Here is a 72,089-nt window from a genome sequence, read left to right as displayed (position 1 = left end):
ATCACTGTTTAATGATAACAGGTTATCTTTGTTACTGGAACAAAATAAAAAAAACGGCAACACAACATTAATCATTACAGATGTATTTAAACGATTCATCGTAACAGATGGCTTCCGTTTTTCTAGAAGAAGATTAGGATGCATTTTTAAACATAAAATAAGCTATTATTCAACACAATTTACTTCCAGCTCTAGCAACACTTATTCGATCAATTAATCAAAAAAAGCTTCAATAAAAGTTAATAGGCAGTGCAATAATCAACAGTTGCGCAAATATCCCTTAAAAAAAATGGTTTACTAGCATGAATGATAAGATGCAATCGTGTATGTAAGCTACATGATGTTAAGTTTTATCCTGTTTATCATTGATTTGTTTCTTCATTATTTGCCATCCTTGTTGTATTGCAAAAACGCAATTAACCAGCTCTATATTGCCATCAAACGAAAAGTGATACATGAATATGAACTAAACAAATGAGCTCGTTTAAATATTTACAGCTCAATGATAATCACAGCTTCTAACGCCTGTTTTGATGTTTTTCTCCTCCAGCGTTGTTTAACGCTATGTAGGTCAATATAATTATGCTTGCCGTATGTTTGCATCTTTTATACCCCTTTTTTCCACTGTCTTCCTCGAGCCCACTGGCCCCTTGAGCCCAAAACCCCCCACACAACGGGCTTGATTGTTTCGTAGATTCTCTCGCCGCAAGATTTCCACCGGGAGGCAAAACCAACCAGCATCCGGGCGTGGCTCACGGCCACGGCTGGCTAACGAGTTTGCTGGCACAAAGGCTCCAGCAACACCGCCGGCATCACCTTCATCCGTTGTGCCCGGGAAGCCGAATTTATGCATCCAGGGCAGCATGATCCGGCGCAGCTTGACATGACGGCCAAGTGTCAGCAGGCGTGTTTTTGCAACAAGCCGAACCGACCGTTCGGGCTTATTTGTTCGCATTTATTGTTGAGCCATTAATTGTGCAACAACCCCTCGCGCCGGAGCCTCGGGATGAGCGGAGCTTTGTAGGTTTTTCAAAATCACCCCCACCCACCTCTTCGGGATGCTTTCTGTCGTCCGGTCTCTGGTTCGCGCCCGGACACGAGCTCCATTTTCCCACGGGTTCGAGCTTGGGGGAAATTTAATATATTCATTCCGTTGTTCCGGTTCGAGTCCTTCCCGGGAGCACGGCAAAAACCGGTTGATTTCAGCCGTCACCGTCGTTCGTGGAAGGGGTTGTTTTTTTTCTTCCACTTTTCGCTTTTCCCAGCCACCTTGCCATGGCTGCAGGCACGATGCTTCGGGGGCTCGTCCATCACAGCTTGGTAGCTCCGTTTCGTGGCCACTAGGACACCCCGTAGGTTGGTGATGGTGATGAATACTATCAGGTCGTTGTGCAGCATCAAATCATATTTCACTTGTCCCGCGCGATGGGACGAAAGCGGAAAAAAATCCACCAGAAGTGAATGAGCCAGCCGACCAAACCCGTGCGAGCTGATGGTGGGAGCAAAAAGAAAAAAAATAACTGCTCCCCAGGCACAAACTTCAGCAGCTGTCTGGTCTGGTTCTCTTCAACGGGGTGCGCCATGTGAACACCGTGAAATCTCGTATATCTTTTCCAAGAAAATCCTTCACTCAACTGGAGTTGGTTTGTCTGTTTTTCTTCTTCTTCTCCTTCTCCGGTTTTTATGTACCCCACGTTGGGAGATTGAAGCAGGAGATTCTCCAAAACGGAGAGGAAAAACAGAAATAAAACCAGCTGGAAGGAATAGTTACGCGGCCTCCACCACCCCAAAAGAGGTGGCCTTTTTTATGCTTTTGTTTCACAAGGACCTGCCCGCCGGAGGAGGCGTAAAAAAAACACACACACACACACACACCATATCGCTTCGACCGTCGACATCCGAATTGAGATAGCCCCGATGGCAGACACCCCAGAGACGGCAACATGAGCAATCGGACCGCGGGCAGAAATATGACTCGAATGAATCTGCAACAAACGAGCACAAGTTGTCCGGAGTGTGTTAACCAGAAGCACCCAGCCAGTCCTTTGGGGGGGGGGGGAGGGGTGGGGGGGAAGGGACGAAGGACGTGACAGGACCGCAACACACAGCACGAGCAAGGACGATGCAACGTCGCCTGTTTCTTATCGCGTGGCTCCGACCACGGTCGGTTTCCCGTCGAGGTTTTCCAGCGAGTGCGAGCTGATGATCATAATTTTCTTCTCCAAACGCGCGGAAATGAATGAACTGAGAACGAACACCGGTGGCAAGGACGCTTGTTTGCTGAGGCGAGGCTCTTTTCACTTGCTGCATCGTGCGCTGGTCGTGTCCTCGTTTGCTGCCGGGCTGAAGCATGGTTTCGTACTCCGTACGGTATGGTCTCTGAAACGACCCCGATGCCACACGGCGAGTCGTGCCGCCCCAGTCAACTTGACACGTTTTTCTTTGCACCCTGACACGCTCCAGCTGCTCACGCCCAAGGTGGTTCGCGGAAGACCCGACCCGCGGCTTCCTGCTATGGGAAAGATTATTTCAAATAGGGAAACGTGCTTAAAATCAATTCCGGATTATGCCAGTTTTCGCTGATTGGAACTTTTAATTCCCGACGGTCGCGCGTTGCGAGCGGACGATCATGCCACGGCGCTTCTCGTGCCGGGCGAGCGATGGTGCTTATTATGCGCACCAAATCGTGGTGAAAAGGGATTTAATGACGGGCGCGCGGTGGGTTGCTTGATTTCTGAGCGCGAAGGAAAACAACTTTAGCGGTAAATTTTATTCACCGGCAAGGGTTACTGCTCGAATGGAGGGCGTTTTTTTATGAAAAAGAGCTGCCTCTGGGTGATAAAAATTTATAGCTTAACCTCACTCCGAGAATAGCATTAACACGTCCATTGCCATTCCTTTAGCAATATTCTTTTCGTCCTAGATTAACTAATACGTGAGCCTACATACAAAGATACTTTTTGTAAAGCAAGGTTTTTGTAATCTTTGTTTGCACCGTTTGGTATAGGTTGTGACTTATATATATATATATATATAATATATATATATATATATATATATATATATATATATATATATATATATATATATATATATTTATATATATATATATATATATATATATATATATATATATATATATATATACATATATATATATATATATATATATATATATATATATATATATATATATATATATAATTATACCATATAGTTATGCAAGTATATTAAAGATCTTTTAATTAATCTATTGATATCATTTATACATATTCGGCTTAACAAAAGCTGTGCTAAACCTTCCACTAATGAAACTTTATCCCATCTCTCCGAATTTCGCTCATGCCGCCCGCAATTGCACCAAATTCACAAAATCAAGCCCTCGTGGTCTCGTCGCTAAGCGGTGTCGATTCGGCGTCGGATTTTGAACGCCAAAATCGCCAAATTTGAATTCGCTAGTAACGAGAGATCATGCGTCGAGGAGGTTACATGCACCAGCCGGATAACCACACTTAATTTAATGGATTTCCCCTCCAAATGTTATCAGTACATATCGCCGATCTTTCTAGCGCATGCTAATCAGCATCCCATCTCATTTGCTCTCGTTTGCTATCGAACGCATCGTTCTACGCACACTGTAGGATCTTATTAAGCGTCTTATCTTACCGGTCATAATTCGGTCGCAGTATTTTGCCGATTATAATTAATTATGTGGCAACGTACATAAAAAGCTTTTTCGATACAAAACATAGCAGCAAAATGTGTGCGATAAATTTCTGTTACTCAAACCATTGCTCCCCATATCATTGAGCATCTTTTTATCACAAAACTATATGAAAATAGTGGGATAATCAAACACGGTGGCCAACAAGCACGCAGTATTCCATAGTGCAGCAATGTCCACCTCCTAGGCTCGCCTGGTACAAAATATAAGTAGCTTGTCCTTGTTGCGCTCACGTGTTGCTTAAGTTATCCGAAATAGTAATCTTTAAGCCCTTGGCGCACGTTTTTTATCAGCATTGCCAACTGAGGCGTCGTTGCGCGTGGTTCATGCGAACGATTATTTCAGATTTCGTAGCGCACGTGCTAATCGGGAGGTTTTCGACGACGGATTTTGAACGCCAAAATCGCCAAATTTGAATTCGCTAGTAACGAGAGATCATGCGTTGAGGAGGTTGCGTGTACCAGCAGGATTCCGATCCGAAAATACTTGGCACTCATGAGTTCCCCAATTAAAGGATTTCCCCTCCAAATGTTATCAGTACATATCGCCGATCTTTCTAGCGCATGCTAATCAGCATCCCATCTCATTTGCTCTCGTTTGCTATCGATCGCATCGTTCTAAGCACACTGTAGGATCTTATTGATCGTCTCATCTTACCGGCCATAATTCGGTCGCAGTTTTTTGTCGTTCATAATAAATTGTGTGGCTGCGTACATAAAAAGCTTTTTCGATACAAAACATAGCAGCAAATTGTGTGCGATAAATTTCTGTTATTTAAACCATTGCTCCCCATATCTTTGAGCATCTTTTTATCACAAAACTATATGAAAATAGCGGGATTATCAAACACTGTGTCCAACAAGCACGCATCACTCCATAGTGCAAGAAATGGTCACGCCCTACACATGTCTGGTACATAATATAGTAGCTTGTCCTTGTTGCGCTCACGTGCTGCTCCCGTTATCCGAAATAGTAATCTTTAAGCACATGGTGCAGGTGCGCAACCTCCTCGACGCATGATCTCTTGTGATTCACAATATCGGATTAGTCGATTTTGGCGTTCAAAATCCGTCGTCGAAATCCTCCCGATTAGCAGCGTGTTCTACGAAATCTGAAATAATCGTTCGCATGAACCACGCGCAACGACGCCTCAGTTGGCAATGCTGATAAAAAACGTGCGCCAAGGGCTTAAAGATTACTATTTCGGATAACTTGAGCAACACGTGAGCGCAACAAGGACAAGCTACTTATATTTTGTACCAGGCGAGCCTAGGAGGTGGACATTGCTGCACTATGGAATACTGCGTGCTTGTTGGCCACCGTGTTTGATTATCCCACTATTTTCATATAGTTTTGTGATAAAAAGATGCTCAATGATATGGGGAGCAATGGTTTGAGTAACAGAAATTTATCGCACACATTTTGCTGCTATGTTTTGTATCGAAAAAGCTTTTTATGTACGTTGCCACATAATTAATTATAATCGGCAAAATACTGCGACCGAATTATGACCGGTAAGATAAGACGCTTAATAAGATCCTACAGTGTGCGTAGAACGATGCGTTCGATAGCAAACGAGAGCAAATGAGATGGGATGCTGATTAGCATGCGCTAGAAAGATCGGCGATATGTACTGATAACATTTGGAGGGGAAATCCATTAAATTAAGTGTGGTTATCCGGCTGGTGCATGTAACCTCCTCAACGCATGATCTCTCGTTACTAGCGAATTCAAATTTGGCGATTTTGGCGTTCAAAATCCGACGCCGAATCGACACCGCTTAGCGACGAGACCACGTGAGCTTGATTTTGTGAATTTGGTGCAAATGCGGGCGGCATGTGGGAAATTCGGAGGAAATAGATTATTTAAAACATTCGTAATATATTTTCATTGACATGAAATGATATATATATATATATTTATATATATATATATATATATATATATATATATATTTATATATATATATATATATATATATATATATATATATATATATATATATATATATATATATATATATATATATATATTTATATAAACCTAAATATATATATATATATATATATATATATATATATATATATATATATATATATATATATATATATATATATATATATATATATATATATATATATATATATATATATATATATTTATATATATATATATATATATATATATATATATATATATATATATATATATATATATATATATATATATATATATTATATTATTTACCTTGTATACATACAGTATCTTGCACTCTGTTCCCTGTCTTGCGACCAAATGCAGTTGTAATTTATTCTACCAAACCACACATAAATCCCCAACCCGGATGCAAGATTACAGCGATACCTCGTTTTAATTCCCACCTGGTTGAGTTCACTGGAACGCGACCCAGCCATCCAGGGCAGTAGCATATCGCTCGGCTAGTATCATGATTTATGTGCCCAATACAAATCGCAATCGGTGATCTTTATTTTTCGCGAAACTAACGCTCCACCTGCCTGCACGTTCGGTGCTATGCTCCCGTATGGCAGTTTAAAAATCTAAATAACAAAACTCCTCCAAACAGGCATTCGAATACTCGAGCTGACGAGCAAATAGCGCGTTGTAAATGCAAACCATGCGCGCATGTTTCCCGGTGCATGCATGAAATTTTCTCTATTCCGGTTTCCAGCCAATTTCGCCAGTGGTGCATGTACGGGTCGAGGTACTTTTTCACCATTCGAGTTTGCGCTCCTGCTCGTGGCAGATGCAGCGAACAGCACCGGTTATGGCGCATGGAGGTGAAATTATAAGCATAATTTCCGGACGCGAAGCACCACCACGGGAAGGATAAGCGAAGTAAACCCCCAGGTTACACGTACCCACGCCGGGCAAACATCGGCCAAAGAGCGCTGCAGCGGTTGGTGTTTGGTGGAGAGAACAAATAAAAAATTCAATTATCGTCCACCCAACCACCCGAGCCCCGACGGATGAGCCCGCGCGTGTTTGCTGTTTTGCACACATAAATTCGAATTTCATGCGAATTCGTTTGCCGATTCGATTTTCCACCGCCACCAAGGAAGGATCGCTGCGGAACAGTTAGCAAATATGTTTGCGTGTGTCCGTGAGCCGATGTTGATTTTAGATTCGGCCGCAGACAGCGACTTAACTGGCTCGCGGAAGTACAAACTGAGCGCGTTTGAGCTTCCAAAATTATATATATTGTTGAGCAAACAAATGCTCCTCCAGCACGTTCTTCGTTGGTAGCAAACCATACCATTGCTAAGTTTGTTGCGGCACGTGCGCTGCTGTATGTATTCTCGTTTGTATAACATTCATGTTCGAATATGCGAAAAATTCTCGTTGTAGATTCTCACAATGAATGCTCTTTGCTCTCGTTTTCCAATAACTTCTTGCACCACTGGCACCGAAAAGATATTGCTCGCAGGCTTCTTGGTATTGAAAAGACGATTACCCTGCAGGAACAATAGGAATCGGCTTCCCCGAATGCCCGATATTTTCAACCTTCTACGAATTGCCGGTACCCTGCGGGTTTGCCGGATACGCTTGCTTTATGTAACAGCTAAGGACCATGCACGGCAAATGGTGCGCCTAAACAACCCTCCTACGGATATTGCACTCTCCTTGCAAAAAAGGGCACCCTTAATGTGCTTTCCTGCCACTCGCTCGCACTGATGCGTGCAAATCGTGTCCTTCCGGAGAACGGGACGGAAATTGTGCGTTGCCATTATGGATTGCAAAACATTTCATCCGACGCCCCTTTAATGCGGGATTGCGTTTGGTCAAACTGCCACTCGGGAAGCGGCTTTCGGGAAAGGTCCTGCGGGTAATTTCGAGTCAATCATCGCCTCCGTTGGCACGTCCATCGACCGACCTGCCCCAGGGAGCGACGTGATCGTGCGAGCAGGAGCGAAAGTAGAACCGTGAGCATTTTTTTTTTCACACCCCACCGGTTTGTGTGGAGAAAGTGCTCATTTCCTCTCATTTGGCACTCGATAAATCTTTGTTAGGTTCCTGTGGTACAGCCGAGCGATATATGCGCCGTGCAAGAGGCGCGTGAAGGTCGGGAGTCTATTGCGGGAAAAGAAATTTAACTTATATCTCACATTAATCCCTGCGCCGGATGTGGCCGAAAATGGGAAAGCGGACGAAGATGGGAGCAGAATCATCCGGGACCGTTCATTCTCGTAAAGTTCTGTTTTGCTCCAATCGGAGGGCAAAGGTCACAAATGGGGAGAAAATGGCGTCGCTGTCAGGACAGCCGACACCCTTTGGTGAACTTAACGCCAAATTTCTGCTGGAAGCCGCTGTCGAGTGAATCGCGGATAATTGACGTGGTGGAGTATTAATTAAGATTTATCGGTTTTTCGTAATGGTTTTGTGATGTCGGTGCTGGAGAGCATCGATGGTAGGCAAGTGTTCAATGACTCAATGATGCTTTCATCATAGCTTCAATAATTTATTTGTCTTTACTTCGAAGTATTCAGGCGATTATGCTTGTAGCTTTTGTAACATTTATTAAAGTAAGATTTGTTGATTGAGTCAGAAGTCGCAATAAGTCTTCGTGCCAACACGACTCCTTATTATTTGCTGATGACAAGACCCATGACATTCGGAAACTAACATCCCCATCCTGTTTCGATCATTTTTTTTTGTCCTCATTCGTTCCCAAAACAATGGTTGTTGGACGTTAATGACGCAGCCGGATGTTGGTACGTCTACAAATGGTCACCAGTGACGCGCTAGTGTCCGGATGTGGACATTAATAACAGTAAATATGACAAGGATCAATAGTCGGTCCATAGGCGACGCGAGTGTGCGCCAGCAACGCTGCATCTAACGAGAAACTCTGGATCCCAATTTCTATCGGATAAGCCTAGCTTCCGGTCAGGGCTGAGGAATCGGTTCGTTGTGTGTGTGTTTTCTCACTTCGGAAAATTCCACATTTATCGGCATTCGGATCGCATTCGGGTCGGGAAAGCTGGTTGTTTGGGATCTCGTGACAATATGGCTTTTTTTTAGGTAGAAGAAAGTGTTTGTGCTAACTCATTGATGCGTTTGTGTTTCCGTCACGTACGGGGAGAGAATGTATGGTACCGAAAATGGACCAATTCCGAGGAGCGATGATTTTCACGATTTTCCAGAAAAGTTTCACCTTTTAGAGCGCGCTTTCATCGAGCGACCAAGAGTTGATTGGCTGGAATTAAAAAAAACAAGCAGCTAATTGAGAAAAAACTACACCTCACTTACACGCATCCCAAGTGCTGTATTATTTTAGCAATAAAGCATCGCCAAGAAAAACTTTTTTCGCAAGCTTTTTGTTCTTATGTACCGGTACAATACGCTGAAAAATAACACCTCTATTAGCGCACGTCAGCACGAGTCAGCTTCGCTGAGAAACGCTCGCTACCGGAATCCCAGGTATCTTCCTTCAAATTTCCCGGAGCGGAAAACACCCCGAGATGCGTATCGCCTTACAGACGAGGCGAACGTTTCTCGCTTCCTCGCAGCCCTCGGTTGCAGCCCTTTCACCGGAGCGCTAAAGTCGCGTGTACCGCCCCGGAGAACGAAGCCCCGGAGAAAAAGTGTCAGAGATCCTAAATTTCATTTCCGTTCGATCGAATTCCGCTCACGTTCCACGTGGCTACTTTCCGGCCTGCGCTTCGGTCGCGGGGTTTGGCCGGTCCCGGCGATGGATGGCTTTCAGTTGTTGTGCTTCACCCACCTCACTTCTCTCCCCCTCCCCCTCTCCCTCCACCCCCCACGGTTGTTGTTCCGGTGCCACCCGGTGGCTGCCCGGGTCGCTTTTCCGGGGCGCTTTTCTCTTCGTGCTGGCGAATTCGGGTCGGGTTTAAAGATGCGCGAAATATTCGCCCCATTCGGAGGTGCGGATGCTGCCATTTCGAGTAAAACCAAGTGGGTGGGTGTGTGTGTGTGAGCATGGAACCGGTTTCATCGAAACATTCCACCGGCAGCATTCGTACAACAAGACGACGAGTGGGATCACTTTTCCCATGCCAGTGCGCAGGAAACGAATGTAATCTGGTAGCTCTAGGTTGGCTGCTATTGACTTGGTCCGAAACCGGGTGTGGTCGAACTAACCGGGCGCAATTGGGCGGCAGCACTGGTCAGTGCGAGCCCCGGGAAAGAAACACGGCGAACAATCGTGGGGATAGTTTCGGGGTGAAATTGATTTTCCGATTCAGGCGAATGCTGCCGGCGTCATGTGGCGAACGAATGGCGCGAGGCGCGATTTTCTGATGAAAGTGCGCACGGAGACGATGGGAAATGTTGCTCAAATTCACATCCATTCGTAAGCTCCATCATTGTGGTGTTCCGATGCCGCACAGTGGGTCGTTTGCATGCATTAGGAGGAAACCATTGCAAAGGGCAGAGGCTGGGCTCTGGAGCTCTTATGTAATTCTTACGAAAGTTGTAAAATGTCACTTCTTTTCCACCCACCACGCACGGCTCACGCTTGAAGTGGGAAAGATATTGAATCCACACGAAGCTCCCGCCCCGACAACGCCGTCCGTCCGTAAGTGACAAAACGAAATGTCGCTTTCGATTAAATTCCCCACATTTGCTTCCGCGCGAGCGCTCGGCACCCCAAATTCCGGCCAAACGTGTCACGACTTTGTGGCTCGCTTTTGTGACTCCCGACTGTTTGCTCGTTTTCTGCAGAGCTATCCGCTTACGCTGGGTGCTCTGTGTGATAATTTGGGACCCCAATCGGGACGCAAGGGATAAGAATCGCAATTCACTGCAGCCAAACGGGTTGGTTGGTTGTAAAGAAAAAAAGTTGAGTAACGATTTGTAACGGAACGCTGAACGGGAAGTTTGGGCGACCCAGATTTTTAGTGCGATCGTTTGCAATGATATGGGGTGGGATTTTTTTCTCTCTTCATTGTCTCTCTTTTATTCTCTCGTTCGTTCTGATCACACTGAATGCAGGTGCATTCGCTAAAGACAACTGACAAGGCGAAGGGTGACATCGATCGATTGGGGGGTTTTTTTATGCAATAGTTTAAAATGCATTAAAAAGTGTTCGGAATAAAATTCCATCACGCGCCTTAATTCGATCATATGCATTTCGAGCGTGAACGAGCTACGGCGTGAAAAGAATTAGTTTTCTTTCGATTTCAGCAAGCGGTTGAACACTTTCATCTCACACCCAACGTCAGCGACAACCGTACTGGTGGCCGCTGGAGCTCGAACCGTACGGTGAAAAAGGGGAAAACGGTACTGATGAGAAAAGTTTGATAATTTGTTTTCCAGTATCATGGTGGCGATATTGGCGCCTGGCGTCTACTAAAGTAATAGGGGGTGGTTAGAACGCAGTTTCAGCTGGAAAGGACACCTGAACTACCCTTTCACTAGGCTGCCAGCACCTGCAGCACCTTGCACGATGGCAACCTTAAAGGTGTTCGTGTAAAAGCTGCTAGAAATTTTAATTTTTATCCCAATTACCAATGTATTTGATGGTGAAACTTCACTAAAGTGTAACGTTCTGGTAAAGTTTGTTTTCAGTGTGAAATGAGGGTTTTTATTTAACGCAGGCACCAATTGCGAATCCTTGCGACACTGCCCGGAACAAACCACGTCACGAGCAATTTGACGTTTGACGAGTGAAACGACGGCATCCTCGCACGGCTCGCAAGTTTCATTTTTTTTGTTTGTATTTAAGTATTTGTTTACCCCTCAACGATGTACCATTGATAATGGATCGGAATGCGAGCTGACGTTTACGTGGGCTCCAGCAGCACGTAGTATGCACGCTACCGCAGCCCAACGAAAGCACACAGCGGAAGCAATGTCATCTCCGTGAGGCGACGGAACTGTCACGGTTGACAGCGCTTTGTTTTATCACGAAGACGTTTACCGCCTACGCGATGGAGGCGCCCAGTGGCTGGTAAAATACCAGTGGGAGGGGGAAACACTGGAAAGGGCCCCCCCGAGAATGAGTTTGCGTCATGAGTTTGCGAAATAAAGTTGTCCACCGGTGGCATGGGGGAATCAGCTGGTGGAAAGATGAAAAGTTTTAGCCTGCGTACATGGCGTGGTCGTGGCCGTCATTTTAAAATGTCTCCCTCACTCACTCTCTCTCTCTTTCCTCTTTTCCTCTCTCTCTCTCTCTCTCTCTCTTTCATGCACCCGCATCCGGCAGGCAATCGTTTCCGCAGCGACCGCCCTCGAACGATTTAGGAAGAACGCAGAGGCACGCGAGCAGCGGTGAAGTAAGGAAGGACACTCGCATAGAAGCACCCCCAAACGCACCGGCAGGATGGGTGGCTTCCCGTTCGAGCGCACGACGGTCGAGAACTTCCTGTCGCGCTACACGACAGAGACAACGCTGCCAACCGCACCAACGACGGTCATGGCCGTGGAGGAGTTGTTCTTTAACGCGACTCCGCCAGATCCGGGTCCGACCGCTAACGGAACGTTCGAGCTTGCGATCGAGGAGTCCGAACCGACGTATTCGCTCGCGCAGATCATCATCCTTGGCATTATCGCGACCGTGTTGAGCATCCTGACCGTCGCTGGCAACGTGATGGTGATGATTTCGTTCAAGATCGATAAGCAGCTGCAGACGATCAGCAATTACTTTCTGTTTTCGCTCGCCATTGCTGACTTCGCGATTGGGCTTATCTCGATGCCGCTGTTTTCGGTGACGACCCTGCTCGGTTACTGGCCACTTGGGCCGCACATTTGCGACACGTGGCTTGCGCTCGACTATCTGGCATCGAATGCATCCGTGCTGAACCTGCTGATCATCAGCTTCGATCGGTACTTCAGTGTGACGCGCCCGCTAACGTATCGAGCTAAGCGCACGACGACACGAGCCGCCATTATGATCGGTGCTGCTTGGGGCATTAGTTTGCTGTTGTGGCCACCGTGGATCTACAGCTGGCCGTACATCGAGGGTAAACGTACGGTACCGGAGAAGGAGTGCTACATTCAGTTCATTGAGACCAACCACTACATTACGTTCGGTACCGCGATCGCCGCGTTTTATGTGCCGGTTACCGTGATGTGCTTCCTGTACTACCGGATATGGCGTGAAACGAAGAAACGGCAGAAGGAGCTGAAGAACCTGACGGGTGACCGGAAGAAGGACTCTTCCAAGCGGTCCAACTCAAGGTGAGTACGACAATGCATGTTGCTGGTGTGGCACCGTTTGTGGTGTCCTTCCTCAGGAACTCTGTTTGTGCTTTAAGGGTTGAATGGAAAATGGTTCAAAAATAGTGAGCTATGGAAGCTCGAAATAAAGAGGAAACATTTCAATTTCAACTCGTGCTACAAAACCTCTACAAATTTTTTTTTGTGCTCTTGTAAATCATAAATAGCGTTTAAATTTGTAACTCTAAAATATGCAAAAATTGATGGATTGAAAGCCATCACGAAAGAGGCGTGCCTTTGCAGACAAAATGATAAGCATGAAGAGGCTTCTGAATTAATCTTGATATTAAATATTAAGCTTCCGATTGAGCATAAAAGCTTCTCGTTCTTATACGGATCTTGAGTGGTCTTTCATCGCTTCAGTTAAAACTAATCTGTTGCATTTCTAGTGGTAGTTGATATCCCTGGGAGGGATAAACTATTCCAACGAGATCCAGTTATTCCTAATCCCCAACCGGACCGTCGATCGTAGAAGAAAGTGATAGGACTAAAATTTCAGTGCAATAAAAATGACACATTCTCGAGTCCCTTCCAGTGGCATCCTTTCCCACGGCAAACTATCCTCTGTTGATCCCGAAATCGATACGGCACTTGCTGCCACCGAGGCGATGTAATATTTACAGACATTTTTGCACCTCGCCTCGATTCGAGCGCCACTCGACAGCTACGTCGAATTTCATTGAATTTGGCAGCAGGCCCGACCGTCTTCGGGATCGTCCGTTGTTTGAGCTCAAAACTAAGGCGAAAAGAAGCAACGGCAACCGAGTTCGATTGCGTCCCCGAGAAGGTGTCCTTCTGGTGCGAGTCCTCACTCTGGGGACCGACCCCGAGCAGCAACGGCCGCTTGACAGCGCACCATTGCACCGAATTTATTTACGCTATGAATAATGGAACCACTTTGGGTGGAATCGCCTTCCCGGGACCGGGCACGCATTACCATATCTCTTGCTTCACCCGAACCACGCCATTCCACTTACCGTGGTGGCCGTTATGCTGATTGCCAGCCCCGAACGATATTGTAGTTTTGAGTGTGAAGTTGTTCGACGCGATGTTCGAACATACCGAATGCCGGTCGTCCTTGCGGATCTGTCCGGGCGGTTTTTGTTCTTCTTGCTGCTCGGACCCTTCGCGCACTTTCCGACTTTGTGACATTGTGGACATGGGGCGTGAAGGGCCACAACGACCTTCCCCATGGGGTGGTTTCTTGTGTGTGAAAGTTGAACCGTTTCCCAAACAAATACCGCAGCCTGAAGTCACTCGCTTTTTGTTACGTCCTTGTGTGTGTGTGTTCTTTTCCCTGTGTGTGTATGTGTGGGTTTAAGAGATGAAGAGCAAAATTCAACCATCCTGCTGCCTGGGGGAGGATAAATTTCAACCCCCATCGCAACCCTCTTTTGTGGAGAAACACTCGAACATTTCCCACACACGTGGTTTCATTTCGGATGCACCAATCGACGCTCCGGGTTGTTTCCGTCGAGCTCTGCTTGTTTGTTGCATCGATTGCCATCGGCAAACAGTAAAGCCCACCGAAAGGGCACGTGACACGGAAGCGCGCGATGACGACTGCACGTACTTCCCATCGAAGATGGCCTTGTTTTACGAGCTGCCATTGGCAGCTGCGGGCGGCTGTTGTCGAACCGCAGCGGCTTCTTCAGCTTGTTGCAACCACCGCCTGTGGTGTGACGTACGGCAAAATGGAGAGTTTTATTGTGCCGATTATGAGGGTGCCCGGTGTGAGCTTACGGTTCGCACCCGGTTGCGTTCTCGTCTCCATCGTGTGGTCCTTTTTTTTTTGTTCCTCGCCCGCTTTCGAGTGCTGCATCGTCCGTGTGCTCGAGTGTCAGGTGTGTTTATACTTAAAGGTTAGTGGCTCCCCGGGGGGATGCATAGGTGGGATGTGTGTCCCTTTCCACAGCATCAAACTGGTTCGTGACCTCGGGGCTGACGTTCGGCTTCCGCTTCGGTTGGAATATTGATTTATCGCGCGTGGCTGTTGTGTCTCGCTCGTTTGCACGCTGTGCAGGCGTGATGCTGCCAGGATACGCCACCGACGATGGGAAGGGTTTGCATTCGCTGATACAACCGACCTGGCAACGCGGTCGAATGATTTATGGTGCGGCAACGGGCGCTGGTGGCGCCGTTCAATTGATAAATCAATGCATTCGCGTGCAGGCGGTCTCTTCTTGCAAATGGTATCAAGTGTTCGTTCTCGCACTGGATTAAGGCTGAGCAGTTGGTGGTAATGATGCTGCAACAGGAGCACAGTGCGTACCTGAATTAGTAACAGTTGTAGGATTTTTTATATAAAATTCAATGATATAATGTTCGAAACCAAATGTTACTTATGTTGTATTAGCATAAGTATTCAAAGGTTTTATATGTTTAGGAATAAAACAATGTCTTAGTAGAATTATAGTCAATGAAAAAGGGAAACAATAGAAATGTAAATCAGCTATCCTTTTAAAACAAATGGTTCTACAGTCCCTGATTAGTAATTTTCTTCTGCACGAACTGGTTTTCAAACGATTGATTTGCTTTTAAAAAGCATGAAAAATGTTTCGCTTACAGGAAAACTTCGTGTTCCTTTTGAAACACAAAAAATTAAAACTTAGCGAATGAAATTGCTGCCACATATTTGCTCAATCGATCGTGCTTAGTCAGCATTTAGCAAGCCGCTTTCGCAACATAAAGTGCAGTTTTTTGTTTGGGCCTAGAAACCTGTTATTCAGCTTTAAAGCACTAGAACATTTGCTTCCGCCACTGTGTTACTGCAAACATCTTGACCTGCATCCGGTGCGCGAGTTTCAACCAGTTATTATACCAACCGCGCGATTTTGCCCTTCGGTGACTTTCCATGCAGTCGGGCTGCAAGAATTATCGATAACCCAGGTGAATGCGCGCTGATCAGCTTAATTGAATTCTTCTAATTAAGTACATTCGAACGTCGTGCGTTGGTCGGTGTGCTGATAACAGCGACAATGTTAGAGCCGCTTTGCAGTTGAATCCTGCCCTCTGCTCCTGACTGGATGTGTCCATTCATTTGACCCTGGATTCGTTTCCCGGCTTAATGAGAGTTCGGTTTTGCTGCGGGAGGAAATAATGCATTATTCCACCGGCGATGATCCTTCGTTCAGCCACGCAACCGAGTGCCACTGGTGCGTTCGTGGCAATCATTACAAGCCAAAGTGCGCGCGTTTTGGTGACACAAACCACAAACCCGATGTCGCAATCCACCCAACCCACCCAGGAACGCCCACGCGGAAAAGGCTCGGTTTCGGGTGCTTTGCATATTTATGGGCCCTTCCGGCGTGCCCACCGGAATGGGTGGGTGAACGTGGTCAAATGTTATCTCGCATTATTTTCGACTGTTTCGAGCCTCCCCCCACGGTTTCGGTTGATTGGTGTTTGGGGTTTGGCCCTTCATTCCATTCCACCTCACCGGTTGCAGCTGGGATGGGAAGCTGGGCTGTGGTTGGCCAGGTTTTGGGGGACTTCCGGTGTTACGCGGATGCCATATGCTGGGCTGTTCGCGGATGCCAAATGGACGTGTGCGCAGTGTTGCGCGAATGTGCTGGAATTGATTTTGCATTTTCGTTCGGTGTATAATTTGCAAAATAATTACATTCGAGATAGCCATCCGCGGGGCCGTGGGCGAATGGCGTTTTTGACGGTTCGTGACCGTAATTGAGTCGAGTGACGTTTGCGAAAGGAAACAGCGCTAAATAATTAACATTTGCCGTTGGCAAGGATCGAGCAAGCGCGTGAATTCAGTTAGGTTTGAGAGGAAACTTTAAAATGCGAAACATAATTAATTGCGCCAAGAAATGAGCCGTCGATACCACAAAATGGACAATATAATTCGACCATGTATAAACATCTTTAGTGTGGATTAATTCATTTCGTTCAATTAAACTGTTGCTTGGAAGTCTCAAATGAACACGGTGGGATTTATTTCTCAAATTTGAACTCAATAAGCATGAAATAAATTATATATTTCTGCTGTTTTATAATGTTCTGATATGTATATTGACCTCATAAAGCCAAGGTTAAAACTCTTAAATGTTCATAGAGCGTGATATTTAGTGAAGTTACTATCTCACGGTTTTTGAAACATTTCGCTTTATATCACATACCTAACAGGTATGTTGTATTATCATACTTTCGACACCAATCACTAAACTAACATAAAACGATCCTCCACAGAGCCCGTCCCTAGGTGGTATTGGAACTACGTTAAACTTCCGACAATTCTCTCCCCCTGCCGGGTGCAGCTAACGACAGAAACTTTGCCATTTATTCTTCCTGTCAGTGCAAGGCAACCCAGCCCAGCTAGACCTCGGTCGCACAGCGACACGAGCGCATGTGAACCGATCCGATGTTGGCGACAAAACCTCGGGTGCCGGTTGCATTCGCCGTGCCGCTGGAGCTATTTTTCTCGAATCTTTCGGACGTCTTAGAACTGGGTCAGTGGTGTTGGGTTCCGTGTTATAAAAAAAAATGTAAAAAAAACGCGCCAGTCTCGCCCGGGATGCAAGCACGAAGCGGAATAGAAACGGAACACCGGGGCGCTGATTGGCATGCTCGGTTCGCATTTGCGCGCCCCCGGCACACCTTGACAGATGAATAAAAGATGGGCAGGACGGGCGAAACTCCGGTGGCCAGGTGGTTGCATATTTCAGCCGGTGTGCCTGTAATGGAATTCCGCTTTCCCACCCGAAGGGCGGGAATAGGCGATGTAAAATGCATTTTTCGATATCGATCGAGAGCGCTAATGTGAGTTGTTATTGCAGTTAGCTCGTGAATATCGGGGCTAAAAAACAGGACCAATAAATTAGCCATGCCATGCTTTTGGTTTGCTCTACTTGGAAGCAGGAATATTAAATGGGTGCAAACGAGGTGAAAGAGGATAGACAGAATGATAAATATCAAGGACGGGGCAGGTTTTAAGCTTAAGATGACGGTTATCATTCGATTTCGCTTTAAGGTTGTTATCAACCTTAAGACGCCTAATGGTATTGCAAAATCCGTTCTTACGACGTGATTAAGACGATTCCTGTCTTATTTGCAGTGACTGAATTGTTTTTTTTCTACAATTACCTTTCTTTCTTTGTTCCTAATCGTTTCTCGGATTAAATTCACTGATCGAACGTAAGGGCAAAGCTTTTTTCTGTTTGAGTTTCACCTTTACCTGCACAAAGGCACAGTTTGCTCACTCAAATCGCCCGCTACTTAGCCATTGTTATCGTGGCCGTAGGAAAGGAAAAAAAACTGCTCCCTCGTATGAAACGTCCTGAGCACGGTATCGTACACCTTGCACGCGAAGCCTAGCACCAGATAGTGCAGGAAGCAGCGTCTCCGGAGACGTGAAACACACCGTAACAACGGTGTTGGAGCCTGAGCGCAAAGAAAAAAGCAGTACAACTTCGATGTAAGAAAAATTATATTGAGGTTGCACGTGGCTTCCCGAGAGAGAGAGAGAGAGAGAGAGATCGTGGCAGGGATGAAGCCGCTTCCTTCTCGAGCGTATCCTTGGAAGATGGGTTAGCTTTAAGACGGTCGTAGCGTTGCGAAAGAGCATCATCCATCCCAGAAGCACTTCCTTGAGCCGATCTAGTCTAGTGCACTGCACACGAGCAGGCAGTGACTTGTGCGACTAACTAACCTTTGCATGTTCCAGCGACTTCGTTGCTAAATGGTCCAGCTTCGGCACGTCCTGGGCAGAGCCTGCCGGAAGCGGCATCACCGTTTCATCACCCTGTTCTTCGTGTTTACACGAGCGTCCTCATGTGTAAGGAACGTTTATGGGGAATACTACCTCGAGCAAGGGCAAGAAGTTGAGATTTTGAATATTTCATTCGACGGAAACATTTTATAGCGCTTCGGGCCGCTCTTCAGCACGCACGCTGCACGGTCGGGCAAGGCAGAATGTGACCGGATTTTCCGCATCGCTGGATTTTCCGTACGCCGCCATTCGTTGCGGGATATAAACGGTCTAATTCGCTCACTGCAGCTGCCGATGGTTCCCTTTTCTCGTGACAAATGGAATGGGTGAGGGGGGTTTTTTTTGAATTGGAAATCACCTTCGGAATGCGTTTCCAACGTTTCGCTCGCACAGGGTGGCTCTTATCGATCCGATTGAAAGTAAGTGCCACGCGTTCGCCATTCCGCGGTTCCACGTTTTGCCTGAATGATTCATCAAATGAATAAATCATAGTCGAGGAAATGAAGAGCCCAATTAGAATTTCATTAGTATTTTATTACTGCCCCGTTACTAGCTGTGATAACGATGCTCTATTAATTAATTTACGATGCAAAGCCCTCTCCGACAGTAGTGGTAGTCTTTTAAAACTCGCAAAGCTTTTAAGATTTATCTACGAAAGTATATTTTTTTTTGCTTCCCGCAACAAATGCAAAAGCTATTGGTGGAAATCGAATTATCTAACCAACATCGTTTCTGCGGCAACGAGCCAAAATTTAAAACGAATAATTTATCCTGAACCGTTGTGCGTTCTCCTTTTATTGCGAATAAAATAAAATATCGCTCAACCGTGATCGTGAGTGGGTCTCTCGGGCCCGAATTATCATTTCGAGAAGCGAAGTGGCTCATGGAAATTCTGCGGCAAGGACGTGATAAAATTTGATCCTTGGAGCTTGGTGGAAGAATTTCAAAGTAAAGGAAAAAAGGAAGAGCTTACTAATAAAAAAACCCCCCATTCACTTCGGAAGCTGCTGCTTGTTCTCGAAAAGGTAAGCCATCGCCAGGCGCTTCTTTTGTCCGTTTTCCAATCCGCAGCCTGTAACGGCGGACAGGCGGAATGAAATGGTGCGACTTTTGTGGGCGTCCAGATAGAGTGGGAACCGGTTTCCTGTTCTGTTCGCGAAGCATTTTAGGCAGTTTTAATACTTCCCAGTGACGTGCACTTTTGTTCTATTTTCTCCGAATGCTTTTGGTCCCGTTTCTGACTCACCGTTGCCCTCGAAAGCACAAGAATCCATCTTGAAGACAATCCAGGTGATGATGGGCGCTGAAAGATGCGGGATAATTTTTCGCTCACACCCGGCACCCTTCCGAGACGCCACTCGAAATGGCGGCAGAAGAAAACCCGAATGGGACTATTATCGTGGCACAAACCATTCGCTTCCGCTGGTCTAGTCGGATGGCAATTTGGAAAGCAACGACTTCCTGAGCACCGGCCGCGATAATACGGATCACCGCTCGAGCCGTTCCTTCGCTTTTTGCCGCGAGCGGTTTTGCGCTTCCGGAGTAACTTTTTCCGGGTGCCGAGATGGGTGTGAATGAATATGAATCGCAGCTCGTCGCACGTCGAATGGATCTGGTCGGGGCGTGTTTTATGCTTTCCCGGCTCGGTTGCATCACTCGCACGGAAGTTCTTACGGAGCTTCGTTACTTCGTTGGCGAATAAAAAAAAATTAACTCAGACTGCATGGCACGGACGTGGCTTTTCCGGCCAGTTGCAGCTAATAAATCGCAAGTAATGTCATATTTTCACAAACTTTACAAACCGTACATGAGACTGCGGAAGTCCTTTGATAATGGAAAAAAAAGCTAGATGGTTTTATTTATGATCAAGTATGCTTTTTTCCATCATAGGAAAGTTGTTCTTTTCACCGAAAGCGAGGTGTTCTTAAATAACCCAAGCCCCAATCGCATGAATCACGCCTCGTGGGGGAAAGTTTGTCCATCAAATCAATAATGATGAACGTCTTAATGCCGATTCGATTTCTATGCTACGCCAGTCCCTGCCGGCCGCTGGTGGCCGTGGTTTACTTTTAGGCGCTGACAAACAGACCCACCAAATGCCTGTTGAATGTCAATCTACCAGCACCGACGTGCCGACTTTCATTCTAACGCCTGAATTCGGTCGACCGATGAGTAATGTATTCTGGCGGTATGAAGCAGAAGCACAGTTTGCCCCCCTTCTTAGCTGGTGGCGTTCCATTTGCTTTAGTTTTATGCGATAGATTAAATTTACTCACGTCGGAATGGGGGCTAGAATGATTGATGATTCGGAATCTGGACGCTTTTCGTCCCGATCTGCTGAACCGATGAGTGCGCTTTTCGTATGAACGGGAGGAAATGATATCCTTTAGGGTTTGGGACACCGGCAGATGGGCAGTTGGCAAAAATTTGTATGATCCTGGAAGCAGGAGCGTTGGATATCTTTACAAACTACTGTAAGTGCAATTACTTTAAGTTTAAGCATTGAAATGGTGGATTACTAGCAATCAAATCGCCAACAACTGAACATTCGAAATATAAACCGTTATTTGCTTCTCTAAAAGCATGTAAATCCTTCGTATAAAGTCCTATAATTCTAATTCATCTTATAACATAACATAGATGGAAGCCAATGAATGAAAAAATAAATTATTGTGCTAATGTATAAAAAGATTGCCCATTCGAAGAAGAAAAGGGAGAATATGTATTGTTTGAAGCTTTATAGGATAAATTAAATTATTGTTCAATGATTGGTACAGTTGTGCCATAAGGTCTTAGGTCAGACTCAAAAATGATGTGAACTACTATTAATGTGGTTAGTTTGGTTATCTTATTGTTTTTTTAAACTGAAGATTTATCACATTCTTGTTCCCACAAAAGAAATATTTGGTTTCGATTCCAGCCAAAGGAAGCTTACAAATAGTATTTGTATTGCAGGCCCACGTTTGCTGATACCTATTACCAGAATGCATAATATTACGTTTAAAAATAGGAGGAGCTGTGTTTTATGAAATAATCCTTATTTCCCAGAAAGGTTCTCTCACATCACCGGACCATTTTGCTCGACGCACGCGAAGCACTGGTTAACACACATGCGAGACGTACCCATCCGCATGCACTCGAAACTATGCCAATTCCATCGCAACGAGCCGTCTTTCCGGAAATAGTATTTTGATTCATCTCGTTTGCAATATTATCCCTCTTTCGTTCACCGCTGCAACCAGGACCACGGCTCCATACAGGAGTCCGGCTGAATTCCATCGAGGCCGGACATTTGATTAAATGCAGGATATGTAATACGACGGCAAAAGGTGCCTTTTGAACTCAGCTGTGGTCGTTTCTTGGGTGAAATGCTGGCGTTCCATCCTCGCCTGAAGGACGGCCGCGTGCATCACCGGTGCACCTATTTCGGGAAAATATGCTACCGTGTCACCGAGCATTAGCTTTTGCGTGCTGCAGTGAACCGTTTAGTTGGTCCCTAATTGCAGTACGTTGATTGATGAGTGAAATGAAAATCCACCATCTCCTCCATCTTCGGTGGCACCGGAGATTGATAGAGGGCGCTGCGGTACCAGCACCATGCACCAGCAGGACTTTATCGAAATAAAAGCGCATCACATGGCGCTCTGACCCTAACGTACGTCAAATCGAAGGCTCGAACCTCGGGCAAAGAGTGGTTCCAATTTCACCCTCACCATGTGAGGGCAAACAATCCCTAGCGTGGGGATGGCTGTGGCCAAATGTGGGAAAATGCGAGGCGTAGATCAATCATGCTTCTGTTACTCGATGCTCGAGGTCTATGGCTACCGAGTGGGCACGCTTTTCAGGATCAGTTTAAGCCGGCACACTGGTTGGCCGTTTCCCTCGGCACAATAATAGCTCTCACAGCCACCGGTCGGTGTGTGACGGGAAGCAGCATAAGGATCATGACCCACTGCCTGCGTGCCCGGCTAGTGCGCTAGCGTACAAATGGAGCAAATCATTGGAAAATGAAACCGACCGGCCAGCCATTAGAAGTGTTTCATTTTTCACCGGCTTGCGAAACGAAGGGTGGTTGGGCCCTTTCGTCCTGGTGGATCCTAATTGGAAACCTAATCACTTCGAACACATCGTCGCACCACTGGGCGATGGGTCGGAAATTCACCCCCTCAAACGCACACCCGTCCCTGCACGGGAAAGCGACCTCTTTCTTTCGGTGCTGGTTTGCGATTTTGTGTTTGAAATCCGTTTTTTTGTTGCTGCATTCCCTCGGTCGATTTGCTGGGATCGGTGCAGCGAGCAACCGTTGCGTTGTGGTAGTTCTGAAAACTCGATCGAAAGTGCGAAACAAAATGTTCCATGGGCCGTTAGGAGCTGTTTGATCTAGTGAAACGATACGAAAACGGGCGTATAGCGTATTGTGCATCGCTTTTGTTTTGAAAGGACTCGGGAGCCCGTTTCCGGTGAATTTGTGAGCTGCAAACCAGGGTTCGGGTTTACATTGTTCATTGTTTTTTGTTCCGAACACAGTTTGATACGAGTGACTTGAAATCTTAAATGCTGCTCGATATTGAATTCGAATGGAAATCTACTTGCTGGTGAATACTTCAGAAGATTGATATAATATTTGCTTTGATTAAATACACAGGATATGGATTTTAAAACATATAACGTATGTTAAATAACGTTTCTTTCACGTTCAATGTGATTATTATCACGTTGGATCTATTATGCATATTAAAAGGTTATTTTCAATAATATATCGGCAGTTTTTATTGCAATTTTGATATTTAATCCGATCAAATCACCGGATAATCTTGATACAAACAAAATGCTTAAAAAATACTTAGCTCTCTCTTGTTGTCGACCTTTTTTTCGACTTTTTAATTGTAAGCATTGTGAACATTTTAAAAGACAATTCTAAATAAGCGCATTAAATCGCGAATGTTGAGATTAGCAGCTATTACTTTCGAGTTTGCAAATGAAAATGAAATAACAGTCAAGTTTAATATGAAAGCATCCCATGTTTTCGGAACCATCTTGAGTCCTAATTTAATCGTAATAGGAGATCTATTTCTTAGAATTTATTAGAGAAATTTTCACTCAACTGGAAATGGAATTAGTACGGCTTTGCGCGTCGAACATGGAATTAAAAATGAACCAGCAAAAACCACCGAAAATGCATAAATTTTCCGCCAACGAGCACCGGAAAAACAACCGACCGGAAACGATGGCACACAATCATAGCAAGGTGGCGTTCTCAAATGAGAGAAGAAAAAAGACATTGCGTGAGTTTGTTTTAAGGAACAAATTTAATTTAGGAAACTTTTGTTCCCTTGCGATTCGGAAAGCTCGCTTTATGCTTGTGAAAGGTAGATGTGATTTTAATCAAATCCTATCTGCGGAGGAAAACCTACTTTAACGATTGTGCATCGTTGGTGAAAGCAGTTTAAGATGTTGCGGAAATATCTCTGCTCGATGGCTTGAAAGGACGTTTACTAACGCCTTTTAAATTTATCAACGCTTGTCCGACATTATCCTGCAAGTAGTTGACACTCAACAAATTGGGTACGAAAAGGATCGTCAATTCGCACCATATTTTGAACACTGCTACACTCATTCTTAGCTCCAAATGTTCACCACCCACTAAAGTGTTGTGAAATTAACTGGCCAAACGCGAAATGCAAATTCACGGCCTTCGACGAGCAGCAAACAGCGATGGCGGCGCGTCCATTAGCTACGGTCGGTGAGAATTTTCCCCGAACTGTCACTCCCATCTAAAGCGAACGCCACAAAACCGCTCGGCCCATGGCAGCGTGTAGGGGACGTTTTTATGCTAATTAAAACTTGGCCCCACGGGTAGCATCACCGAGAAGTGCAAAATAGTTCCCAGCATCGTAAACTTCTTCCCGGTCGCGCTTCATACCGAGCCATTTTGGGTGGGAAAAATCACGCCCAGCGTCGTTTGTCTGTGTCGCAGAAAGTTCCGAATTCCGGGGCAAGTTGGCAGAGCAAAAATCAACGCCAGCCCGGACGGGGCGAACCGCTAGTTGCCAGCAGCAGCTTTTACGCATCAATTTCGCTCGATCATAATTTCGTGGGAGCAATCGCGAATGAATGAGGGAAAAGGAGGGAAAGCCCAAAAAAAAACAAACTTTCACACTTTCCCGGCGAAAGGGACGAGTCTTTCAAATGGCGCTTCTCGATGGGCGCTTTTCGCTAAATTGTAACGATAAAAAATACGTTACGAGCCAAGGGTATTGCTGCCGTTCTGACCCTGGTGTCTATCCATTGGCGTCGAGCGAACGATTCGAATCCAGCTACACGCACTGGCGATGAGATAACGCGACCGTTCTCCAATCGGGGCTGTGCTCTGCCGTGCTTCATAAGACATTAACATGATTTAGGCAACATGTCGCTTGAGCGAGCAAACGAACCGGAAGCAACCGAAGACCGGAAGCTTTCGTTTGAGCGCTTCGTTTTGACGAGTTACCTGAAGGATGGGGTTTATGTTTTGCATTCGTTTTTTTTTTCTCTCTCTCTCTTTCGTTGGTCCCTTTACGTGCGTGATTGCACGTCGCGGCGTCGGCATGGCATGGGAAAAGCGAACCGACGGGCACGCTCGAGATGCCGAGCCAACGGTGGGATCGGTTCCGGGAGGGCCGGAAGTTCATAAAGCTAAACAAATTTGCACATTACGGAACCACCCGCTCCGGTCGGCCTGGGGCTGATTACAACGGTGGAGAAGAAAATCAACTGAGCTTAGGACCAAACGGTTAGTTCCTTCCTGCCTGTTCCTTCCCTGGTGAGCGGGTTTTCCTTTTGCACGCGTTTTCCCGCCAATCGCACACCATAATGAGGGATTCGTGAAACGCGCCACGAACGGCGAAAGTTGAGTACGGGGAGAGGAGAGATGGCGGTGCGGGTGGAGTGAATAGAAATATGCGAAAAAATATTTCACCCCGAAAAGCGCACCCACTAAATGTCACGCCGAATTTCGATGAGCAGCATGACGTCACGTTTGGCGCCATTGCCGATTGACGATTGTTTTAGGGGTGAGAATTTCAGAGAAATGTGTGCTACTTATAGGAAACCAAATGATGCCAACCTGTAAAAGGGAGGCCAAAGTTGGTTATGCTTGGGAAAACAAGTGAAATTAATCAATGAGCTTTTCGTTATGCTCATGCATTTTTGCTGTCAGAATATTTCTCTTCTTTTCTGCTGAATTTTAGTTTATACAAACCCCTTCCAATTAATTTTCTTGAGTTCAATATGAACAATGAGGTTGAAAATGGTTACACTAATCGATCTGCAATGCATAAGAATGTTTCATTTCTAAATGTGCTCGTTAACTCGTTGCCAGCTTCCCCTTTAAAGGCTGTACCAAGCAGCAACACGACAGATTACACGAATATGCTGCAAACCCGATTTGAAATGCTGATACGATTGCATACCGCAATCATTATCACCGTACACGCGACGACCGCGCTGCGTTGGGATTTCCTTCCACCGAGGCGTAGTCACGCTCGTTGCCAGGCCGGTCTGCGGGCATCCCTTAATGCCGCTGTCGTGCCTCGGACGGCCGGGCAAGGATTAGGGCAAAACCCTTTTCCCACGGGAGCACCGATCCTTGCCGAGCGGTGCGATCAATTCGACGGCACGCCCAATCCCGGGTTGTCGACTTGGCCGATGACAAATCGGGAAAACGGCCCACCCCGGAGAAAGGACATGGGTAAGGACGAAAGGATCTCCACGCAAGATGGAGCCATGAGCCGCAAGGTTGTGTTGGGAACAGATTTTCTGAAAAGGGATTTGAGGCGGTTTGCGAATTGAATTCTTCGCCAGCGCTTGACAGTTGCTCGGATCCGTTTTCTTCAGGCTCGTTGATGTGCTTTTATGTAATCGAGCAGGTCAAATCCGGGTTCCGGGTGGGCGTTTGCCCTGATGGATTCGACTTTGATTGATACAATTTTTTTCTCGGGGCAACATTCCCATCGGAATGCACTTTATTGTTGGTTGCTTTCATATTGTGTGTATTTTGAATTGCAAGCTTGAGTTGACAGGAGTTTTTTTTTACTTTTTAATGTAACGAAAGCATGGATTAAGCAATGTCTAATGTCAACTTGTCATAGTTAGCAGAAAATATGTTAAAAAAAAGGATTTTGTTGATTGATTGAAAAATCTATGAGTATATTCTTATCCTGAAAGCTGTTAACTGTGTTATCTGCATATTAAAAAAGCGCATTTATATTTTAGCTTCTCGTTTTTCTCTTTCGTAATGAGCTTTTATTATATAGCAAAATAAAATGCTCATCCAACGATCCTCACGTGCTTGGTGTTAAAAAAGGATGTTCGCCTCTCGATAACCAGCCTGGTCCGATTGTTTAATGTTGCAACCCTACATGGGAATGTGCCTCCATCTTTCCAGCCGACAGCCGGCGAACGAATTCCCTAACAAGACGCACCATTTCGTTAATTATATATTCCATCGACACAGCATCACTACATTAAACATGCTCTCACTGCCTGGCCGCATATGGTGCCGCGAGGGAGCATAAAGCATCGCTTATGCTCGCGCCAAACGCAACATTCCCCGCGGTTGGCGGTCGCCACGCCCTATGTCGCCCCACGCAATCTGCTGCCGGCCTTTTTGCATAATACATCGCCAAAGTTCGCGAAAGAAAATGGATACCGCCGGCTAAAGCGAGCTGGCTTAAAAACCCCCAAGCCGCAGATTACGGGAGCCTTCGCCGATCGGTGTGTAATGTAATAAATCATTGCACAAACAGCGCTGGCCTTCCTTCCGGGTGTTTCGCTCCCTGCGCCCGTTGGGTGAAACTTTTCTGTCTCCCGTTTGCCGGTGCCAGGAAAAACCGCGAAACAATCCACCGTGGGAGGGGGCCTGGGTCGCGAACCAATTTCGCACCGTTCGAAAAGTAAGCTAACCTAATTCAGCGCCCTCCATCCCGGTGACACGTCGGTGGCACCTGCGAGGACACGTTCCGTTCGCGCTCGCGAGCAAGGAGAAATAATGATAAAACAACGGCACGTCCAGAGCGCCATCTCCGCGCTATCGGGCGCGAACATCGAACCGACCAGGTGTTCCCGCCATCGCGATGTCGCTCACGTCGCGCTTTTGCTGCAGCGCACGCAGTTCGTGCGTGTGTGTGGCTTGTCTACCTTTCGGGCGCACGTGGAACCGGAACCGGAACCGGAACCGGAAGTGCGCTGGTAGGTGACGGGAGAGACACTTTATCTCCATCAGTTTCTGCCGGTGCGCGACGCCCCAGTCGGACCGATAAGCGAAGGACAATGGCGAAGGTGAAGTCTTTATAAGGGCGTGCAACTTTGGGCGTGCGCTGATTTGTGGTGCGAGTGGAGGAAGAAAAAAAAATGAATCGCGAGAAGAACCCGGACGATGGGGAATCGTTAAATTGCGGCCCCTCTGAACGGCACGTGCGGTGGCACAGTTCGATCGAAGTTGCTATGAAGCTTTTCGCAGCATTTCATGTCAGCGGAATCGAAGGTCCTTGCGGTGGAACCGATTATCGATGGGGAGGGATGGCTTGACGCGCCGCTGTCGGAGTACGTGTCGGTGTTGGACTTACTTTTGACACTTTTGACAACACGTCCCTGTGGGGCAGTGAGGAGAGAGAGAGAGAGAGAGAGAGAGAGAAAGAGGGAGAAAGGAGAAAAGGACCTATCTTGGTTGCTTGATTGTTGCGCGAGTGAATTTTCAACCGACCCACATCAAAGATGAAGATATCGACATTCCGTTTCAACTGCACAATATACTACAGTCTTGAGGGAATGGAAGAATCAGGAAGAAGTGGAAAGAAGAATCAAAGGGAAAGGATAATGGACGACGTTCCATTTCGACAATGAAGCCAAGCCGCTATGGAGGGAGTTTGCTTCAAACCGAATCCATAAATCACTTTTACTGGAATAAGGCTGCGATTTGCATCAAGTCCTATTGAAAGCTGGCAAGCTAATCCTTTTTCCAATCAAATAACAATAATTTATCGTGTACAAACCTTTCGTACATCAGAGGTTAATTTTGCACATTGTTTGAATAATAGCAAGCATAGCTTTTTGAAAGAAAAATCAATTTCGTTACGATGGAAATTTAACTATCGGATACACGATATAGCATCGATAACAGGAGGCTGGAAAGGTAGAACTTCGACACATCCTTATTGTAATGAATCATAATATATTAACAGTAAAAATACTAGTTAAGAAAGCTTGGAAAACTAAGAAACATATTCTGATTACTGAGATATAAAACGCCAAATGTGCAACGTTGTTAATTATGCGTTTAGGTCAGTGTTCTGATACCTTTTTGTTGCCGAGAAATTCATATGGTTTGGTCAAACATATATGTTGATGATGCTATTAAACATATATGCTTAAAGATTGTTTATTACGATGAAGCATAAACGCCTGTCGCATTCAGCCATAGATTTCCCAAGCTTTTTTCAATACACGATTTGTGAATGGAGCCGCCTGGTACTTGACAGAGATAAGGTGAGAATTCTGTAAATTAACTAGTAAATTATTACTACCATATATTAGCCATAGTTATGATAAATCGGCATTGCTTTTTAATCAGGACTTGCCTTGATAAAATATTTAAACAAATAAATAGTACAAGCATTACACACAAATTAAAAATAAAGCATGATATCTACTCGAATTAACTTTGTTATTTACAAATGTTGTTATTCCTCTGTAATTTTCGGAATGTTTTGCTTCATAGCATTTAATTTTTGTTTGACAAATCCATTATCGGAATAATTAGATCATTTCATTAAATGAAAGGTATAAAATATAATCTTTATATAGTTTTTAAAATAACATGAAACATCGCTTGGGTCTTTTGTGTTTGAACTTTTAAAATAGTAATTATGTTTTATAGAGTATTCGACGAGTCATACTTTGTCTAAACTCAAATATAAAGTACGAATCCATTCACAAATCCTTTTTCAAAACCATATTATTTAAATATAAAATTGAGGAAAACATCGGAAAAATGTGTATTGTGGCGCCCTCTGGATGTCCAAAATAATCAATTATGTTCGATAAACAACTTTGCAATTGATTAGAAAAGAAACACAGCAAAATAAACTATAATATAAAAATTATCCGCAAGATTTTTGTCCCACGTCACCTCATAGTGCAGGCGGCAAAATAGTTTCGGATCGAGCTAAAAATTTTGCGAAAGTAACAGGAGCGCATGACTCGTAGCAGGTAGCCTGGTCGCTTGGTACTTGCATGCGATAGATTGTTGCGTGCGATCGGTCATTGCGCGCGATCAGTTGTTGCGTGCGATCGGTAATTGCGTGCGATCGATATTTGTTTGCGATCGATCGTTTGCAATTACTACTTACCGATTTGCCGGCTTATTCTTTCTATCTTTGTTCTGTGGCATAACAAACAAGTATGAAGTTTTGTTTACGTTTTTTATTCATTTCCATTAATAAAAATCATTACAGTGCGTTGTATATGCACTAAAATTCACATTATTCACTAATAAATATGTTTGTTAGTGTCATTTATTATCAACTTCTTTATTAATCTTAAAACGTATGTGATATTAATGGGTTTTAAAAACATTTTTAACACAGTGTAACACCTAGCAGGAAGTGATTGAATGCATTTCAAAACATCGCCGCAGGGCCTTCCTTCAAACGTCGCTACAGAAGCCGCGTGCTGATGAGTATCACTTGAGCGAATAAACTTGCGAGCCCCGGTGGCTCGGTGACGCCCTTTTCCGTTTTCCTAACGGCAGATGAAAACCTGCAATCGACACAACAGCGCCCGGAAACGTGACGGCAATGGAGTCCCGAGACGATAGTTCCCCGGGCCCGTGCCATGGCGCGTCGTCGTAATTGAATCAGCTTCGTCGAATGTAGAAAAAATAATCCCTGATTGAATCAACCGCTTCCTTGGAGCGACCAGGCCTTCAAGAAGATGCTGCGACCAGCCGCTCGGATCCCGGACGGAGCAATTGGTGTTCCCGTATCCGGACCGCCGTAGCTCGGTTTATCAAAGCACGACCGGACGATCCTTCCGGAGGAAAGGTGTTTTTTGCGCATTTGGAAAACATCTCTTCGTAAAGGGAGCACAGAATGAAGTCCGAGATGGTGGTGAGCCTCGAGATGAGTGAGGTTGCGTCGCGAGGTTGATTTCTGGATGAAGAATGGAACTGAAGCAGAAATTTGGGTCCGAGAATTCCCGGGACAGACAAATAAATAAATCGTTTTACGTCAAAACGCGCCCTGTGACGTGCCGGGCGTGTGTGAAGTGGCTCCGAGATGAGGGTGCCGATTGGCCCTTCGGTGGGTGTTTTCATTTCCACCCGCAAGTGTGGGGGAAAATTGAAAATAAAATATGTTCCTAAGGTACGCAGACCTGCGCCCGGACACGCACCACGGTCTCGGGTTCGAACGCACATGAAGAGATCCTCCGACCGTCGAAGGGCAGGCAAAGGTCCTACAAAAGGTCGACCGAGTCCTACCCACTCACGTGCGATGCTTTGTTTTTGAGGAAAACTTCACTCCAAAACGCGCATCCGGTGAACAGCCGGTGTGAGGAGCAACTCGCTCCCGGTAGCATTCGGTGGAGTCGTGAAAGGCCGAAGATCAAACCTTGCCAGCCCTTGGCCTGTGTGGTGCGATGCTGGTTCTTGGCCGGAGTCGATGGGTTATCGTGTTACCGTTTTTTTGGAAAGGCAGGCCACCGTGTTGCGGTCGAGTGATTTAAACTCTCCGAACCGAATCGAGAGGTCGCCGGATCCGGTGCACCTCTATCAAGCCACGAAAGGCCATCCCTTTGGTTGGTGGCGGAGGACAGCGGTCCCCACTTGAATCCTGCGTCGACCACTGGGTTTGGGTTTGGGGATGGAATTTTCCAGTTTTTCTCAGCGAAGCGGCGGCAGTGCGGTGGTTCTCATTTTTTGGGTATTGTACCGTACGTCCACTTGACCCGGGATTGGGATGATGAAGATAAAGTTGAAGAAAATCGCCGCCAGTCGAAATCGGGAACAAACGGACGCAATTTATGAGCCTCCGCCGGTGGTGTGGGCCGTTTAAGGACGTGTTTACTTGCCAGCGATGGTGGGTAATGTGTAAGTTATTGTTGTTCGCTTCCATTGCGTTACGGGGCGCTTTACGGCATATTGTTTTTAGATCGGCTTAGATTTGATGTTGAATACTTCATCAAAAGGTGGCTTTGGGCTTACAGAAAGCGGCAAATTTGCTAGCGGCATTTTTTATGTGGTTTTGATACTGGTGAATGTCTTTGATATAATACTCTACCATCTATTGACGCAGGCTGCCTGAACTAGTGGAGTTATTTTATGAAATTGAATTTAACACTCTGAACTATTTGTAGGAAAAAGTGGTCTAAGAACAACTCACATCAAGTTGAAAGCAATTTTAACTGGATTGTTTGTTGGTATTTTAGATTAACTTAACCTTTCTTGGGACCGTGGGTAGGATGATTATTTACACTTACTAAATTATTCGGTACTCTAAAAATTCAAAAGGAAATATTTGCACAGAATACAAACTACTTACTAGACTTTTCACACAGCCCTATCTGCACAACATAATAACGTGTAGTATTCGCATAAGCTCACTAACAAAACTCATTACATCATCGAAATGAATACACGTGGGCCACTAAGGCAAAAGTGAGCAGTCTACCACGGGGAAAAAAGTTAGACTAGCAAAAAAGTAATATCAAACTTTAGGCTCCTACTCATCGTCCCAGTTTCACGCCAGTTCTGAAACGAAAAGTTTCGTACCGTCCAAGCGCGCTTTGTTGCGAAACTTTTTACCCTATTAACTTGCCCACGCTGTCAAAGCTCCGAACCGCGCAATTCATCACACTCGTCCACTCGCGTTAGTGCCTACCGGAACTAGGTCACCGATGCAAGCGGCTGAAAGTACCGGCACCTGCACGTGCGCCTACATGTCTCCTTGTCTACCGCAACCTTTCTATAACTAGGCTCCGTTTTGCTCTTCCTTTCAGTGACGAAAACACGGCCGTCAACCACTCGGGTGGCCACGTGCTACCAGCAAGCGTCGCCGATCCTGACGGCTGGCGGAGGCCTCGCAGCGAATCGTCGGCGGACGCGGAAAGTGTCTACATGACGAACGCCGTCCTACCGGACGGTGCCTACGGCCACGGCATGCTATCGCGCCGATCGAGCGTAAGTGGCCCACCTAACAGAATTACCCCCCCCCCCCTCCCAGGTCCACGAACCACGTGTCGCTAATCCGCTAATCCACACTGCCGGTTTTCGCTTTCACAGATCACCATCAATGGCGTGCCGAAGAAGCCGACCACGTTCTTCGGTGGCATCAAGGAGTGGTGCATCGCGTGGTGGCACTCCGGGCGCGAGGACTCCGACGACTACGGGTATGACGTCGAGGAACCGTCGGACTTAGGGTATGCAACACCAGTATCCATAGAAACTCCCCTACCCAGCTCCGTCACCAGGTAGAGGCAGCTCCGGGCTCCGAACCATTCTTTTTTCTAATTCAATTCAGCCGCACCGCCGCCGTACGAGCGCGGTGTTTCATGTTTCGATGTTTGTTAGCAAAAGCCTGGCTGTGCAAGCGATACCGCTCCATATCGTGCCGTCCACGAGCATCATCACCTTCACCACACACACACACCATTAAGCCATTCGCCTTCCAGCGCGGGCTCGCTTTTCTGTAACGTTTTTCCCACGCTCCATTTGTTGTGCTTTTGTTGCTTAATTTTTCAAATCCCCCGGTCTGTGTTCCGGTTCCCATCCTCGTTTCCCGGCCGGGGAAGGACTCGTTTGATCCCGGCCTTCCTTTCTCAGTTTTGCCAGGATTCCTTTCTTCACCACACCACACCAACATGGACTGATTTGCGATGAGCTTTCGTTGCGGTTTCTTCCCGGCGTTTTGTTTGTTTTTTTGTTGGTTTGCATGCGAAACGTTCTTCTGCGTGTGTTAGCTCGTACCCGTTCGTACCGTAAGAAGCCGAAGGATTCGTCGATCGACCCAACCGTTCCTGGAAGCACCGGGTATGCTAAGCCGACCGCCGGGCCAAGTCTCGGGCATCGTTTTTGGGCCGGGATTGACCGGGACATCACCCCCTTTCCTCATCCGATCTGCCCGGATGCAGCCGAAATAATTGACTTAAGCCCATCGCCGGGCCACGGTTCGGTTGGTTACATCCAATTAGTTTTTGCGTTGCGCCGGAACAGCACCGGATTTGCTGGAAAACCGAAAATAGAACGTCAGTTTGATTAGGCTAAAAAGTTGGTAATAAATCGCTCGAGAGTAGCATAAATCATTACCGCAGGCCGAGCGGGTTTTCGGGCGAGACGAATCCTTCCGGCGACCGCTTTCACCATCATCGTTTTGCTCTCGTTTCATCATTGCCGTCGGCTTAGTTTTTGATGTTGATGTTTCTGTTGCCGCCACCTCATCGCCCATCGCGCTCACATCGGTTTGTTTGACGTTAGACGTTTGGTATTTGGAACGGGATTGTTTCCTTTCTGCCTTCTGGTTCGGTCACTCACGCCAAGTGCTTTCGTGTCGTTTTGTTTCCCCACAGGTGCACCTCACTGAATGTGATCCGCGATCCGTACGTTGCTGGTGGCGCTGCTGGTGGAGGGCGTAGTAACGTCGTCAGTATGATCCCGGATATATCTCCAACGCCGGCTCGACCAGCGTTGCCACCTCTGGCTCACCTACAGGACATGCACGGAGCGCGTGATTCACGTTCGCTCCCGAGCAGCAATCGGTTGGGGTCACGCTCCGTCAGCCAGGATTCGGTGTACACGATCCTCATCCGCTTGCCACCTGAAGGTGGTTCCGGAGATGAACGAGCACCGTCGATCAAGATGATCCAAGATGATGTGCCGATGTCGATGACAGTTCCACCGAGGCGGCCGCTACCATCACGCGATTCCGACTACATCATTCCGGTGGCAGGTCGGCGTCAATCGACCGCTACCACCGATTTCCGGTTGCCGCTATCGGCGAAGATCATCTCGAAGCCACTCTCGAAGCAACAGCAGCAGCTGCATCAGGCCAATCTCGCTCAGACCGCGCGGCAGGTGAAGAAGAAGAAAAAATCCCAAGAGAAACGCCAGGAGACGAAGGCGGCCAAGACGCTGTCGGCGATTCTGCTAAGCTTCATCATCACCTGGACACCGTACAACATTCTGGTGTTGCTGAAACCGCTCACCGCCTGCACCAAGTGCATCCCGCAGGAGCTGTGGGATTTCTTTTACGCGCTCTGCTACATCAACTCGACGATCAATCCGGTTTGTTATGCGCTTTGCAATGCCTCGTTCCGGCGGACGTACGTGCGCATTCTCACGTGCAAGTGGCATACGCGCAATAGAGAGGCGATGACGCGCGGCGTATATAACTAAGGGCGTTAGAAAGGAAAAGAGAAAGAGAGAGAGAGAGAATGATTACTGGTGCGGGATAATGAGCTGTTTCGCTACGACGGTGCTGGAGGAAGCAAACGTTAAGCAGTTTACAAGACAACCCCACAAATGGGTGCAATTTGAACGCGATGTTCTGTCAAGTACCAGGCGCCTCCATCAACAACCAGGCGTCTCCATCGCACTGTAACATTTATGCTTTGAATGGTTAATCCGGCTGATTCTTACTCATAGGATGTTAATTTGATTATTTGCAATTGAAATCTGACATTTATTTGATTCTTATTTGTATTCCTGTTCAATAAGAAGCAATGTTACAGAAATTGACGGAATTTTACATTCTTTTGCTTGTAATTTGAGGAAGCAAATTGCCAGCTTTGGACGAATTTGACATGCCATAAAATGAACTTTAAGCTCAATTGACAAGTTGGGAGAAGCAATCAAATGCTCTCACGTAACACAAGAAGATTATCTTTTGCCGAAGGAAAATTAACTGTCCCTCTGTACCCAGTGCTAAATACGGGCGTTTTTAGAAGCTATAAGTTTTAAATCCTTCGGGAAATGGCTGCTAAGAGCACCGTTGAGCTTTAACTTTAGAATTTTTTCCCCACCCTCGCTCACTAACGAAACCCGAAACAATAATTAATTTGAGTTTCTCGCTTTAAAATTTAATTAATCAACAGTTTTCTGCTCGGCAAAACAAAAACCAAAGCAGCTCCATCAGGTGGTTTAGATTAAAATGGAGTCACCAAAACTTCGCCACCAACCTGCCGGATGCGTTCCCGCTTTTTTTTTCCCACCCGTCTACCCATTCCAGATCAGATATCGATTGATGGTGTCCGTTGTTCCGTGGCCGTGGCTGTTGGCTTTTTTCTAGTGGCATTTTTGCCCATTTTTTTCGCTCAATATTTCCTTCCCAGCATCCAAGCGGGTACGGGTTGACCGGTGGCAAGGGGTATTCACGCAGCCCCATCGGAAGTCAACCCGTTTCGCTTTTCCTTCATTTTCCTCAACCCATACTCGTATAAGGACAGCAGATTCCTCTGCTTTATTCTGCCAGCCAATTTAGTTCTCACTGGAAGGAACTCCGAAGAGGGAGGTGCCGTTCTGGTTCCGCCTTTGTGTTTGTGGCTGTTGCGTGTTTAATTAAGATTAATGAGTGTATTTGCCTCCCCCGTCATCAGCTTTCCTTTGGGTTTGCGCAGGCAACATGGACAGCGGCCAGCTCGGTCCACCGGAAAGCGACGGGACAAATAGAACTAAATGGCAAACGGCACAAGGAGAAACAGAAAGCAAAAGGCTGCCGCAGTGAAGCCGAAAGCGAAGCTAAAGGTTAAATATTTCTTTCCCCAAAGCCTTGCGATTGGGGAATTACGCCCAGTACGCTTTGGCGCGGCTACAATGGAAACGAAAGAGCAGCAAAATGGCTTCCCGCCGAGGCTACGCTCATTTACGGACCCATGGCAAGGCAAAGGTAGCGAAACCCGACCGACGTGTCCACAAAATCCGTTCGTGCTACCGGAACCGGCGCAATGGGACGGTTTCTTCTATGTTAATTACATTAAACCCCAACATATCTCCCCGGTGACGGAGAACTTGTGGCGCGGAAGCTCGAAAAATGAAACCAAGCGGAAAAAGAGAGAGGGAAAGCAAAAAAAAAAACAAAAAAACGCCATCAACCACCAGCGGTAAACGTTCTACCCAATAAAGCTGGTCCGCAAACTTTCGGCGAACATTTCTCCCCGTTGGGTCCTTTTTATTTGTATCACCGTGCCGAGGCGAACGAGATAAAAAAAAAGCGGACCGAGCGAGAGGTGGTGGATACGTTTCGTTGCAATTGTTACGACGATACTTTTGCGTGTTTCGTGCGGTTTGGTGGACCCTTTTCTCGGTTCCACTTGACGTCCAACCCGTTACCCGGTACGCCATCGTGTAACCCTCGCGAGTAGCGAAGGGTCGAAACTTGCCTGGCCCCAGGTTCCTTCCAGCACCGTTTGATAGCGCAAGCGAAGCGTTGATTTATCCCACGACACCGGTAAGATATTGAAGAGAAAAGCGAGTGACTGGCCTAATGAGATAGGCAAAGGGGCAAATCAAGGTAAATGAGCGATGTGGCGACAAAAAGTAGAGTAGAAATGCCCAAAATTTGATGTTACAATCCCACATCCGCACAAAAAACGCTCTAAATGAATGTACATTATGTACGCGTGGATGTACGATTGCATCCATCAACTTGTTGATTTTCCCTTCACCAGAACACGACACTGCGACTAATATCTCATCTCATGGCGATTGTATGTTTTACGGCCTAAATAAAGTAAAATGCGCATGGAGGAAAACGCAAAAAAGGAAAAGCGAGCAATCACTCATGCAACTCGGTAAGCAAACGCGTAGCAAAAAAGACGAAGAGTGCACAATAAGAAACACAGCCACATCTCCGCCAATCGTCTCACACAATCGCCAACGAGTTGTCACACATGCCGGCGCACATTCACAAACACTATCGTAAAATTAACCACCCCCCCATCGATGCAAAAGGTTCATTTCCGGTAGATAGGTGTATTTATGTCATTTAGCAGCTCCCAACTGCAGCCCAACTCATCACGAGCCACAGGAAGCGGGATATTAATAGGGAATTTACCGTTACAGAGAGAGAGAGAACTGGGGAAAAGTTTAACTGCTCGAAACACTTCCAAAGGTGGAAAATTTTGGTGCAAGATTTTTGTGTTTGTTTGCGCCACAGCAAGCAGCGGCTGTTTTTCTTCAGTCATATCTGATGAGGGATATTTAAATAGCAAAAAAAAAAGAAAAACAAGCAGAATGAAAGCACAAACATTAGAAGGGTAGAATGATCAGACGGTGACGTCACCTTACTACGACCGGCAGTGGGAATATATCTATAACACACAGCAGTTAGTAGCCCGTAGCGCGCAATGTCAGTAGTCACCCGGTAGCGGTAGCAGTAGTGGCCGTAAACGTAGCACGTATTTTCGAAACCCAGCATCATCGTGACGCGCTAGTGACGCGTATCTCTCATCGGTGTAATAGGCGCAATATTCTCCGCTATTTAGTCGATGCTCTCGGGGGGAGGGGAGGAGGAGCGGAAATTCATCTAGCATGTAAGGTGGGAGGGAATTTAACCACCAGGCGGGGGGATGCCGGTAGGCTGCAAATACCAAAGCCACCTCCAGTGAAGGATGGCACACAATTGAATAATTGCTCAAGGTTAGGGAAGCACGAGATCGACCTGTCGGTTGTCTCTGTCGCTGCAACACGGGTGTACTCAGGGGTTGGGAGAGGAATGAGAGAGAAATGGCTCTTCTTTCACCGATCTGGATTCCTACCTTGTCCCAAACGGGGTGGGGTGGGTGCACCCAAGGATTAGAAGGTAAGATAGTCGATAGTCGAAATGAACCAAATGTCGGGATGCATTGGAGTGCACAGGAATCACGCAGGATTATCGCTAAGGAATTCGGCACTGGCAAACGTGCATTTTAGGGGTTAATTTTCACGCGGAAATCATTCCAAACCGCTCTTGCGAAGTTTAATTGCCCACCAAAAGCGCTTAGTTTTCACACTTTCCCACTTTCCCCGTACTTCGCACTTTCCCCGTACAGCAGCTGTACCACGCAATGTAGCACGCAAGACGTAACCACTTGCACGCAACCTAGCATGGTTGGATGATGTGCAGCGTAACGCAAACGCACCGTAACGCCCGAGATGGAAAAGGGCTAAGGTTTTATTTGAAGCACTCTTTACCGCGCGAAGGATATTGAACAACTGATTGTACCCAGCATAAGGGATTAGTTATCACCGAACCAGCCAAAGGAAGGAAGGAGAAACGGGCAACAAATTGCATCTAATGTGTAAAATCGTTATATTATTCAGCAGACAATAAATACACCTAACTGTAAGTGAACTAACTTTGTACCGTAGAGATCGCCAGCAGCGTGACAGAGGGCACCGCTACAGCCATTTACGCTATTGGGCGCGAGCAAGCGTTTGTGTTTTGGGTTTCCTTCTTCTGCGTTCAGTAGGCATAAGAAGTAATAGAGACCGCCGAGTGATCGGGGTGCACACAATCATGCAGCCAAGTGCACGCACGCGCGAGGGTAATAGATACGAATCGAATCCATATGATGAAACGCAAAGAGCGGCAAATAAACTATTGCAAACAAACGTAAAGAATACCCCAAATCGTAGCAACGGACGGGGACGCTCGTATAAGAGAACCACAACTAGATAAACTAAACTAAAGTGAGATCAAATCAATATCGTCTTAGAACTGTACCGCATAATAATAAACGCTGTTGAAGGGGGGGCGCGTTTTTTTTTGTGTAAAAAAAAAAAAAAAGGAGCACATATACACGACCGCCTCCCTTCCCACCGGGCTACTCTCCATCACTTCTTTGTTAGGAGGAGAGCTGGAGCGGGCGTGGGAGCGCAGAAGCTAAATCAACACTACTACTCTACACTAGGCTAGGCTAGACTCTTGTGCATTAGGGAGGAGCTTACTCTACGTACTTAGATCCGTAAGGGTGTGTGTGTGTGTATGTACGTGTGTGTGGGAGTGTGTGTGCGCTAGTTAGTGTGATTGAACGTATGCGCGAGGATATATTTTGTCGGTGTATTAGCATTAGATAAGGGATCCAAATCGGTGACCGTCGGAAGAGGAAGGATCACTCTCTGGCGTTCTAGAGCCCACTCGGGTGCAGCGAGGATGCAGCGATGATGCACGCATCTAAGAGGGAAACCCCCGAAAGCTGCTGCTGCTGCTGGACCAAGCGACTAGTCGCGTGGAGTTGTGTAATATTTTCTTTTTGTATCACGTCACTTTACGGACACTACACTCCTCTTCGTGTGGGACTCTCCCACAATCCGGGGCGAGCGAAAACGGGGATTTTTTTGATCATATATGTATGTATGTATGTATGTATGTGTGTGCGTGTATAATGTCACAGTATGTTGTGTAAGGATGTACTAAGCAAAAGAAAAACCCCAAACTAACGCATGCATCATAGAGTAGCGAGTATTCGAGTATCGAGCAATCACAAACTCACCACACGTACAGCAAAAGTAATAGTAAACGCACCCCATCATCTTAAGGAAGGAGCCGCAGTATGCATCTAATATTATATCAAATCGATGGGAAATGTGGCCGAAAAGTACGGCATCGAGTATAGAACGAGTCACATAAATCGCCATTTTTAAACACATACCTTGAGCAGCAACACGATCGTGCGAGCGAGCGAACGAACCACAATCAGCAATTTGGATACGATTGCAGCCGTTGGTTGAGTTTTTCTACGCGATCGTCGGAAGTGCGAACGTTTTCCATGCACCGTGGCATTCGTGGCATCGGCTTTCGTTGGCAAACTCCCCATCGACTTTCGGTTCGGGCCATCTTCATCGAAACACAGGGTGGACTAGTGAGAGGGAACCATTTTCCCGTGTACCGGGGCTAGGTGGAGGAGCTGATCGTGCGTAGACAGTTATCTGTAACGAAACGGGATAGTGGACTTTTTTCCCCCTCTCGGACGTCACACCTCTACCATCACCACTCTCCCGGGGAGGTATCCGAATGGCAAACAAATCAAACTTAGACTGTAAGCGAACCGGCGACAGAGAAAGCCAAACAGAACAAACAAACAACACGCAGAACGAACAAACAAAAAAAAAACAAAGAATTCAGGATTAAAACAGGTGCCCCACCGTCACGAGGAAGGCAACGGATGGCGCGATATGTTGTTAGTTGTTTCGTTTTAAACCCAACCCTCCCCCCGAAATCCTTTCCAAATCCCGATTGAGTATTAGTGGAAATGTTTAGAGAACTATTAATTGTTGATTCAAGCGCGCGATGAATCGTTGGGCCTAAATATAGTACGACAAAACAAAAAGAGAATAATGCAGAAACGATAATCTGATCAGGTTGAAAACGGCGGCATGCAAACTGCTGATTTGCGAATTGATTCGTTCCGTTTTTTTCTTCTTTTTTAAATATATATATACACACACAGAATTTATACGTATACATGTTGTTTCTAGGCGTAAGGCCGCCGGCAGATGGGAGGGAGTAGTTTGATTCACGCCGCAAAACTGGTGAACATCGCAAGCCATAGAACGGACCGGCAGGATAAGCATAGTTGCTGCAAGCAGGGATTCGAAACTGATTGATCTTAAGTGTGCCGTTTACGTTCGGATGATAGATTGCGCCCCGAGCCAGGATGAGAACAACCGTTTTGGCGGGTTTAATATTAGTATCTCCTCTCCTCGCTAGGACACAAAAACAAAAACATTCTTTATTGGGCGTGTTTTAGTGCGGCGTGAACGGTGGGGAGCATTAGCGTGTAAGCTTGTATTTGACCGTTATATTGCAGGGACGCGCGCATATTCTCGTTATCATCGGTTATGCCATGAAAAATACGCAATCCACGATAGGTTTCAGACGGCGTCACGATTTCGTACCACATTTCGTACTGTTTGCGCTACTTCAGGTTCATCTTTCAGCAAGCGATCGCGATCTTGTGCTTCATTTTCGCTTACCGTGAGACTTTTGCTTCCTTCCTCAATCGAAAACTCCTTTCATCTCTTAGTGTAATCCCATCCTGTTTACCGAGTTCGTTAAGGGATTTGTTGAAAGTACAAAACATATAAATGGAAGCATTTGCGCTCGTTCGCTCTCTCTCTCTCTCTCGCTGTTTCTTTCATTCTAACTTGCATTTTCCCGCGAGGTAATGGAAAGCTCATCTAGAACGCAATTGCTCTATTTCGTATAGGGAAAAGCGAGTGAAATGAATGCGATAGAAAGAAAAACGCTGATTGAGAGAGAGAGAGAGCGAGAAAGGCTGGAGAAATGTTGGGCCCGAAACTCATAAACAGATAGTTACTAATCGTATTAGCTAAGTGGATGTACCAATAGACTCGTATATGATGAACAACCGCAAATTTCCTGATGTCCTATCACACGATTTCCAACCCTTCCGACCCATTCGTACGTACTGTACGGCGTAACTTACGGTTACGGAAGGAAGTTAAATCAAACTCAATCCGAAGGTACCGATACGCCATTTAAGCAAAAAAAAAACGAAAGCAAATGAAAAAAGAACTCAATTTAAAAGAAAGATACCAAAACAATAATAGGAAAAGACAAAGCATTAAAAACAACACATACCGAAACGAACCGGGACAAAATGGAGAGAAGGAAATAAAAAAAACCGCCGTAAAAATTTTGTAATATCATCACAAAATGCCAACTGTCCAAACAGCAGTAGTATAATGCAATAACGCCTGCATGGTGATAGCGGGGCTCGATGTGAGTGCAATAGCAGTTTCGGTTGCGTTTTTGGTTTTGTTTTTTGGTTCACCGAAACCCCACACGAGGGTGAGCCCACGGAGCCCTTCGGTTGTGGGGGTGAAATACAATAAGAAAATCACGCACGCATTGTAACACTGAAACACTGAATGGAACGCACCGTATCGCACCGTTTTGAAGGAAAGAGTTGCAAGTTAAGAGTGAGAAAAATATAAACCGCAAAACAAGTGAAACTAAGCAGAAAATAAAAACATCATACGGGGGAACCCCACGCGGCCCATGGATACGATAATGCATTCGTACTAAGATCACAGAATAGCTACAAAGAGCGCGAAACGTATTGATGAATAGGCTTGAAAAGAAAATGTGTGAGTCGAACCTGGTGCAAAAGCAAAACCGACACCCTCGATTGGTAAACGAAGGAGTGGGTGGAAGAGGCGAGTGAAAAAAAAAAATTGGGATTATCTAATAATGCTCGAAGTACACGAAAGCGGGGGGACGAAACTCACAAAAAACCTAGATTAACAAGGTGTTTATTTTATAAAAGTATTATACGGGTATGCCAAACAAAAAAAAAGTATATTTAATATAAAGGTAAAATAAAAAAAAAGTAAAAGTAAATATTAAGTAAATGAAATCGGAAACGGGAGCTAAATGGGGAACGAGAATCGCTTCCCTAGAAGCGATGCGCGAGAATTGCGAACGAGGAACGGCCGTCGGAAAAGCAAGGACGTGGAAAAGCTCAGAAACGCTGCATGCCTCGAAGGGGTTATGTTTGTTAGGGTGAGCATTGAACGCGCTGAACAGGGCTAGCAGGCTAACGAAAAAAAAAAAAAACCAGGAATCCACAAACCATTTGCAATTGAATCCGTATACATTCACATTAGGCCCGTGTCTGGGTGGATGCGTCGCGGTGGAATCAGACGAGGAAAAGGTGAACGCAAGGTGGCCAGAGCTAGGTTGCGAAAACAAAAAAAAAAGAACAACTAAAACCACGGGCAGGAAAGAACGGAAAAACAGTGAAACTAACCGAATCCTGAAACAAAACTCTATATAATGATATATACAAACACAAACACACACACACAGAAAACAAAAGAAAATATATAAGCAAACCGGAAACCCGAGGCTGGCGCAGGAACTGGAAAAGAAAGGAAATGAAAACATACGCACACAACAACAGAATAGAGCAGGAACGAGAGCGAGAGGGAAAAAAACGGAAAACTATATTAAAGAAAACCAAAAACTGAAAAATTAATAAATGTATGTTTAATAAAAAACCAAGCTAGTATTGATGGGACTTTTTCCTGTACTGGTTCATCTTCATCCGCATGTTCATCAGGTGGCTGATGCTCAGGTCCGACCCCCGTCGGCTCTGCCCGTCCCCCTGCTGCCCGGGTTCCTCCTCATCCTGGTCTGTTTCGCCTTCCCGTCGCAGACGATGGCGCGCTCGGGGTGGACTTTCACCAGCTGCCGTCCGTGAGCCCGTCTGTTCGAGGCCGGAATCATCTTCCGGTGGTGGCCGCTCACCACCCATCGATCGGTCATCTTCGCCCTCCTCCGGGATAGTGCTGGCGTCGTTCTCTGTCGCGTCCAGACTGGCCTTGTCAAAGGTGGTCTTTTGCGAGCGGTTCGCGAGGAACTTAAAAATCGAACGAAAAGGAGCAACGATCGATTTCGGTTTGTTCGATTCGGGCACGATTTTTCTCACCTGCTGCCGGCGCGTTTCGGCTGTCGAGAGCTTTTCCTCCAGGTCCTCGATGCTTGGCATGGATCCGGATTGTTCCTCGAGGCGCTTCAATCGCCGAGGCGGGTGCTTCTTGATAAGACTGTCGGGGTTGTTCTCGTCACCGAGCGGGATTTCGAACGCTTCCGGACGTGCTGCAAGTGAAGGAGATTTGGAATTAACTACACACGGATCTAGCGCATTTTGGAACAACTTTCTAAGGTCGAACGTATATTTTTGCTATGTGATTGTGGTGAAAATCACTGCTCAATTCCTAGACTATCCGTTTAAAAACGGGATATCCATTAGGTACAGTATCGATCATACGAGTACGCTTTCTTCGTAAGAAGCCATAGCCTACTTGGTGCCATGCTGGCCAATTATAATATGAATAAAATACGTCGGCAATCAATATCACTGATTTTCCGGATTAATTGAAAAACTCTACGTCAACGGGAAAAAAAACTGAAAACCAAATCGATTGCACTAATTGAACAATTAAAAAAGGTTTATTCCTGGTGCATCTAAACTGCACCTTGGCAATTGTTGGTGCAAGATTATTAAAATATCAAGCAATAGTTTTGAATGAAAAACTAGCTCTTCACGTTCAATGAACGTTTTAGAGCACTGTAAATTAATAAATAAATTCAACCATATTGATTAATGGGTTGACCGAACGTATAAAAGTATAAAGTTAAAAATTGATAAATTGTCTTTTGGAACTGATAAAAGCAAGTATGCAGCGAACAGTCACTGTTAACTGATTGAACCCTAGTTTGATCCACTAATAATAGTTCCTTTTATGTAATTTTAGTTTGCTGAAATTCAGGCTCTGAAACATAACTCGTAGTAAACACTGTGATGGAATGATTCCAAAGGAATTGGAACCAAAAACACTGCATTAATCGCTCAATTTTCGATCTGATCTGCACATTAGATATTCGAAGTCGTAATAACTGCGCAAAAGTTTCCGAAACACACTGGCATTAGCAATAACCGCCGAAATTTACACACTTCGACGTCCTCACATACGTCACACTTTCACAAGTATCTGGTATGACGTTGTTGGACGAAAGGATTGGATGTAGAACAACCTGTAACTAACACGCTTCGACGTCATCACTTACGGTAGACGAGCTTAGAGATGGTCGCAATTCCTTCACCCGCCACTGGGCCGGCCGTGTTCGATGGTCCACATCCCATTATGATATCCTACCGGAGGGCATAACGTTTACCAAACATCAGCCCTCGGTGTGGGGTCGTTTCACTTCAAACCTCGTCCTCGCTTGGTTGTCCTTGCCGTGTTACTGCGCCATCGGTCGACTGCTGGGACTCGGGGACCGTAAGGACCTGCCCACGTGCCGGTCACCGCTGAACTGGAACCACTGAAACGTCCTGTACCGGGCGAGCTCCTGACCGGCTGGCGCGAACCCACCGAAGGACGAAGGGCGCGAGTCCTAGTGTAACCATGTAATTATCGGGCAATCGAAATCTACACCTTCCGCCCGTCATTTCCGCGAGCGCCGGAAAAACGCAAGTCCCAAGCTTAATCCCACCAGAACCGCGTTGAATTGTTTCGCTTGATTTGTGGCCGACCGATGTCCGTATAATGTTGGAGTTTCTTTTCTTTTTCTTCCATACGTAAATGTTTTGTGCGTTTCTTTTTTTACGTTTTCATCCAACCTCGAGAGAACAAAGAAAGCGTGGTGGGGCATATTGAAATATTACCGACCAATGAATTCCATTCGCAACGGCCCGAGGCGTCCAAATTGGGCGAATAAAAAATCCGAACACAAATGAAATAATAATTCGGACGCCGTTCAGCTCGAAGCAGGACGGGTCTCGTTAGCATTTAGTGGAGGTTAACCACCGGTGGCTGCTCCATCCTGTTCAACTTTATGCTACTTCATAACATGGAAAATATGAATGAGTAAAAAGTATGAGCAAATACAATCCAACAATTAAACGAAATAATAAAAAATATCCCCTCAAATGTCAAATGTCACAAGCTCCTTTCTCTAACCGCAGAATTGGAGGTCAAACGATTATTAAATTTGTTGCGCGAAGGTCGCACGGGAGCGAAAGAATCGAGGATTTCTTCAAGACCTGTTGAGTCAATGAACAGATTTGGCAGCGGGACGAAGGTCGGGGATTCAAAACAGTTTATTGATTGGAAGGACCCTTAACCTTGGACGGCGAAAGATTAAAGCCATTTGATAGCATAGCTCGGGTGAAAACGATAAGAGATTGCTGAGCGCGTATGCGCTTTTGTGAAAAACCAAACCACAGGAAAAAGAATAACATTTCGTTCCAATGGTTTCGAAAAGACCAAAACATTTACACGTTGTACATTATTCAAACGTAAAACTATTTCATTTCTAGTATCCCTTTGCATTACGTCAGGAAAATGAAAAAAAAGCCTACTATGAAAGAACATGTTTATCACACGTACGCCTACTATGTTGCTTTTTCCTCTCAACAGATACCCCTGGTCCGCTACACGCGTTGATCAGAAAAGTTCACTGACGTCCTGCAGGGAGGACAAATGGTAAAAAAGAAAGAAAATCGATACGATAGCGATTACGGACAGGTGACATACGCTTTCACCATCCCTGACCACGAGCCCCGACGTCTGAAAATTGGAAATTCTATTGCCACATAGCACGGACGGTAAGCAGGAAGTGGAAAACCGTGCGAGTCCATTGACACGACCGTTCCGCATCCTGCCACACGTGTCGAGTGTGCTGCCGTCGAGGCGTTGCATCACGGAATCGATTTGTGGCACGGACACGAAGCAGCACCTCTTGATTAATTCGTATTAACATCAACATATGTGTGAGAATTCGGTGGAAATGCGATGGGGGAGGCCGAATGTGTTGACATGATTTGGAGCAAATTAATATACACGTGACGAGAAGGACTGACACAAAGCCAAACATTGGCCGGTTAACGATTACTTGCACAGCATTTCAGGACATTTTTATCCCCATTGAAACAATAAAAAACATCCTCTGAGGATATTTATGAGATGTGATTAAGATGCATTTAACCGCTTGTTTTCTTATTCGTTTGAAAAACAGCCTGCCAATTGTCAAAACTTTACACTGTTAGTTAAATGAACGACGTAAAGCTCTCATGGAATCCTTTGAAGCTTTTTTCTCCAACATTCCACTCACCATCGGTCTAGGTATTACCCCGAAGGATCACCTACCGACCGGACGGGATAATAAACACGGCATTATTCAATTCCAATCACGATAATTACTCACCCACGACCAACGGAAGCATGGCCGGGAGGTAACTATTTGCATTTCGATTAGAGGGCGATTCGTTCTAGGGGCAAAGCAAAACCGACCGGTCGCCCGAAACCGAAAATGGCCACCAGCACCGTGTATGGGATGTGGAGTTGGCCATTCCGCACCGCGCGGAAACACTAACCACCGGAACGACGCCACCGTCGGCAGTGGCGGCGACGACGAAATTGCATTTTTATGCTTTTAATTCCCCGGATCGATCCAATCGGAACGCTAATTCGATGGTCGCGGTACGGGCGTATATTTGTATGCTACCGGCGGGGCTGATCGAGGTAATATTTACTACGTTTTTATTATATGACCCAAACGGGGTACGGTTTCGGAATTTGATCGGCGTACTGCGTATCGGCGCGGGTTTTTTTTTAAGAAACAAACAATCACGGCATCGATGACGACGGTGACGAAATAAGTTAACTAGCTGGGCAAGAACCGGGTGCCTTTGTTTAATTACTTTATTACAATTTTGTTAAATAGGGATTTATCTTTAGGGGAAAAGGAAAGCGATACGCGGGAGGCACGTTTGAGCATGTTCCCGCAAGCGAAACGGGGTCGAAGAAAGTGGGATAGGAAATCGGAAGGTTGGATAAAAGAAAAAAAAACAGCGAAACTGTTCTAACTCTTAACGCTAACAATAAGTTATTGATTAAATTCAGCTCGATTCACGTTAATTATCATGTAGTCCTTAGGCAGCGATGGAGAAGGTGGGGATAAAATTTAATAGAAAAGCGCAGCAGCATCTCAAACTTAACTTGCAGCCCAATAAAAGGTAAATTGGTGAGCGAACGGTATCGCATCGATCGCGAATGGGTTTAGTTTGGAAACGAATTAGCTACAGCAAATTCAAACAAAAACAAAGGGTGGTTGATTTTTCCCTTTTCTCAGCAAAAAAACTGCCGGTCTCCGCAGTATAACTACCACGAATGCTTTGAACCACGAGTGTATCCTGTATTAAGGCTTAAGGACATGCTCCCATGAGAACAAAACCATAAAACATATTCCTTAAAACACATGAAAATTAGAATCGGAACGTATTTCGATCCTCCGCGAGGAACAAACACGTCACATCGTCCGTCGGTTTTAGAGCTAGAAACAAAAGGTAAAAAAGCAACACAATCTACGCCTCGTCCTATCATCCCGGGTGCCTTCTTGTGATCCACCAGGCATACAATCAACATCCTCATTCATTTCCTAGTTGAAACGAATGGAGGAGCTGGTGCCGGTGTGAAAGCAGCTGGTAAAGATTACATCTTTACCACCATAAATGCTCCTACTTACTTGCACATGCTTCACGCCGCTCGCCGTTTGCTATAAGCTCATTCATAAATGCATCAAGCAAGTGGGAAATGACACTAATAACAAATCAACAGGCCGCAGCTCTGCAGGACGAAACAGCAGCTGCAACCGTGCGAAAGGACGCCCTCAGCCCAGGAGATAAAGAAAGAGAAAAAATCGCACAGCTTCTACGCACAAGAGAAGGTGTGGTTTTTGTGGGATGCTTTCGCCTCGAAAGCGCGCACAGAACAAACCCACCACCGGTAAGCTAGTCGAGCACTTCAGTCTTGATGGTGGAAAGCGGTGGGTTTCGTCGGGATGAAGAGCCTGATCCGCTGCTGGTTCGCGTTGGTGTGGTCGGAAAAGCGTGCCCACCCACGGATGAGCTGTTCGGTGGTGAGCTGGAGGATGGAACCTTCGGTTGTCCGTTGGTGGTGGACGATTTCGTTGTGGTCACTTTTCCGGTCGACATTAAGGGCAGCGGAATGGTGACGAATTGTTGCGTTCCACCTGAAAACGGGATGCATCATTAGAATGGTAGTTTGAAACGAAACGCTCTTTTGCCGTTGTTACGAACCTCCTTCGCTGTGTAGCTGTATTTGGCCCGATTGGAGTAGATTGATGAGAACGTCCTGCGGGAGGCTACTCAGTGCCGAGGCAGGATAGATCATGCTGCTCGTGATTTGTTGCGCGCTGGTTGTCGTGGTTACTGCGGCCGCTGCCGGTGGAGAAGCCACCGAGGACGATCCGGATGGTGGTTCCTGTTTCACCTTCATCAGTGACGAGGACGATGACGAGGAAGAGTTGGCTTTTGCTTTGGCCGATTTGGGCTGGTGTTTCTGGTGGTGCTGCTGCTGCTGCTGCAGCTGCTGGCGATGTTGGATCTGCTGCTGGAGGGCTTGCTGTTGCTGCTGAATTTGCTGCTGGATGGCGGAGATGGTTGCCGCCGCATTCGACGCCGTCAGCACACTTGATCCTGCCGCTGACGCTCCGGCAGCGTTCGAGCTACCGGAACTCGCGGTGGTGCCTCTTGGCACGGACTTTTCATTCGAACCACCCTGCTGCTGATTGGTGCTGCTGCTGCTGTTGGCATTACTATTGCTAGACGAACTTACGCTAGGTCCTGGAGGGGGCGAATCCGGTGGCGAATAATCGTCCGATTCACTGCCGGACGACATCGGCGACCGATCATCCTAGGGTGCGAGAAAGAGAGAGAGAGAGAGAGAAAACGAAGTGTCAGAACGACATGTACGCTTTATTGGCAATTTGTTGCGACACGACAAATGGCACGCCAGAAGCGGATGGAAAAATGGCATGCACCGGTACGGGTTGTTTATGGGGGAAATTCGCAAGCTGCAGGAAAAAACACACACACACACACCACAACAGAACATCAAACAACAACAAAAAAGAACCGAACATGTATGAGCCCCGATCGCATGATGAAATGATCATCCTCGGTGGCTGTCGTCTACCAGGGCCAGCGCATATTGCGCAATCGGAAACGAAAAGGGATTAGCGAGGCGCCAAATCGAGATAAATCGTTTCGAACCAAAACCGACGATCGAAGGTGCGCATGCGTGTGCAACTGGATGCGTGCCAGCGAACGCACGGATTGATGGATGGATGGTGCATTTGCACTTTTTGGGCTCGGTCTAGGTGCATGCGCCTGCAAACCGATCGGTCCGGTTCGGTTGGATATGGTAGCGGTGATGGCAATGTAACATCAGCTCGAGCCACGCATCGATCACCCCGGGAGGGCGCGTTTGATCACTCTTTTTTTATTACTCAGACTTCGCTATTTCGCTAGAAATCTACGATAGAAGCCATTTTTTGCTTCTCTCTAAAAGCCCTCAAGGGGGTTGGGAGTTTTTGTTTAAACAAGATCACATTTAAAGCAGAGTTTAGTTGGTGGCTTTTAGTGAAAATGTTATGCTTTATATAAAGGTATTAGTTCGTAGCGTTAAATTGAGTATTATTTTAGAAAAAATGTGTAATATTTATTTTAAAAAATATGATCTGTTCTGTTTACGCTCTATCTACTATCTATTTTACAGCCTTACACTCATTTTTTCTACACAATATCCTTATCTAAAAAACCCTTTTCACAAGCATGTTCAGCTTTATGCTCAACAAATGTCTTCATTACTGCGATCGAGCCATATTTTACTCAATTTTATATGAGGCCTAATAGAAGCGTAAATCATACGGCTCATGATTTTCTCCGCGTAAGAATCGCAACCCGGCGATCTTGACGCACTAAATACAGCACCATCCCTCACGCGACGAGTGCATTTTCATCGCAACTTCCGCACCCCGCCACTCCAGCCCCGTCACGTCTGTTTCCGTCTCCTCCAGCGAACTTGCACCGCTTGCGCGTATGGTAAGGTATTTCATTAATAAAATATTCCGCCCGAATTTGGCGAACCGTCTCTACCGATTGGGAAAGTTCGATAGCTTCTGCTGGTTGCCTTTTTTAGCCACCCCCGCAAACCGGGCTCTCCAGCCCTACCACGGACCACGCCACGACCGACATCATCGATGGTTGAGCGCATAAAACCACACACACGGAACCAGGGACCCGGAGCCGGTCGGTCTCTTGCCCGGGCGGCTTTCGCTCGCTTTTCGAAATCGTGCCGCATTTTATTAATGAAGCGCAAAATTATGACGTGCCCGGATGGTGCGCCACCAACCGGGTGGTAAGCGCGGATTGCTCGCATCCCGAACCAGGCGTACGTCCTCGGAAAAGCCTTTTCTCAGGCGCGGGTTCACGCGTGTCGCCGCAGACCGACTGACGCACGCTGACAAGTTGGGCGCGCATCGCGGGCATGCCGCACCGATCGGACGGACGAGATATGTTTTCTATTTTTATGCATGACAACTGCGCACCATTTTGGGCACCAAACTGCGCACCACCAGTCCCTGCTGTGATACGGTGCAGATATGTTGCGAGGCGCGTGAGATGCAATTGCGTACGCGGTGTGCTGAGAGGGAGTTTTTCTTGTGCTGGTTCATTTTTCCCGTGCGTATCAGCACCAGCGATCGATCGATCACTAACGGCAAAATTGAAGACGGCACGGCGGGATATATTTAGAGCGAGAGAAAGAGAGTGAGAGAAAGAAAAACTCGACTGCACCATGATGTCTAGTGGCAAAGACAAATTACGAATTCAGGCATTTTTTTCTCATCTTCCACTGGAAAAGCCACTGTGAAGTATTTTCTCTGGAAGTTGGAGAGATATTTCAAAGTGATCTATTAAGAAATATAAAGAAACCAAAGCACAACACAAAAAGGTTTTTAGCAGGGTATTTTTTAATATTTATCATAAACCTAAACTGATAAGAGATTAATCAATTAATGTTTCAAATTAACCCAATTCTGTTTTGTGAAAAGAAAAGGCGTAAAAAAGCTGCTTTTATTATGTGTTGTCAAAATAGTCATTAATTACAAGCGAATTCCAGTAAAAAGCTTTATAAAAATTGTAATCATCATAACTGATGATATTTAAACCGAAAAAAAAATTTACAATGGATAAACTTTTAACATATAAATAAACTAAAAATGAGTTGTATTCATTCATCTATTAGGTGATCCCACGATCGGCTAGTTTTTCCAACAATTCCACAACGACCGATCACGTTGAGCACCACGATTCGTATCTGTCCAGCATCATTGGAAGCGATACTGAACGACATTGTTCCACTTTGATTTCCACCTCCAAACCGCCGACAATAATTCCAATGACAGTGGAAACAAAAAACGGTAACGCTAACGCTAACGGACGAGAAAAAAGAAACCCCAACCGAAGGTGTTGATCTAGAAAAAGGACACCCCGTTCGGTAGGCCAGGCCAGTCCCAATCACGATCACCGCAGGCCGGTTAACGAGAACGTGCCCTTCGCTAACTAACGCTGTCACGTGGTTCTAGCTGGCTGTTCAGGTGGCCCATACATCGTGCAGCATACCTCGATGCCAATTCCCAACGGTATCATCTCGAGGACCAACCGTCGGGAGCCCCAAGCGCGTAAGGAAGCACCTGTCGCACCGGAGCGCAGTATCCCATCCCTGGGAGGGATCCCAAAACGCGCCCAAGCCCGCAAGCATAAATTAATGACACCGCCGAGACAAACTGTTGCCAACCGGCGGGACGGAGTGCCACCGTGTCTGTGGTGGACGACGCGCCTTGGGGACCGGACCGGATCATAGATCCCCCTTCGGTCGGCCAGCCAGCTTGACGAACCATGCCCATCTACGGTGCCGGTTGCTCACCACAGGCCCTTGCCATAACGAAGGAATGCGTCCAGTGGGCAGGAGAGCGCGGGAAATGTTTAATTCTAGTAAAATGTTGTTTGTCATAGAGCACACCATTTAGGAAAAGTGCGCACGCAGGTTCCGCGGGTAGCGATCGCTCGGTTGCAGCTCGATGTCGTTTTCCATCATGTCACCAGTGTGGCTGACTGTCCTGGTAGCAGCTCTCGCTGCAATCGGTGCCAGCCGTTGTGGCCCCGTGTGATAGCGAACGTGCGGAATCGTGCCATCGTGGAAAATAGGGCCGTCGGACGCGAGGGAATGCACCCGGTGGCTGAAATAATCTTTTAATTATCGAACACCCTTCGGAGCCTTCGAGACAGGCTGGCACGGGACGATCTCATTGGACGTTGGTTGTTGAAGATGCACCTCGAAAACCTACATGAGGATGTCACTTCAAACAGGAGACACCAGATTCAAGCCATGGTGGTCCACGAGCGTAAATTCATTACCCGTCGAAAACGCATTCCACCGGATGTCTCAATTACACCCTTTTGGCTGCCGAATTTCTCTAGAGAAATGTGTGTTTGTTTTACATTTTTTTTTTCCACTTCTTCTTTGTGCGTCTACATCGGATGCTGGATCGACGTGCCGCACATGAAGTGCCTGGTGGGACTTTTCACCAAACACAAAAAAGTCTCCCACGATGACAGCTTGGGTGGTCCGGCCAGACGGGTGGGATTCCGAAAAATGTCCTGCCTCGCATTGAAATTCAGCTCAGCGTGTGATATGCGAGCGCGAGGTTGTGTGGTTCGTTCGTTTGCGTGGTTTTTTGGTGGGTTTTTTGTTGCTTTGGTTCGTTTGCTCAACCCCCATTCCGGCGGGACAACACTTTTGACAATCGGGAACGTTGTCACCCCCCAGGGAGTTCTCGTGCGGATGGACCGAAAGGATGCTGGATCCATTCAAACGAAATTATAATTAGCAGAGCTCGATGGCTCGCTGGTGGCCGTCTGCTTTGGGTTGGGTGAAAAGAAAAAGCTTTTACCACCTGATGGGTCGCCCTTGGAGATGAGCTTTTTTTGTTGGTCTGGGACAAGCAGCGAGCTGGTGAACGGGTTCTGCGCAAGAACCCGTTGAAAAAGAGCCTTTTCCGCGACAGCGTACATTGTAATGTGTCTCACTCGAGAAGCAGAAGGAGTCGTTCGTCAAGCAGTTATTGGTGGTCATATTTCAGTCGCAATTAACGTGACAGAAAAATGGTATTCACAAAACGAGGAAGCACGAGGATGCGAAGTCAAAATGTTTGCAGAATACATATTTGATTTTCCATATGAACGAACGGTCTAAGATTTAAAAAGTCCTGCAAAAGCATGAGAAATACGTACTTTATCCAACAGTATCATGATTAGAAACTTGACTTTTCTTCCTATCTAATAAGAATCGTAAATGAATCAAGAGATGATTGAGGAAAGCTTTGGAACAATCATCAAATATTAATTTCCTTCCGTGCGCAATAGCCGTTAGCGTGGATTTACGCATGATAAGATCCTTGAGGGCATGAAGGAATAATAATTTACTATACGACCATTGGAAAAGGATGCCGAAAAAAGGCAATCTTTGTGCTTTGACACATTGAAATCGTGAAAACGAAATAAAAAATAAAATCCATCTCGTGATCCTTCGACGACATTAAATCCATCATTTGATCCATTTGAGCCGTTTGCTGGCCGGCTCCTTCGAAACCTCACGCGAACGTGTTTTTCGCTCGAGCGCGAGTGATGGATTGAGGTCTCCTTTTTTTGCGCTGCCAACGTCCTTCGCCAACTCGCGAGCCCAAACGGAGTGGTTTTTCATGAGCCTAAACTTTGCTACCAACCGCCCAATCGCCGACCACTGGCTCGAGCCTCGTGACTGACAGCCGCCGGGTTTTATGCCACGCGGGTTGCGTGTCAATTGCGGATCCGCGAAACACGGTGAGACGAAGCAAAAAAAAAAAACATAAAGAAAACCCCAACGTTATGGAAGGTTGACACGTGGCCTTTGCTATCACTCTCGAGGCTCGCGTTTGGAACACCCGAGGTTTCGCGAGTAGTGAAGGGAAAAGCGAAGACGCCGGGCTTTGATTTCTCGCGAAGCGCGCTAGAACGGGTGCGATCGAGTGCCTCAAGGATGTGGACGATCGGTTTGGTTTTGATGGCCAACGTTTTCTTTTTGCACATCGTCAGTCGCTTGGCACTCGTTTCGGGGCACGTTTTGCGCTTCCGAGAAATGAAATAAAAACCCCGGTGCGACCGACGGAGCAATAAAACCCCATTTTATTGCGAGGAGGAAATAAAAATGCAAAACCTCGCCCCGTCCGATCGACTCGGCATTCCGACGCGCCCGACGACGTATCACCGGCTGGAGTAGGAGGTGGTTTTCCTTCTCGAGTGCGTGTACTTTTTTCATCCCACCGAACGCATTGCAACGAAAAGAGACACACAAATGTCGTCGCATTTCAATGCAAAAGTGCGCGCTTTGTTCTCTTCCGCTCATGTACTCTCCACACCACCGGAGAAACCTCCGTCCGATCACAAGTTGGCCCTAGGACGGTCACCAATAATTACGCCAACTCCTTAAGCTAGGCTCCTCAACAGCGACGCGTCCGAATCGCCATTGCCGCGATTGAACGTGATGTGGGGGGAGAGAAAATGTATTCAAAATGGCCGCCCGGAACGCACTAGCCGCGAGCTCGCGCGCGCGCGCTCGCAATTGCCTCGCCCAGCTCGCATCCCCACGGGGACGTTGTGCCAAAAAGGGGCGGACGGTTGCGTACCCAAAAACGAACAAAATGAATCCCAAACCATACCTGCGCCGTGCCGGCCAATTGATATTTTGCGATTGCGCTGCACGTTCGCGTGCGCAACTCCACGTCCTGTCCCGGGGCCGGTCGAGGCCGGTAGAAGATGATAATTACCTACCCGGGGTCTTGGTGATGGAGGCACGCCGCCGCGGATGGTTTTATGCAAAATGATGTAATCATCGAAACCGTAGCCGGAGCGCGTTGCCATTTTGAGCGTCATCCGCTGACGACCCGTAAAGGTGTAGATATACGGGGCAATTCCGCTTTCCACTCGATCTTGCCGCACGATGGGCGCAAAGTGGGAGGAAAATGTTCCCCCCAACCAACTAACGGCCGGTGGAAAAACGCAAGAAAAACGAGCCCAATCATCAGCCTCGAATCGAAAGAGGAGGAGAAACCACATCACGCCCGCTGCCAACCAGGGCGGTTTTCCTCATCAACTGCGCGAAAAACTTCATCACACACACACGCACACAGGTGGTGGGGGAGAGCGAAAAAAAAAATCCAACCACGTTCGTCACAAAATGTCCATCACACAAATCACTCAACGGCCCGCCCGATGATTGCGCTCAGGCGCTCAGGTTTCTTGGGCTGATTTTAGACTGCATTTCTGCATTTTAAATCAGCTTCAATCCATCACGGGTGGTTCGGCTGGGCCACGGTAACTATCACTTATCGGACGGTGCAGCAGCCCGCAAGATGGCAAGTGTCTCATTTTCAAGCCCGCAAAACCTTCGCCAGATCGTACGGAAAAGGGTTGGGCGTTGATTTTATGTTTTATTGCGCGTCGCATACGTACAGGACCCCCGGGGTTTGCGGTGGGATGTAGCGATCGGTGATCGCTGTTTTTAAAGCCTTTCGGCTCGCTTCGTCAATTTAGCCACCCGCACTCATGGTGTGCAACCATGGGAGGATAGTTAGTGTTATTTTATTTGGAGCGAAAAAAAAACACTAAACACTGGAGAACAGAAAATTCTTTTGGTGGTGGCTCTTTTTGATGAAGAATTGCATGAAAACTTAGAATTAGAGCATTTTCACGTATAAAGTTTTGATTTAATGTTGCAAATGAAATGATTATACAATCGATTAAATTCCTATCATACCGAAAAACAAACAAAACCTAAAACCATTGCATTCGAGAGGATCGAATTGATGTCAAATAGAAGCAAATAATGTAAAAATTGCAGCAAATAATATCGAATGCTTGTATCTAATTTTGTTGGAAGTCCCAAATGAATTCAATACAAAATCCCACTGTCCCAGTGCATCACTCGCGCGAGTCACCATGGTTCTGCTGGGATGGATTCTTTGGAATGATTCCATCCCTTCGCGCCAGCATTCCTCGAGTGTACGCGACAGAACTTCGACACCAGGCTGGAGCAGTTGCCGAGCCTCGAACCGACCACCGATTGGCATGAGTATTGACACCGAGGCATCCGGGGACACTAAGCCACCACAAAACCGTCAAATTTTCCTGCACCAAGGCTGGTACGGCGCGCAATTGCAGCCATACAGTCTCCGCTGGTGATTGGAAATGAAGCACGGAAGAATGTTCCAATTTTTTCCTCCACGCGATGTTAAGTTGGATTCGTTGTTTCTTTTTTCCTTCAACCTTTACGCGATTCCTTGCCGAGTGGCAATAAATTGCTATTCTTCTGGTCCAGGGTTTGGCACAGAGTCTTCTCTCTTTCTCTTTTTCTCTCTCTAGTCCTCTCTTTATCTCTCTGTCTTCGTGCTTGCTGTAGCACTTAAGTACGTATGACGAGAAGGCATTGCCCACAAAAACGGGGGACACAAATAAACATATAAATAAGTGAAATATTTTAACGTGTTTTTTTTTTCGATTCACCTCGCTCCACCCCATCGAAATGGCTGCAAGCGTCGAGTCAAGCACGTCAAGGGGCCATTTACGCAGAACATTTCACCTCCTTCCACCGAACGGTGATTCGTCACCGTTGGCGCAAGGCTAGCAAGGTGAGCAAGGATACGTTAGGTTGCGGAAAGAAAGGATGGAAGGCAAAAAATCCTTCGCTCCTTTGCTCCAGGCTTCCCGAACACCGAGACTGGGGGGGTGTTTTTGAAGCAGTGTTTTTTTTCCTTCTCTCCTCTGCAGCCGCTGTTAAAAGTGCTTCAAAGTTCTTGTACGTTTCGAGCCAACACGCCGTCGCGTTATCGCCACTGCCACAAACATGCACTCGTTCTTTATGACCATATCGGCCCGCAAAGTGACAGCGAACATGCTCTGAATTATTGATGATGCGTCGCGATATTTTTGCCATCCAAATGCGCTCGTTTGGGCCACGGCTCTGGGTTGCGGGTGGACCCAATGCACTTTTGACTCAGCTGTTCTTTGGTGGTACGGCGAACGTTTAGAGCCCGTGGAAGCCCTTCGGATGTGATCGTTTACTCGGTGGCATCCTGAGAATGCAAGCGGACGGTAAATTGATGTGGTGGGCATGGATACGCGCTGGTATCGTTTCATGATTCGCGACGACCTAAACGCTACTTGTTTAGAGTAAACCACAAGTAATGCAATTTTTAATATCCCAAAAGAGTCTTATTAAACAGGGCAATGATGATCATGTTGATTCTTAAGTTTTGACCAACAAAAAAAATATTACTCTGATGAAAGAAGTGTTTAAATTGTTGTCAACAGCTTCACAGCTTTTTAAGTAATAAGAGATCTTTTTCAATCTACTTCAAATATGTACATTAACTTGTACATTCTAGGACGCATCCGGCATATTATGCCACATAAAAAAGTTCGTTGCCTTACAGTATACGATTAGGACTACGATTTGAATTAAACGAGTATTTCCACCCGTATCTCGGTTTAATACAAACGTAATAAACTATTTATTAAGATGATATTTACATGTTGAGGAACTGGAGATCAATCATGACAAAAACAATCAAATAAGATATGAAAAAAAAACGTCATTTAAAAAGTTTTAAAACCTAACGCAGTTTTTGCTCCCATTTTCACAATTCGCGAATAGCTGTTAAAATGGCGACAATAACATGCTAGCCAACACCGATCGATATTGTGCATCGGTTCGGAAAACAAAACACAAAACATCAGCTAGCCGGTTTGTGACACCGACACCGATGTAATATCGAATCATATTCCCTCGGGAGGCGCAAACCGCAGGTAATTCCGACGATTAAAACATTCCCGCGTGTAATTAAAACTCTTCCTCGCTCTCCCGGAAACCGACCACGCGCGATGCAAACGACACGCGAAGCGGCACGCAAAATTGACGTGGAGCATAACACAACCTGACGGGGTGATGCGCCGCCGTTGGGCAGAACGAGGCCCCGTTTTCCACTTATGGGCCGTGCCTATGCGAAGTATTTAACAACCCGGACCTAACAATACGCGGCGCGCAAGAGCCGATGCAACCTGCCAGCATACTTCGTCCTTCTATGGGACTCGGAAGGATCGCTCGGTCGCAGGTAGGCAGCGCGCGCATAACAGCATAATTAATATCGGCTCGCGTTTTTTCAAAGTCTTATGATAATGATCTTGCCTGCGAGGGCCACGCAACAAGGACACGAGCCGTGGCGGGGCACGTGGGCTTCGGGCGCTGACCGATCCGGTCCCGTGCGCTGATAAGCCTAATGAACCGGCCGCGACGACATGAATACAAAATTTTTCGTACATCCATTCCGGGATTCGACTCGTTTTCGATGGCTCGCAGAACGAGCGGCGCAGAAATCGAGAGAAGACAACAAAAAGTATACACCACCAGCACCAGCACCACTGCGAATATGATGTGGGAGGAAGCATGGAGATGAGAACAAATGGACAGGCGAAACTCAAGCAAAAAAATGATGGATTGCGATGCAAAACGTTCATCAGGCTACTCGCAATGACAGAGAAGCATACGATCATGCACATCGATTCCAACCGCCTCCACGAACGCGTTCGCACTGGCAATCGTGCGATCGAAGGAGTCGCCCGGCTCATGCGGCCATGTCAACCGAGCGCGTCGAATGTTTTGCGACAACGGGCACATTCTGGTGCGGTAGCGCAAGGAATGGAACCGAGGCGTGCACCGGCAGCTGACCGGATCGTGGCATTGTATGCCCTAATTTGATGGCAGCTTCAACAACCTGTCGTCAAGGGAAGAGATTGCTGGTATTTTCTGATGTATTTTTTTTTTGTCAGCCCTTCAATCTCGGGCACACTGACTAAGAATATTTGACTAAGTAAACGTACTCGCGGCGATCTAAACGAACATGAACCGATGGAACACAGGCAAATGTTGAAGCGAATGGACGTGAAACAATGCAATTGTTTTTGGCGTGCATCAAAAAGCTGCATAAAGAAGAGGAAAATTTAATTACCTTATTACAACACGCATGAGGCGTAAAATTAATGCTTATAAACTATCATTTCATGCTGCTGTTGTAACGTAAAGGCCACACTCCACGGTATACACACTCTAAAATACAAAACTCTCGTCCTTGCTCCTTCCGATACGCAATGGCGTGGTACAATGTTGATGTTAAGGCGCATAAATATATATACATTTTTTTAAGGTAACAAACACACACAAAACTCCCGAATAGAGATAACATACTTCTTTACGATCGCCCGGACCGACAGGGCCAACGTCCGAAAATTGGTTTCCATAAATTGGCGACAAGCAAAAAAAACAAAAAACAAACAAACAGATATGCTTTCGATGTTGCCCCGTAGGGCTGCGCCGTTTCACCCGCGTGTGTGTTTACGCACATTGATTGTACCACGCGCGAAGGCATCGGAGCTGGAAACGAGAACTTTCCCGAGAGCTTCGACCAGAGCGCGATGAGCCGTGGAGTGTGGGAGGCGGTCGGCGATGAAAAGGGGTTGTGGAGCATTGTTGAAGGTTTGGATTTTTTCATTCCATTGCCTCCGCACCGACAATGGTAGATTGACAACGGGGACCCTGCAATTGCACTGCACTGCTTTGCATACAATTCAGAGAAAATCTAGATCGAAGTCAAGATCGAAGTCGAGATCGAACAATTTGCATGTGCACTGCTGCAATGGAAAGAGAAAGAGAGATAGAGAGAGAGAAAGGAGAAACTTACGACTTAGAGTGCGTGTGGGACGGAAAGCCAAATAAACATAAAACACAGTACGCGCACGTTTGTTCACGAATGAATGGCTTTGAGGATATCCGAACCGGAGGAATCGGGAAAGATTTGTGGGATGCAAATTCTGGCGAGCGCAGGGAAAGGATAAATTGGATGTTTGCGATAACAGCCAGCAAAGTGTCATTGCATCATAGAAGCGATCACCTACAGCTGAACATTGCTTTCGATACTTGATCCCAATGCACATCCAAAAATCTCAAGACGATGTCCTAAATAACCACTACACGAAAAGCGAGCCGAAAAGAAAAGCGATATTTTTTTGTCCTTGTCAGAATCCAAACCAATTATGTCATATGGAGACGAAACTGCATAAAAGCACTGTCCGGTGACAGCATTAAATGGATATAAATGAAGATGAGAAGCAATGCAAGGAGCCCAACCCAGCACCAGCAGCCGGTGAATTTAGGCGGTATGGAAAAACGACGAGAATTGTCCTTCTAACAACGGATTGTGGTTTGTGAGCCTTAGCCAAAGTGACAGGTTGGGTGGTTTACCGATCCCATTACGTCAAGTACGATCGATCGATCGATCGATCCACCCGAAACGTGATCGAACCATGAACCGTGACAAGGCTAGATACGAATCTATCGTTGGCCGACCATTGGCAAAAGCCACGACTTGCCACCCGCTAGGAGTGGCGCGTAATCCAGTGGCAAAACGAGCCCCTTTATGCCATCAATCTGAACGTCCGGCTTGTGCACGTTTCGTGGCGCGTGAGTGTGCGCAATGGGGCACGCGGCGTGCGTAATAAATCACGGGAAATTTCGCGTACCGACCCGTTCTAAATTAGTCACCGCGTTGACGCGAGATTTTATCCGTGAAAGCGTTGCGTTGGAGTGGTGCTGCGAAAGGGTGCCACAAGGTATGAACCCATAAATCTTATCCGCGCGTAAGTTTTCGCGCGTCCACTTCGTTCCGGTGAGTTCGCGACACCAGCGTCGGGGCGACACGCGTACGCACATCGCTTGCACGGCGTGCAACAAAACTGTCCCGGGCAGGGTGCGTGGCATTTTCCTCGGGACTCGCTCGATAGAATAAAGTTATAAATAATCAATTAATCACCGTTCAGCGTCCCATTAATCGTGGTCGTCGTCGTGCGGCCCGCGGATGACCCCTGCCGTTTGCCCTAATGTCCTGCCAAGTGATCTGTCAACTCTTTCCGTCCGGCCCTGCGCTGCGTGGCTCGTACGCGTGCGCGGCCGAGAGAAAACATTTGTTCGTACAAATTGTGGCGTCATTTGCATGCCGCAAAACTTGATTAATGGACGGAACGGATTGGGCCGGAAACCAGGCGCATCGCGCGCACGCCGTTGTGACATATGGATGGAAGGGCAAAAGGGCAGCAGGACGAAAGGCTTGCGCTTGGAGAGAGGAAAATGTGCGACGGGATGAAGCTGATACGATGCTGTATTGAATATATTAATTCTTTCTGTTCCAACATTGTTTATGAGAAAGCACCAAATTTCAATGGAAAGCTTGCGATGCTTTAAACACGTTTAACACAAACTGAGTACATTCACCTGTAAAATCTTTTGCCCTCAGTGACCTATGTGACAATTGAGCTTAGCCAATGATATTAAACTTAGTCCGACGATATTAAATTCAATAGCAATTTGTATCAAAAACGTGCAATCGTAATGAAATACAAATGTTGCATTTCGGACTAATTTTTTCATAACAAAATTAGCATTAAATCGTTGAAGGATGCACGAGCAGTTTGAATACGTAACGCAGAAATGATACACATTTCAATACACCAACTGGGAACAAAACTTCAGTGTCCATTAGCATAAAATAACCCACTTCAAAGAGCTCAGTAATCTTTGCACCGGCACCGAAAGCCTGCAATATTGTTGCCGATTATCCATAATTACATGGCGCTTGCTGCTAGAGTGCATCCAGGGTGATGCCCCTAGCTGGAATCCGCACACTTAGCGGCTTCACGAGACGTAACGTGTTCCGGTTAGAGATCGGAGCCTTTGCGCCATGTAAACGTGCGCCACGGCAAGCGCTAAAACAATAACAATAAAAGCTATTTGAATATTGAATTTATCCCGTACAACTGTCTCAGCATCCCTTTAAAATCTCTTTCTCTCAGTCTCTCTCCCAGGATGGTACCCGCGCAAACGGAAAAGTCACCTCTGGCATGGCCCAACGTCACAAGCGGGAAAATGGCGCACTATGCCGGTACACGGACTGGTGGCCGGTAAATTTTACCATTTTATTTGATTGCTATAACAATTGTTTTCGCAATTGAATTGCGACACGCACCGGGGCTCGCGCGCACGCGCTCGCGCAAAGTAAAAGGCGCAGGGCACCGTGGCGTTTCTGGCGGCGGCCCGTTTGTTCATTCATTGCGGCCGCCCTGCGGTTAAGTGGAGGGATTCGTGAAAGCGCCAGCGCCCGCACGTTGCTCCAAAGCCACCAGGTCGCGGCATGGCGTTGTCGGCACGGCGTAAGCTAAACTTAATTTTCCATTTATTAAATGCAAAGCAAATGAAAATTCGATCCTTTGCCAACCCGAATGGTGGAAGGCATCGGATTGAGCGCAGATAATAATACGGCGGGATGTGTTATTGAATTGGATGCATCGGAGCGGAGTCTCTTCTTGATGATTCCTTTGGGAGTATTTTTCCCCCTTTTTACATCATTTTAAATTATTTTATTTTATAAATTTACCCTCTTACTTTCAAAACCCTTACATAAACTAAGCTCTTTGCATGATACGTAGATACAAATGCCTTCAAAAAGACTCTTCGAATAGTGCGTGCAGTTATTCTATTGAACATCAAAGGGTTCGTCGCTTAAAATTGCTCACTCGGGCGTTGAAGTCTTTTGTACCGTATGGTCGAATTTAAGCCAATAATAGCCTTAGATTTTTCGAAACGGTGCCATTTAATTGAATTTGAAAAAAACTGCTTGAATTTGCGCAATCGTTACCAACCGAGACGTGTGATATTCGACAGAAATGTCGCCGATACTGGGCGCGCTGTGCATGAGTTTCGCCCGCACTCAAAGCGTTGCACCGTGTAGGTGGCCAAACCAGATAATTCCGTTGTCCGTTCCGCTGCGCAATAGAGAGACCGGCCCAGAAGGCTAGCGACGGCGGTCCGGTGCCGACAAACGACATCTCCGACCGGTCTGCACTATCTCGTCCGACGCCATTTCAACGGGCGAGCGTTAGGCGCGGAGATAAACGCATCTCATTTACATGTGCGCTGGCTGCGACATGCAACCAGCCGCCGGCGCTTGGCCGCGCGGACGAAAGGTGAAACTACAAATTGGCCCGGCTGGATCGCAGCGCAGAAGCAGCAGGAAAAGAACGGCAAAATGAATACGAAAAATACAAACAATTGTATTCCTCCGCCTGCGAGCGTCTGCGGCTTAAGAATGCTGCGAAAACGACGCCACACGAGCACGGGTCGAAATGCAAGCTAGAGAGCCGCTGCTTATCAGCAAATGGGCGCACGGCATGGCGCGTTGGCGCACCAAAGGCACTCTCCGAGTGGCGTTGCAAGGCCCTTACAGAGGCAGCAGGATACCGGGTACTTATGTTCCTTTAACGCACGGAGATTAACGCAAGCCGGGAGGCCACACCGTCACGGAGACTGAGCCAGGTTCGCGTTTTGCCCACGACAAATGAGATTGTGGCGGCGAAATCGAACCGACCGCAGAGCCGCCGGAAGCGGTGTAAAGTAGTGACTACTTAACAGCAGTAAATTAAGATAAAAGTGCAGCCGTGCGTCGTCGTCGTCCGAGATGGCATTGTGGTGCATGAGAGCTACGCAGTGATTCACAGCGTTCGTTCTATAATCATAGCAATTATTGGTTTGTTTGCATTGCCGTTCATCTACATCATGCAAAGTTATTGAATCATTTGCGAGCTTTCAATAATTTATAGACTTTCTGTTAATGAACTGACCCGATGGGCCGCAATTAGACAGATTTAGTTTTGCTTCCCATTAACGCTTGTTTCAGACGGCACCAGCGTGCACTTCCTGATGCAGTTGGTGCTTTTACTGACTCACGCACCCATAAGCTACCGTAATCGAATCGATTCCATTTGCAGAACGTGGGCACATAAAACGCACGTAGGTACACTCGCACCCGGTGGCGTTGGGCATTATTTTTATGTGCATTATTCAAATAGCAACAGGCGTCAAAGCTTGGAGCCTCGTCACCATCGTCGTTCGAATGACGTCTGTCCAGCTCGCGACATCGGCAGCTCTAGCAAGCCAGGCTCGTTAGAGCGTGAGCTAAGTGGAATCATAAAACTCAATGCTATCGCGATTGTCACTCCGCGGTTGCGCTCTTCCTCGCGCGAACGCGCACATGTTAGTCACACTTTGCGCTCGTCGCGACATTAGCCCATCAAATCGCCTCCTGGCGATGGGCCGACATCCCGTATAACTGGCTGTTTTTCCTCGCTCTCCGCTCGTGGGCTGGATTTGTCGCAAAAAGAACCCCACCGAACCGGCCTCCGGCAAACCGGTGTTATAATTAAATTAATTAATTAACTGCGAAAGTACGCAATAAAGAAATTTTCCTGTCTCAAAGCGCTGCACCAAACGGGACACTTCTTCGGGTGCTGCTTGTTTCGAAAGCGGAAAAAAGAAGGCAAGGGCCAAGGTGAAACGGAGAAATGATTGAACCGCTGGGAGCTCGATGATGCCCGAATGCTCCAATAGCAATCAATACAGCTCGGTCGGGAGGAAATTCTTCTAACGACGCGAGCACCGATCAGTCGCATACCTTCCGGATCGATTTATGCCCCCCAGTCCCGGCTCCGTTTAGCGGTTTTTCCAACCCCCAATGCGACGATCGACGGATCTCCACCTCATTAGAGGAGACTCTTCCGCAGGACGGAGCCGAAGCGAGAAGCCAACTAAGCCACGGTTTTATTGTCAATGTTAATTGAAAAGTTTAAATATTTTCATGCCAGCGCCGGGGCACAGTAAAAATCAATGAAATGTAATAAAACTCGCTTTGATTAGTTGTTAACTTCACTCGGCAATGTCATTTATTGCATTCATGTGCCCCGGGACGGATCGTGCGTGTTCCGTCCGGGAATCGGGTTTGAATCACTTCGCTCGATCCTCGCCGTTCGAAGGAAACCCCATCCGACATGTCAGCCAAAAAGCGACGGGCCATACATTGCTGCCCGTTCGCTGGGGAGACAATTTTGCTCCCGCATCGTTCGTTTTAGGCTTGCGCGAGACGCCGGATGATTGGACGGAATGGTTTGGAAAGCTGTTACACATTTTCACGAACGTCGGCCCTTTGCAAATCGGTTTCGGCTCGGTTGGGGCGCTTCTTTCTCAGACGTTCGCCGCCGAAACACGCACCCCCCAAACGCCCTGCGGGAGGAGAGTGCCGGGAGAAAGAATGCATCATGATCATTAAAATGTTTGCTGTTTATTTTTGAGCGCACATTTTATAGCCCCCTACGAGTTGGGACGCACCGAGTTGGGACGCCCGGTTTCGTGGGATAAATGAACAGATAAAAAGGCACCGGGAGGGCCGATGGTGAAATTTGCTGGGTTACTCGGAAGGAGACGCCAGCCTGCGCGCGTGGAGAAGATATAAAACTGTACTTCTGGCTTGCGCCAGCAAATTTTTGGGCAACCAAATACGCCCCAAAGCCCATGCAGGGATGTGCAAGGAACGGAGCGATCCTTTGGCTGGGGAGTTTCGTCGGTGCGGATTGTCGAAGCCGCATGTAAACGGTTTTATTGTTCCGTCGTCACTGTCCACAAGCAGGGGTGAATATTTCGGCAGCTTCGAACCGCAAACAAAATCGTGCAAATTGGTTGACAGGTGTATGAAATTTGTTCAACGATACAAACGATATGCATGGCCGGGGTGATGTAAGAGATGCGTCTTATAAGCAAAACAGTATCGCGAATGACTCTAATGTGTGAAACACAATCATTAAAAACAGTTGAGATTCAGTTGTTATGCCGTAAAGTGTAGAATATGATCTACATTTGACCACAAAAGTGTATTCAAAATAAACAAATATTATTTTAAAGTAATGAGGCTTTTCCACGATTGTATGATTCTTTTCCTGAGAAATATATTGTAATTGATACTCCATCCCTCACTTTGACCAATCCGTGCTAAAGTTCACCCGTTCGACAATTGGCTTCCCCTTCAAAAACGAAACGTTCTGCACACGAACTGTTGCACCCCAAAGAACACAAAACCAAACCCCCTTCCGTAGAACAGATGCAGTTCTATCGATGCATTTAAATGCGATCCGGTGCGAAACGTTTGTTAGCCAATTACGCCAACTCAAAGGCCAAGGATTGACAGGCCCGGCTCGGTGCGTTTCGTTCGATTGCGATCGATCAAGCAGTGTTTGGCCTTTGACGAATGGAATTAATAGACAAATGGACGGCCAAACGTCGGCGAAGTGAGGCAATTAAGTCACCGCCGAACGTGCGGACGGTTCGCACCTAGCAAGAAGGGTAAAGGCACGTTCTGTAGGGAAGGCAGGATTATTATCATATTTGTGATGCATTGCACTTCTGGCGATTGGATTGGGGTTGGGAAAAAAATATCGAACGGAAAACGGTGACCTCGGAAATAGCGACGATTGTCGTGACACGAGTTGGAAAGGTTGTGCTTAAAATTAATGCTACCCTCGATTGCGATCGCTGCACGTCTAATCGTTAGTTTAATTGCTGGTTTAATATTAATTGCGATAATGCTGGCGTTTTGCAGCCATGTTCTTATCACACAAAAGTAAAACACGCTCAAGCAAATATTCGTGCCTGAGAGAGCCCTTCGCGCGATTCGATTAGAGTGCATGCAAATTATTAAATTTTATCCCAGTTACTAACCAAAAAAAAATGTGGAACATAATAAAACTCCACAGCCACGTGACACGACGAAGCCGGAAGACAATGGCACTGCATGGCACGGGTCAATTAAATTAAATTAACCACAGTCCGCCTTACATTGCATTGCCGCCACATCCGAACGCAGGCAGGCAGGCGGGAAAGCCCGCTCAATGTGGCCACAATCGAAAACCAATTTCAGTCGCAATTACGAACGATGCTTGTTGTGGCGAGAGCAAACACAAGCAGCAAAAAATCGCCTCACCAAGCTTAAACAAAAACCCAGCAGCAACCAAAACAACCTCACTCCCGGTGCTTCGGGAAGGAAAATGCACTCGCCAGTGAACACGCTACCCAAACGGTAGTGGGCCTTTACGGGCGGTACGGAGTTGTCTCGCAAATGGCTACGCGACCAAGGTACGGTTGCTGTGTTTTTATTATCATTATTATTAAATTCATTTAATAAATAAATTTAATTCAATTTAATTCTTATTATTCAATTTTCCAACCCACCCGCACCGCCGTTGCGCACGATTTCTGCCGATCGGTTTTCGACCAAAGGGATCGCGCACTCGATCGCGGCAACACACAACCCGGCCCCGGTGTGACGGTGAGGGAAAATGAAAATAAAACATTCATTCTACTCCTACGCCCGACAATCAGCGTGCGTGTGTGTGTGTGTGTGTGTGCTTTTGCATTTATTTTAATTCATTTTCTAGAGCGGCGTAGCGTGGAAGCGCTACAAGAAACGCCGCCACCGCGTGCCATCGGGGCGCGTGCATTCCGCCAGCATCTGCGGGATTTGCCGTTTTGTGGTGCACACTTCGTGCGTTTTGTGGTGGTAAAGAACGGGTTGAGCTGGGAGCGGCTAAAGCTATCGACATCGGAAGGTCGCATCGGAAGCGATTGGAATGCTTTTGCAGCGGAACAGTCGAGGGTGACTGCTAGATTTCTTTTTATCGAGCCCGACGCGCCGACCCAATCGAATGGATGCAGCGGCATGCAAAGAGCCGTGCTCGCGAAGAGGTTGTGTTATGGTTTGTGCTGAACGGATCGAAGAAGCAATGAAATCTCATCCTGCAAACAATCCACCGAGAGGCATACTTCGAAGCAGTCAGAAAAAAAAATAGAAAATGTGTTGAGTTTGAAGCGTTTTTCATGAGTTTAAATTCTTCATCAACACAAGCTACATAGAAAATAAATGAAAAAGGTCATAAGTGCAACGAATAAAATCAAGCAAGGAATTTTAACAAATGGATATATTTCTGCTTCATTTTGCTAAAATTTTATGAAAACAATCCCCAATAATATACCCATTCCCCCAACAGTACGCAAGCACGTCCTGCGTCCGGCATCGAACAACCAGCGAAGAAGCAACCCAGTTAAAACGCATAATGGAAAATAGCGATGAAAACATATATCGCACAATCGCGAGAGCACCACCGGACCACGAGCCCAAGTCCACCGTCCGATAGCGCTTTTGCATGCCTGGCTTGGCTTTTCCATTCTCCATTCGACGGATAACGCTACCGCCGCAAGCGCAAACACCGAAACAATAGCCACTCGTCCACAATCGCACTCGGGACCTCGAGCCCATCCACCGCACGGAAGCTGTTGCTTTCGACGGGAGCATAATCTTCCCTTCCTACGAGGGCCAGAGGCCGCCCGGGTTTCCTTTGTTATGCGCCGCAAAAACGCAACCGCAACGAGTGCGACTTTTGCTTCCCGCGGCGTGCGCATATTAAAAGTAGATTATTGTTACCAACCTAGCCAACGGTCGACTTTCGCGTCTTCGATCCAATTTAGGTGCAATTGCATGCACACCGCTTGTTAGTATGCGCAGGGCGACCGATGGAGGGAAATCTAACAGTCGTAGACAACTGCTGACCGCAAGCTTCAACCCCCCACGGAGATACGCCGCGCAGGGCGAGATAGTTTATTATCTACAACGTCCCAACCCGCGAGCCGGTAGCGCACCGAGGAGGTTGATTGCATTCAACCGGTGGCTCCCAATTGCGCACCTTCGTACGCGCCGGGGCCAATTTATCAGCGTGCCGACTTACCGACGGTGGTCGCGGAAAAACGCGCCAGGGAGTCTCCCGGTGTCGATACGATCGAGACCACTTGGGACGCCGCTTCGCCGTAACGATGAGCGATTGGATTGCGTGTGCTGGAGAAAGTCGCGCGGCGAGCTTTGCGCGGATCTTTCGACATTGGCAGATGAAATGGGAGCAATCCGTTCAACGGCTGGTCGGGGTGAAAAGCACGCTGGCGATGGATTCCTTCTCGTGAGCCAATAGGGCCAACAAAACAGGGAATGGTTTAATTTCACATCGAGGTGATCGTAAATCTTCACACGATCGCCACATCCGATCGAGGGCGATGATTTATTTATGAGTGTAATAATATCTTCCCGCCCCGGGGATTGGAAGACATTCAAATTAAGGACACCCGAAACCCGTGTAGCCGGTGCCGGTGTGAGTATCTGGTGTAATATTTTCATCTCGCGTAAGATAAGAACCCAAAAACCCCGGCGAACGAGGTTTCATCCACTTGCTCCGTGTGTGCGCGCGCGCGCGCTAAATTATAGGCCAGACGGAAACATTAGCTCTAATCAACTTCGGCGTTCGCGTCCTAAAAGGCGAGCGCTTCGAAAACATCTCCCCCACTCGGGGTCACTGCACTAGTCCGGGGGTTGAGTTTGGGGTTGGCTGATGGTGGAGAATGAGCGCCATCTACCGCGGCCAGACCATAAATGGTCAGCCACAGCCAAAACCGACGACGTCCGCCCCAGCGATGAACGGCGTACACCCACACACGTGAATCGAGGATCGCGGAAGCCGCCCGACCGATGGCCACCTTGGTGGATGATTTGTGCTAATCGGTTAATTGAATGATTCTCAGGGACCGCCGATCGGTGGGGATCGAGAGAGAGAGAGAGAGCATTGCGGCGATTGTCATGAGAAATGCAAATCGCCACGAGGTGGTTTGGAGGGTTAAAGCCACCAAGAATTGAAAGCCACAGAAGATGCTTGCATCAATTCACCAAGCCCACTTCTAAGGCTGCATTTTACGCAATAGACACCGCGACGACACGATCGCGCGACTTTGTGTTAGGGCGCTACCGTCTCCGAAGGGTGGCAGACCTGCAGCATGATAGCGACGGCAAACGGTGGCAGGTTCGCAGATCGATTGTTTGGACAGCAGCTCGGGTCCACGGCTACGGGATCTTGAGCTCGCGGTTCGGCCAGGACCATATTTGGAGGCCACACCATACAAGGCATGAGCGGGCGCGCGCGCGCGCGCGCAAGTCGTACTTCTGCTCGCAGGCGATCGAGAAGTCGAGGTCTGCTGTAAGGCGGAAAAGCTGATAGAAGGGACCCGCCTTGACCGATAGTAGGCTCCACGAGGGATCGCATGATTTACTGCGGATAGGTGGCGTACAAAAAAAAAAAAAAGCCCACCACAACTTGGGCTCCGTCGCGTGTGTCCGAGTGTGTGTGGTGCAATTTTCCATTAAATTTTGCTCTATTCCCGTACGGTGCAATAACGATCGCACGATAAGCATCCTCCTCCACCTTTTGAGCAAACTTTTGCAGGGTGTTGAAAGCTGATGGCTCCGCCCCTTCTTAAAGCACGCTTAAAGGGGTTGCCGAGTGCGTAAAGAGCTGTTGGAGTGTCGCTTGATTCGTTAGAGCAGGACAACCGATGGGCTCGATCGTCGTTTGCCCCCACAAACACGCACACGCGAGCTTGCGATCTCACACACCACGCCACGTTTTCCCCCACCCAGGGAAGCTTTCGAGCCTGCCAGTGTGTGCGTGTGAGAGAAGATCACGATCACGCCACAAGCATGTGTGAGTGGCTGCGAAGATACACGTGGGGATCTCGCGATCACCGGCCGATCGGTGTGCCGTTCGCCTTCGTCACGATACCGGCGCGAGATCAAGTGATCCTCCCAGCCCAGCATGCCCTACGGCCCTTGTGCCCTTTCTCAGAATCGATCTGAACCGTATTAGCATTAATCGGCAGAATCTTGCACCGATAAGACGCTGCCTGGTGTGTGACGTTACCCTCCATGGGAGTTTGTTCTTTTACCGGCAATGTGGGCAATGGAGCAAAGCACCACTCGATCGAACAGCTGATCTGAACCACGTCCGGGTTTGCCCTTTGCACTCGCAAGCCTCAAGATCCTGCCGGCCGTACGGCTCCGTGTCCTACATCAATCGATCATTTTCGTCATCCTCTCGCCGATGGTGCACGATCCACGCGGAAAAGGTGCGCTTTTCCGGTGGAAAAGG

At 46.9% G+C, this 72,089-nt stretch overlaps 3 protein-coding genes across 3 annotated transcripts; 1 reads left to right on the top strand and 2 right to left on the bottom strand.

Moving 5' to 3' along the window:
- Nucleotides 1-12,026: 12,026 nt before the first annotated feature.
- Nucleotides 12,027-35,254, top strand: LOC128730413 (muscarinic acetylcholine receptor DM1). The gene is made up of 4 exons (XM_053823461.1): nt 12,027-12,883; nt 32,679-32,859; nt 32,962-33,098; nt 34,245-35,254. Exons 1-4 carry the CDS (start codon nt 12,027-12,029, stop codon nt 35,068-35,070), a joined length of 2,001 nt encoding a protein of 666 aa, XP_053679436.1. The 3' UTR covers nt 35,071-35,254.
- Nucleotides 35,255-43,682: 8,428 nt separating this feature from the next.
- On the bottom strand, nt 43,683-45,326 carry LOC128728493 (uncharacterized). The gene is made up of 3 exons (XM_053822122.1): nt 45,251-45,326; nt 44,109-44,278; nt 43,683-44,039 (listed from the first exon to the last, which is right to left on the bottom strand). Exons 1-3 carry the CDS (start codon nt 45,324-45,326, stop codon nt 43,683-43,685), a joined length of 603 nt encoding a protein of 200 aa, XP_053678097.1.
- A 3,651-nt stretch (nt 45,327-48,977) lies between these two features.
- Nucleotides 48,978-49,887, bottom strand: LOC128728482 (putative protein TPRXL). Its single transcript, XM_053822111.1, has 2 exons — nt 49,287-49,887; nt 48,978-49,219 (listed from the first exon to the last, which is right to left on the bottom strand). Exons 1-2 carry the CDS (start codon nt 49,885-49,887, stop codon nt 48,978-48,980), a joined length of 843 nt encoding a protein of 280 aa, XP_053678086.1.
- Nucleotides 49,888-72,089: the final 22,202 nt, after the last annotated feature.

This window comes from Anopheles nili, chromosome 2 (genome assembly GCF_943737925.1).
Source record: "Anopheles nili chromosome 2, idAnoNiliSN_F5_01, whole genome shotgun sequence".
Lineage (NCBI taxonomy): Eukaryota > Metazoa > Arthropoda > Insecta > Diptera > Culicidae > Anopheles > Anopheles nili.
This window is presented reverse-complemented; position numbering and strand designations above follow the sequence as displayed.

Coding starts and splice junctions, on each gene's coding strand:
- LOC128730413 (XM_053823461.1), top strand. CDS start 12,027: ATGGGTGGCTTCCCGTTCGAGCGCACGACGGTCGAGAACTTCCTGTCG. Junction 12,884..32,678: donor TCCAAGCGGTCCAACTCAAG/GTGAGTACGACA, acceptor TCTTCCTTTCAG/TGACGAAAACACGGCCGTCA. Junction 33,099..34,244: donor GAGGAACCGTCGGACTTAGG/GTATGCAACACC, acceptor GTTTCCCCACAG/GTGCACCTCACTGAATGTGA.
- LOC128728493 (XM_053822122.1), bottom strand. CDS start 45,326: ATGGGATGTGGACCATCGAACACGGCCGGCCCAGTGGCGGGTGAAGGA. Junction 44,279..45,250: donor CATCTCTAAGCTCGTCTACC/GTAAGTGATGAC, acceptor CTTCACTTGCAG/CACGTCCGGAAGCGTTCGAA. Junction 44,040..44,108: donor CCGAAACGCGCCGGCAGCAG/GTGAGAAAAATC, acceptor TCGATTTTTAAG/TTCCTCGCGAACCGCTCGCA.
- LOC128728482 (XM_053822111.1), bottom strand. CDS start 49,887: ATGTCGTCCGGCAGTGAATCGGACGATTATTCGCCACCGGATTCGCCC. Junction 49,220..49,286: donor ACAGCTACACAGCGAAGGAG/GTTCGTAACAAC, acceptor TCCCGTTTTCAG/GTGGAACGCAACAATTCGTC.